Source organism: Pogona vitticeps, chromosome 4 (genome assembly GCF_051106095.1).
Source record: "Pogona vitticeps strain Pit_001003342236 chromosome 4, PviZW2.1, whole genome shotgun sequence".
Classification (NCBI taxonomy): domain Eukaryota; kingdom Metazoa; phylum Chordata; class Lepidosauria; order Squamata; family Agamidae; genus Pogona; species Pogona vitticeps.
In genome coordinates, this window is record NC_135786.1 from 4,755,494 (window position 1) to 4,825,224 (window position 69,731).

At 45.3% G+C, this 69,731-nt stretch overlaps 3 protein-coding genes and 2 non-coding genes across 12 annotated transcripts; 4 read left to right on the forward strand and 1 right to left on the reverse strand.

The window, feature by feature from the left end:
- Window positions 1-7,234: 7,234 nt before the first annotated feature.
- LOC110086043 (FA complementation group F) lies at window positions 7,235-13,236 on the forward strand. Of its 5 annotated transcripts, none has more exons than XM_020806717.3 (4): window positions 7,235-7,364; window positions 7,975-8,256; window positions 9,006-9,132; window positions 10,827-13,236. In XM_020806717.3, exon 4 carries the CDS (start codon window positions 11,014-11,016, stop codon window positions 12,235-12,237), a length of 1,224 nt encoding a protein of 407 aa, XP_020662376.3. In that variant the 5' UTR covers window positions 7,235-7,364; window positions 7,975-8,256; window positions 9,006-9,132; window positions 10,827-11,013; the 3' UTR covers window positions 12,238-13,236. The 5 variants fall into 5 exon arrangements, with proteins under 5 accessions (XP_020662376.3, XP_072852760.2, XP_072852761.2 ...); XM_072996659.2 differs by having other exon boundaries at window positions 7,975-8,202; XM_072996660.2 differs by having other exon boundaries at window positions 7,975-8,196.
- LOC140707234 (small nucleolar RNA SNORA5) lies at window positions 8,545-8,678 on the forward strand. Its single transcript, XR_012087154.2, has one exon. It is a non-coding gene; the product is annotated as a small nucleolar RNA SNORA5 (small nucleolar RNA).
- On the forward strand, window positions 9,450-9,584 carry LOC140707235 (small nucleolar RNA SNORA5). The gene has a single exon (XR_012087155.1). It is a non-coding gene; the product is annotated as a small nucleolar RNA SNORA5 (small nucleolar RNA).
- A 1,633-nt stretch (window positions 13,237-14,869) lies between the features above and the next one.
- LOC110086032 (tyrosine-protein phosphatase non-receptor type substrate 1-like) lies at window positions 14,870-24,215 on the reverse strand. Of its 3 annotated transcripts, none has more exons than XM_078391959.1 (5): window positions 23,877-24,215; window positions 23,116-23,277; window positions 21,177-21,491; window positions 20,374-20,721; window positions 14,870-15,237 (listed from the first exon to the last, which is right to left on the reverse strand). In XM_078391959.1, the coding sequence occupies exons 2-5, from the start codon at window positions 23,195-23,197 to the stop codon at window positions 15,080-15,082; spliced, it is 903 nt and encodes a 300-aa protein (XP_078248085.1). In that variant the 5' UTR covers window positions 23,198-23,277; window positions 23,877-24,215; the 3' UTR covers window positions 14,870-15,079. The 3 variants fall into 3 exon arrangements, with proteins under 3 accessions (XP_078248085.1, XP_078248087.1, XP_078248086.1); XM_078391961.1 differs by having other exon boundaries at window positions 20,404-20,721; window positions 23,877-24,210; XM_078391960.1 differs by lacking the exon at window positions 23,877-24,215 and having other exon boundaries at window positions 23,116-23,847.
- Window positions 24,216-26,135: 1,920 nt separating this feature from the next.
- On the forward strand, window positions 26,136-56,309 carry LOC110086036 (signal-regulatory protein beta-1). Of its 2 annotated transcripts, XM_072996662.2 has the most exons (6): window positions 26,137-26,373; window positions 45,358-45,699; window positions 47,926-48,030; window positions 49,083-49,104; window positions 54,549-54,591; window positions 55,199-56,309. In XM_072996662.2, exons 1-6 carry the CDS (start codon window positions 26,265-26,267, stop codon window positions 55,394-55,396), a joined length of 819 nt encoding a protein of 272 aa, XP_072852763.2. In that variant the 5' UTR covers window positions 26,137-26,264; the 3' UTR covers window positions 55,397-56,309. The 2 variants fall into 2 exon arrangements, with proteins under 2 accessions (XP_072852764.2, XP_072852763.2); XM_072996663.2 differs by lacking the exons at window positions 54,549-54,591; window positions 55,199-56,309 and adding an exon at window positions 50,666-51,736 and having other exon boundaries at window positions 26,136-26,373.
- The last annotated feature ends 13,422 nt before the right edge of the window (window positions 56,310-69,731 follow it).

Genomic DNA, 69,731 nt, shown 5'->3' on the forward strand with positions numbered 1-69,731 from the left:
CTTGGGAGGAAAACGATGACAAATCTTGACAGCATCTTGAAAAGCAGAGACATCACCTTGCCAACAAAAGTCCGAATAGTCAAAGCTATGGTTTTTCCTGTCGTGATGTATGGAAGTGAGAGCTGGACCATAAAGAAAGCAGACCGCCGAAGAATTGATGCCTTTGAATTGTGGTGCTGGAGGAGACTCTTGAGAATCCCCTGGACTGCAAGGAGAACAAACCTATCAGTTCTAAAGGAAATCAACCCTGAATGCTCACTTGAAGGACAGATCGTGAAGCTGAGGCTCCAGTACTTTGGCCATCTCATGAGAAGAAAAGAGTCCTTGGAAAAAACCTTGATGTTAGGAAGGTGTGATGGCAAGAGGAGAAGGGGACGACCGAGGATGAGATGGCTGGACAGTGTCTGCGAAGCAACCAACATGAACCTGACACAACTCCGGGAGGCAGTAGAAGACAGGAGGGCCTGGCGTGCTCTGGTCCATGGGGTCACGAAGAGTCGGACACGACTAAACGACTAAACACACACACAATAGTGCATCGAAAGAAAATATAGAAACTTATATTAAGGAAAATGTTAAGAGTAAAATATCAGAGAATGATAAAAAATGATTTAGATAAAGAGATAAAAGAGGAAGAGATTACAGAGATTATTAATAAACTAAAATATGGTAAAACTATCAAAGAAGATCAGAATGGTTTTTTGAAAGGTAGGCAAACTTAACTAGGAGGGTCTTGAATATTATACATAATATAGAAAAAAATAAATTGAAGGCAGGCATTTTATCATTAGACATATTTAAAGCATTTGACTGTGTGGAATGGCCAACACTAAAGATCTTGTTAAAGGGTTGGGGTTTTGGAAAGAAGTTTAGGCGGATAATAGATCAATTATATTTAGAGAATACCTCTAGTAATAGTTAATGATGGGATGACGGAACAAATAGCTCTAGGCCGAGGCACTAAACAAGGTTGCCCTCTCTCTCCAGTTCTGTTTTGCTTGGTTATTGAAATGTTGGCAAATGTAATTAGGAATGACGACTTAATTGAAGGTATGGGAGAAAAAAAGAAAACAAAGATTAATTTATTTGCGGATGATTCCTTATTGACAGTGAAAAATCCATCAGAATGTATAGATAAAATTAAAACCCACTTAGAAAAATTTGGAAAAATAACTGGATTAAGCATAAATTGGCAAAAATCTGAATTAATGTTTAATTATAGTAGAACAGAACAAGAAAGGTTTGCTGAAAAACATGATTTTAAAATATGTAAAACAATTAAGTATTTAGGAGTAGATTTAGCAAAAAATATTCAAAAAATAAAGGAATATAATTATAAAAACTAAAGTAAGTGATTAATAAGAAACTACAGGAATATGGTAAATTTAAGTTATCTTGGTTCAGAAAGATTGCATTGATAAAAATGAAAATTCTACTCAAAAATTAATTTTTTATTTAGAATGTTACCAATGCAGTTAACAGAGAATGATTTGAAATATTGGCAAGGAATAGTTAACAAATATTGTAATGAAGGGAAGAAATCTAGAATAAAAAGTATTGGTATAGAACAACAAAAAAAGGTGGTATAGGTTTAGCAAATATAAGAAACTATTATTTAGCTAACCAATTGAGGTTCATTGGCGAAATTATATATAATGAGCCTCGTGGCGCAGTGGTTAAAACGCTGTACTGCAGCTAAAACTGTGCTCACGGCCTGGGGTTCAAATCCCAGGTAGCCGGCTCAAGGTTGACTCAGCCTTCCATCCTTCCGAGGTCGGTAAAATGAGTACCCAGCTTGCTGGGGGGGCAATGTGTAGCCTGTATAATTAAACTGTAAACCACCCGGAGAGTGCTTGTTGTGCTATGGGGCGGTATATAAATCCAATAAATAAATAAATAAATAATCCAGAAAGGCTAATTTGGTGGGAAATGGAATCATCAGAATTACAAGGAAATATAGAAAAATATTTATTTGGTAAAGGCAAGAAAGATAAAATAAGTGAAATTAATAATCCTTTTTTAAAGACATTGTTAAATATATGGTATAAGTATAAAAAGAATTTATGTTCATCATACTCCCCATTTGGATTAGTGACAGAAATAGAAAATTTTCCTACCAATATGAAAGTGTATGCCATTTAAAGAAAAAAAAGTGATTAGATTGAAAGACTGGTTGTATAAAATGAGATCGATAGATCAAATGAAACAAATATTTCAAAACAAGACTATTTTGTGGTTGAATTATGTACAACTAGAGGAATGGGTAAATAAATATAATAAAGGTAGAGAACATACAAAATATAAACAATTTCTATTCTCATATGAGGACATTCAGATGACTGACTCAGTAAAAGGTACAGTGAGTAAAATCTATTCACTTCTTAATTTAGAGGAAGAAGAAAGTGAGAAAGAGGGATTGAAAATAGTTTGGGAACAAGATATTGGAAAAAGAATAATGAAGAAGAATGGAGGAAGACATGGAAAATGAGGGTTTTAAGATTTATGTCGGTAAGAATAAAGGAAAATTTCTTTAAACTTAGTTTAAGGTGGTATTTAACGTCGGTAAAATTAAACAAAATTAATACTAATCATCCGAATGTCTGCTGGAAATGTGAGAAAGAAGTTGGTACATACTTTCATATGTGGTGGGAATGTGAAAAGGTACAAAGATTTTGGAAACAAATCTTCAAAGAATTAAGCTATATGTGTGGAAAAGATATAGAATGTAAGGCTGAGATTGCTCTGTTATCAATATATGAGAACGTGGAATATGATGAAATGACTAAAGAATTGATAACTAATCTAATAACAGCAGCTAGATTGATTATAGCTACACAATGGAAATTAAAGACTGAATTACAAATTGAAGAATGGTATAAAGGAATATGGAATACAGCAATGATTAACTTGTAATTTAAAGAGTAAGAAAGGAGAGTTGAAAAAGGACAATTTTTATGTAATATGGGGCAAATTTCTGGAATATGTGCTTATAAGAGGGAAAGGGAAAACTCCAAATCAAGAATCTATGCAGTTCTGGAGGACAATAGAAGGAGGAGGAGGAGGAGAAGAATATAGCAAGAGCTCCCCCGTATATGGTGGTGGGGAACACAATTATTAAGTTTATGTTTTATGTATATGATTTTGTTTTTGTTATAGTTACAGAAATAAAAAACTAAAAAAAGAAAAAAAACAATTGTATTTTTCCGTTCATAAGACCCTCCCCCATACTTTTCTAACTCAAAAATTCAGAAAACTTAGCTTTGAATCTCCAGCCTCTGGTCTCAGAATGCTCAGACATTACAAGTCCCTGTTGCATCTGAGCCTACAAAGCTCTACCTCCACGGAGGTGCATTCCAATAGGTTTGTTCAGCACCAGTTCCATAAGGCTCGTGATTGGAGTAAGCCAAGTCTCCCGACTGTAAGAAGCCAAGCCTCAGGAGAGACAAGTAATGGGCCATTTTGTTCTCTCCCCGGCTTGCTTCCGTGTATAAGACATCCCTCAATTTTTAGTGCAATATTTTAGGGGGGGAAATAGTGTCTTAAACACAGAAAAATATGGTATTTTCTCAAACATCCCAGCTCATGTTCTCAACCTGAAGCTTTTCATGGGAAGAGCCTTAAACATTATACGGATAAGGCATGCACAGCTTTCTCCAGTGCTATCGACAAGACCTTTGGGTGAATCGGGGACTTGTTGAGGCAGTAGGAGGGAACGGTGGAGGAAGTTCATCTACTTTTGGAGTTCAGTGTAGCAGCAGACTTAACTTCTGGAACTGCGGCTGAACTTTCAGACTTTGTTCTCCAGTAAACCCACTCACAAACCTCCATGCTCCAGGCATGAATCCCATTCACTTGCCTCTGAGCTTCCTCTACCTTGTAATACCATGGGGTCAGCATATCAGGGAAATTCAAGATATGTGGGACTTGGGTATAACGGAGACCTATGCTTGGTGGGGAAAGTTGGTATTTTTATGTTTGTGTGTGTAAGCCACCCAGACAGTAGCATACCACTAAATGGGCAGGAAAAAAGCCTAATAAGAAATGATCCCTCCAATACCCTTGGACTTTTTCTACTGTATCTACGTTGCAAAAAAATCAACAGATGAACATCCTACAAAACATGCTGCTGTGAAGTACAAATGGATTTATTGGATTGCTCAACTGGACAGCCACCCCATGCTGGGGTTGAATCATCTTAGTCCCTAGGGATGGCTAAATTAATTTATCAGTTTCCTCACTTCCCATTAAGGACTGTTTCAACTCTCTCTCTTCCAGGCTGCACAACAGTCCAGCCATTTGTGTGACATGTGTTGCTCTTGACTGCAGCATCTCTTTTGTAAACCCCACACAGAATAACCACTAAAACGATGGGCAGTATAGAAATATTTTTCCCCTGAAGAACTACTTGTATACTTCTATAATTCAAATTACGGACTAGACTATTGAATGACACTGGAACAAAGGCTTAGAAAATTCAAGGCTAAAAATAAATAATGTAATCTAGTATTTTCTGTGTTTGACTTTTTTGCCTAATGTCCCAGATAGTTTTTAACTATGTTTCTCAAAGTTTAATTACTCAAAATATCTGCTGGATGGAGAATTAGCGTAGGGGAATCACCCCAGAGGGAGACCATAGCTGCGACATGAGGATCTCTGCAAGCAGGATCTGAAGGCCCTCAACAGATGAGCGTTCAGCCTGGAGGCAGGCAGCGCATCATGGCCTCTCCCAATTTGAAGAGGCACTTGTTCAGCAGGCCAAGGCAAAGAGGCCCGAAAGCAACAAAACCAGGGAGCTGGACAGGGGACAGATTGTATTTGTCCTCAGTGTGGAAAAGATGGTCACTCCCCAAAATGGCCTCCTCAGCCACACCAGACGCTGCTCCAAGTCCTCTATACAGAGCACTTTATCGTAAGTCTCTTGAGACTGAAGGTTGCCTAACCTAAATCACTCATCAAAAAGTTGCTGGTTTAAGCCTCTTTCTGAATAGGCCCTCATGAAGATGCACCTTTAACCCTTTGTCACTTCAATCACAGCATTTGCAATATGGGTGTAAGAATGACCCCCTTGCCTTGTTGCACAGCTAGATTAAATAGAGGACAACCAAATCAGTAATCTAGATCTACAGCCTCCTTCTGGCAGTAACTTTCTCTAAATGTGTACAAGATCGACTTTAAAGCCTTACTACTTTTTCTCAAGGGTATTCCAGAAACACTATCATAAATACAGGATTCTGTGTAGTTATCTTGGTTAATATTCTTAATCTCTCCCACCACCCACACTAGTCAGAATCAGCTGCCCTGGGAGTTACCCACGTTTGGCACTATAAATTCAACACTGTGCCAAGGAGCTCTTTTCCTTGTACTGAATGTTCCACAGCTGCTGCCTGTTATTTAATATAGAACTGCACCTATTTGCTACAGCTACAAATTTAATGTACAACAGTGGCAAAAACCTTTGAAAGCTAAGCTTCGTTCCAAAAGCACATTTTGCTATTAATATAAAAACAGAAAGCACTTGCTCCATAGCAATGGAAACAAAAATGGAGTGTGAATACACCCACTATTATTCATTCTTAAAAAAATATTTATACAGCTGGAGTCTGCATGCATACATGTCTCCCCCCACCCCATCCTCAGTTTTGTCTTCACGAGGAGGCCAGGCTGCAATGGGTCCTATAGTTCAACTATAGAGTTGAGCAAACATCTGAACCAGTCTTCTGCGTTTGAGTTCTAGTTTAGCCCCTACCCCATAAGGCTGAAGTTAACAGTTTCAGTGTACAGCAAATAGGATTTCAGGCAAGAAAATGTGGCAATGGGTGTGAGGGAGCAACAAGAGTTTCAGCTGCCATCTTGAGGAAAACATCTCCAAGTGCATACTATCCTGCAAGCCTTACTTGCAAGAACCCCTAGTGACTAAGACTCTGAATACTCCCTGATTTTGGACCCCATTGCCTACTCCCTTCTTCCCACCACATGCAAGTAAGATGAACGACTGGATAGGTCAGTGGTTTAGGTCTCTGGCTGCAAAACCGGGGGTGGAAGTTCGATTCCCCCACTAGGCCTCCTTGGGGCTGGACTCAAAAAAACCCCAAAGGTCTCTTCAAGCTGTGCAATTCTAAAATAAAAATGATGGTAATTGTAATTAAAAGCAAGGTTTCCTATTGGCAATTGCCTATTCCCTTCCTCCCAACACATGCAAGTAAGATGAAGTATGACTGGATATTTCAGTGGTTTAGGTCTCTGGCAGCAAAATCAGGGGTTTGGGAGTTTAATCCCCCACTGGAGTCAAAAAGCCCAAAGGTCTCTTCAAGCTGTGCAATTCTAAAATAAAAATGATGGTATTTGCAATTAAAAGCAAGGTTTCATTGGGGTTGTGTGTCTTCCAAGAGGTATTCAGAATTTTCTAGAGGCTTTACCCCCACTTATGTAAAAAGCTTAGTAAAAGGCTCAACTCCCAAGCCCTCCCATAACAAAAAAAGCTGCAATTTTCTTTTGATTTTCTGTATTTTCAGATTCTCAACCTCGCACAAAAACGTGCAGACCAACCACCACCCCCTGTTCCACCTCCAGCCCATTTCGTAGTTAGAAACCCGCGAACCAGAATAACCGACCCCGTTTCCCTCAAAAAAAAAAAACCCAATAAATAAAACAAGACCCCCAACCAAAAAAACCCAACCGCCCTCGTGGCGCAACTGAAATAAAATCGCGGCGTTCGGTTCTATATATAGACCTTGACCCGCCCTTGCCACGCCCATAAGCCCCGCCTCCAACCCCTGAGTGGCCAGCTCTCTCCTGGGGGCGGGGAAAGCGGAGGGAAAGGGAGTGAACCCTAGAGATAGGAAAAAAAGAAGAGCTTTGCCACCCTGACTTGTGCGTCCCCTCACTGTAAACCAGGCGCGAACCCAAGGCGGCTGTTTTCTGAGGAAAAAGTGAAGAACCTCTTACAAAAAATGGAGACGCTTTGGAGTGTCTTGGTGGTCCTCAACTTTGGGCCTCCAGATGTTCTTGGATTACAACTCCCAGAAGCCTTCACCACCACCTCTGCTGGCCAGGATTTCTGGGAGCTGAAGTCCAAGAACATCTGGAGGTCCAAGGTTGGGGACCACTGGGGGGTCATCTCGACACCCCTTTCACAAACGGAAGCATCCGTTCACTCCCTAATGGCGACTCTCTATTTCCTATATCTAGGTTGACAGGGGGCGGGGCAGTCAAGGGATCCTATTCAAGAAAATGGCGCCCGCAGCACTTCCGCTTCTCCCTCGTGCCTCCGGGCGGAAGAGGAAGCCGTGGCGCGCCGTCGCGGGGAAAGTGACGCAATCCGGGTGGGACGCTCTTTTCCATCTCTCCTGCTGAGAGCGCACGAGGTGAGTCGGTCCTCGGGCAGGGCGGTTGGACTCGATAGAGGCCTCTTCGAATTCCATTATTCTACGATTTTCTGCAAAATGTTAATGGATTTTCGAGACCAGGTTTTCTAAATTTTGTGATCTTGGCCTGGAGGTCCTCAGAAGCTTGTTTCGTTTAAAAGAACTGGAGTTGAAAATAGGTGGGATAATATAAATACAGATCCTACAAAATTTATTTTTATTTATTCCATTTGTATGCTGCCCGCAGCCTGCATGGGGTGTGTGTGTGGGGGGGTGGTCGCAATGACCAGATAGGTGGGGTATAAATAGAATAAATAAATGTAATGTAATATATCTAAACTCTGTAAGTTTTCTTTAGGTGAAGCATAGGAGAGCTATAGGAAGACATTCATTTTCTGTTTCAAGATTGCAAACTCAGTACTAGTGTAAATGCTTGAAAACCTCTGCCTAGTTTTGTGCACCTATTTTGACTTCCTATCGCAGGATCTGGGAAGGGTATTTGTTGCCTTTTACATAATTTCTTCAAGAGCAGTCTTGATCGCTTACTAGAGTGCTCAGCAATAATGCTCAACCATTAATAAGAACACACTTGTCCGCCTGCTTTCTCAAGGTGTCTTCCCTGAGAGACCATCTGAAGAGCCGTCCTTCGTAGAGACGGGAGAAGAAAAGCAAGTGGCGTGTGCTGGTAACTGAACATGTTGGCCCTCAAAGGCTTCTGGAGTTGAGCAAAAGCTGCAGCACGTTCTTAAGCCGCGAAATGAAGCCCTCGAGGCTTTGCTGGGAAAAGAGGAGGCTGCTCTCTTCAGCGCAGACGGAGCGAGTGCAGGAGAAGGTAGAAGTAAGAATTGGTGTAGGCTAACACAAGGCGGCTTCAAAAGCATTCCAACTCCTGGTATAAAGTATTCTCATTTTTGTTTTCTTTTTTATATTTATATGTCCTCTTTCTCTCCATAAGGGACCCAAGGCAGCTTACAGCAATTAAAATCATACATTAAGTTTTAAATCCCATACAGAACTATATATACTTTAAAATATCAGTATTTCAAAACATAGAACATTCCCTGTTCTGTTCTGTATTTTGCTCTGTTTCATGAGAGAACTAGAGCTTTCAAGCCATGTGCTCTCCTCGCCCGGCATCAGAGGATCTGGCTGTTTGCAGCCCTTTATCCGCCCAACCCTATGCAGCTGCGTCAAATTCATTGCCCACCTTTCCTGTGGTGGGGATTGGTCCAAACAGCTGCCACAGCAATATCTGTAGTTCATGGGCCTCAGAACTCTTGGTGGGCTCTGGGGATAGTTTTATTGCAGACATGGTTACCGTCCCCTCCTTCCCCTCTGAATCATTGTTTGCACTTTTAGCAAGATGTCCAAATGAAAACCTTGTTGATACAGGAGAACAGGGGAATTTTTTGTTCTTTGCAGCCAAAATAACCTCTCCTGTCGGTTATGATCACAGTAGAGTGCTTTTTTTAAAAAAAATAAATCAAGTGCTTTCTGTCTTAAACTTGGAATAGATGGAGATGAAGTGAGCCATTCTTAAAGAGAGATCTGTCCCATTTTTGCCATTTTGTGTTCTGGAAAATTATCTTTTAAAACAGCTGTATATTTCCTCCCCGCCCCTCCTTTTTTATCTCTAAACAGAAGCTGAATCTGGTCAAGCCCCAGTGAGCCAAACCATGACATCACAGTGAGATGACATAAAGCATTTAATATCTATATCAAGACCTTTGCAGGCCTTGAGAAACTCAAGATTCCCTTTAGTAGAGAGGTAAGTGGCCGGGCTAAAGAATGGGGTTTGGTGGTGACAAACATTTCTTACAGGGTAGCTGAGCTTGATGGTAAAATTATTTGCATCTGTGTCTTCCTAACTAAGCATAACTTCCTGGACTCTCATGACGCTGGTAAGAGCCAATATGCTCCATGTGGGTTGAGTGCGAAATTTTGGCCAAAATGGTAACTTCTGGCAATCCGCAAATAATTACTTCGGGCAAGTTGTGAATAAAGACAGTTAATAAGTAACTGTACGCTCTGCTTCATAAAACACTTCTCAGACACCCCATTTCATCTGAATCTGATATTTTGTGATGCAGCCATGTCAAATTCAGTGCTCACCTGTGCTGTGGTGGGGGCTGGCCCAGCGGCTGCTACAAAAAACATGTGGTTCATGGGCTCCAGATCTGTGCTGTTGGATCTGGGGATAAAAGCATGCCGCAGACAAATGTAATGCCAGGGCCCCTATTCCAGAGTCGCAGCAGTATCTGTCACTTCACTAGCACCAGAAAGACAGACGTTTGTAATCCTGAAGAGGACAGGATGTGTTTTCCTGCCGAAAGCTTGATCTTTTACTGCTTTATTAAAGTTTTTACAGTGGTGCCTCGCTTAACGAGGAAATCGCTGTACGATTAGGTTTTTGCAATCGCAAGACTGATCTTTTACTGCTTTATTAAAGTTTTTACAGTGGTGCCTTGCTTAACGAGGAAATCGCTGTACAATTAGGTTTTTGCAATCGCAAAACAATGGTTTAAATGGGGTTTTTCGTTTAACGCTGATTGGTTCCCTGCATCGGGAACGGATTTTCGCTTTACGACAATCAGCAAACAGCTGATCGTCGGCTTTCAAAATGGCCGCCAGCTGAAGAAAATGGGCCCCCTGCTGATTTCTAGGACGGATTCCTCACTTTATAGGCACCAAAAATGGCCGCCGTATGGAGGATCTTCACTGGACGAGCAGGTATTTAGCCCATTGGAACGCATTGAACGGTTTTCAATGTGTTTCAGTGAGGTTTTTTTTTTAATTTCGTTTGACGATATTTTCATTCTACAGCGATTTTGCTGGAATGAATTAACATCGTCAAGCGAGGCACCACGGTACTTGGAAGCTCAACCTGTGAAACTTTTTTGAGCCCATTCAGTCTATTGGGTCTTGGCACTGTTCCTCTTTTTTCTATGATGCTCCAAGAAAGTAGAAAGGCTTTCAAACTGAATGGTGCTGGAGAGAACAGAGTAGAGTGGGGTGGAAGCCTTAAAAGATGTGGACTTTATGCTAAATTTGGAGTGTGTGAACGCTTAGGGCTTCATAGCAGTGGTTCCCCACCTTGGAACCATCTGCTTCTCCATCGCTCCTGACACACCTTTCTGACTAAATTGGTTTTTATTGATTCATTTAATAGAGCTCTTCCTTGGATTATTATAATCCATTTCCTCAGATGCCAGGTGTGTCTGAGGGCTGGATTGTTATCCACAAAAACTCACCCAGAAACAAACCTGTTTAAAGTCTCACAATACTTTGAGTTTGATCTATCGATTGTATTGATCGGCCACCTTTCTCCCGATAAGAGGACCTCAGGCGGCTCATAATATTAAAAGAACAGATTTAAAAATAGAGTAAGTTTTGATGTTTCTCTGGTTTTCTCTAGACAGACTGAAAAGGACTAACACTACTATCTCTTTTTTTTTAAAACAGGTGTGGTTTTTTTGGCATGTGGGTTTTGTCCTGTGCAGCTTATTCATATCTATGCACCGGACCACGTAGGTGACCCTCCACGCAAATAGGCCTGACTTGAACGTGAACCTCAAGAGGTCCGCCTCCCTTTCCGCAAAAGTGCTATGAGGTCTATTTTACCTAGAATGCATGATGCCCCTTTATCGGAATGGCAGGCCCACTGACCAATGGGTGTTCAGCGAAAGCGGTATCTTTTGATTGGTTAGACGCGTCCTGGAAAAGGCAGACTTCTTTATCATTCAGACCACGGCACGCCAAGTCAAGCAAAAAGCACGGCAGACCTGAGCTTGGTGGTCCCGTCATCATGGAGACGCTGCTGTCCCAGGCCGAACAGCTGCCCGGCCTTTTGGCGGCTTCTCGCTCGGGACTGGTGCGGAACTGGGACCCGGCAACCCTGACAAGAGCCCTGAGCTGGGGGCGCTTCTTCCGAAGGCTCCACGGCCGCCTCCGCGCTCAGCCAGGCCTCCGGGCCGCTTTGGAGCGGCGCCTGAACCGGGCCGGCCTGTTGGGAGTCGGCCATTGGAGGCGCTGCCCAGAACTTCTGGCCTTGGCCTTGCTGGAGAACCGGGCGCTCCCCTCTGCCGCCCGCCACCGCTTCTTGCGTGGCCTCTTGGCCCCGGCGGGGGGACCCAAGGAGGAGGAGGAGCCCTTCGTCCACCTCCTGGCCAGGCGGAAGGCGGCCTCCCAGCTGCTGCTTCTTCATTTGCCTCCTCTGGCGATGACCGAGGAGGAGTCCGACGATGCCGGGGGGCGGGATGGCCCCGTGGCGAAAACTCAGGCTCAGCTGCTCCTGTCTCGTCTGCGAGAGGAGAGCCACGGAGAAGGCGGCCACGATGACGTCTCTCCTTCTGCTGCCCTCCTCGCACAGCTTCCCAGCGGCCCGACTCTGTACAGGGCGGTGGCGGCCGCCTTGCTAGAGCCCTCCAGGGAAGTGGAAGCGAGGGCCACCCTGCTCCCTTGGCTGCTGGGCGATCAGGCCCGCCTGGCTTCTTTCTGCCGCCTCTTGCCCGCCCCTCGGATGGCCTTGCTGTGCAGGCGTCACCCTGAGCTGAGCTCCCCTTACTTGAAGCTCTTGGCCTCTTGGGGAAGGCATCTTGTTTATGACCCCCTACGTGGGGAGTGGAGGACCAGCGGCTCGGAGGAAGAAGGCCAGGTGCCTTGGCATGAGCTGCGGGAACGCGTCCGCTGCCTCTGGCAGGACCCGGGGCCTCCAGGCAGTGCCATTCGGACCCAACTGAAACAGCTGAAAGCCCAAGAGGGGGACTTTGACGTCCCAGGTCTGAGTATTTGGAGTGACCTCCTCTTGGACATGGAGACCTCTGCATCATCAGCAAAAGAAACCAAGTGTACTCCCCCCCCCCCCGGGAGCTGAGCCAGCTGAACAAAAACAAAGATGTAATTCTTTAACTTTCTGAAGATGACTTGATCCTTATGTTTGACTTACATCTATTGCTTTAATATCTAGCAGCAGGCTTCTAAAATACAAGATCCTCAAGCTCTTACTCTTTAGGAGCTGCTTCAGACTGAGAGTCCCTCGTGTAAGACAATGGACACTTCCTGATTGTTTTCCATTGTGTTTTTCCTTTGGGTGACTTTCCTGTATTGTGTTCTTCCAACTTCCATGCTTTCCTCTTGACTACAAATTATTTTATTTAGTGTACTTAGGAGATCCTTCTGCAGCCTAAAAGGTAAAAGAATCCTAAAGAGAAAAAATGGGTAGTCCTTTTCATGTCTTGAAAGCTACTGTTGTGAATATGGGACTAGTTTTTGAGAATCTTCTCAGGCTTATGAAGACCAGCCAAAATGTCACAGAGTCATGAACAACTGCACTGAAGGAAGGAGACAAAGAAAAATCTTCACTTGTCATGAACTCAGCCTCTTCTTTCTTTTGTGATCTTTTGGTTGATCCTAATGAACGTATTAGCTTGAATGTATTTTGACATTTTTCTCACGGAATGACTTAGCCTCCTCTCTTCTTGTGTATTTAATGTAGGTGAGTCTACAGCTGACTTTAAAGAAAAATGAACATTTGGATTCTGGAACAGCTTTCCTTTTGAACAACCACAAATTGCACCCAAAATATTTGCAGTTGCTAGCTATTTTAAAAGTAATACTAAATACAAAGATAGCTGTATGCATTCCAAAAGAACGGTTATTAAACTTGCTGTGTTGGGGTAAATCTAGGAAAAATCCTAAGGAATCGGAGGTGTTTGTACTTCTCCTCTCATTCGCCATGAGCATAATTAGCATTAAAATAACTGAATCGTATTTGACACTGTCATTAATTGCGCAGATTACTTGTACTGCAATAGTGTGAATCTTCACTCTAGTCCTGGTGTATTTCTATAAATAAAAGCATTGTTTTTCTTGACTTCTATTCCATTCATATGTGCCTGTAATCTATCTGCTCTCAGCATATTTAGATGATGCCCATGTACAGGCTGGAACCTGGGCTATGCCACAATGACTTTCATAAATTTCATAAAGTCAAATAGATTCAGGTGTGATTATTATATACGTTCAGTATGACATCCACGTGGACCAGGAGCGGGTAACTGCTGCCCTTCAGATGATGTTAGATTACCATTGGCATCAGCCCTAATCATCGTAGCTAATGGGAAAGGGCAAGAGGAGTTTCAGTCTAACCTTGTGCAGAGGGATATATACTACCTAGGCCTTGTAAGATATGGAAATTCTGGCTAGAAATAACACCCTTTTTTCTTTCATTTCCAACTCTTATGTTGTTTTCAATGCAGCAGCAAAAGACAACACAGTTCCAATACTGAAAGTTAAAATCCATTTTGGTGAGCTGGTCAACGCATATTGGCTTGCCCAGTCGTCATATCTAGAACTAAGCATACTTGTTTCTATTTGTAATTTTGTGGAAGACAGGAGGTGCTGGCATCCTCTGGTCTGTGGAGTCACGAAGAGTCTGACACGACTAAACAACGAGATCAAGCTACTCTTGCCTTAAGTAATGTGCCACTGCTAATTACAGAGATTCTGGAGTATGTCTGGCCAGGCATGCAGCCACCCAACTGAGATGCTTTTAAGAGATTTTAATGTATTTATGTGTTAAAATTAGCTCAAAAAGCACTTTAAGACAAGTTGGGGGTGGGGAGAAGCAGGTCATGCAAGAAAATATCACAGCTCCCTCTTCTGCCTAATACCATCAGTATAAAGAATAGTGTAGCTCTGAAGTATACACAGAGTACCTCCCCACTGGATCAGTGTAGCAGAACAGGCACAACATGTAATATCTTAAGAGTAAGCTAAGCCAATTGGTGCAAGACGAGGTGATCCCTTTCTAGGCCCCTAATTTTAAAAAAATACAATATGCAAGCTTTTGTGGGTAAATTCTACATCTTCAAAGCAAGTGCTCGGAAGTCCCAATGTTTGTGGCAAGATGGGGTTTGCCAGGAGATGACTCTTAAGAGGGCAAGATGAATTTTGCCAGTCACCTCTGCCTTGGATGAGGCAGGAAGCGGTAAGGTGGTGGTTTTAAAGTTACGTCTGGGGTACGACTGACTGACCAGTCAGAGAAATTGTTTGCATTTTGCACTGTTAGGGCATGTTCCTCTGTGAACAATTTCCCAGCAAGACAATATGCACAGGAGATCACAAACCGGTCCAGCCCTGCTCTGGGCCCAAGCTGGATCTTTTTGGTCCACTGGCTGGGTTGCTTTTTTGGAGGGCTGGACAAATTCCTGCAGGATCATTTTAAGAGACATCTCTCCCAGCAAAGCAACGCTTTCTCGTGTGACCCGTGGTGATGCTTTCTCAGTGATCACCCCCTAAAGTCACTTTTTAAGCCCCTAAGTCCCATTGCCAGAGTCTTCCAGGCTAAAAACCAATCGAGTTTCTTAGAAGAATCATCAGGCAGGCAAACACAAGTCCCCCCCCCCAATACACAATTGAAGCTGTTCCTCTAACTGAAGGCACACAGAGGATTGATTCTAAGATACATGCCATTTCCCCTATTCCCCTGCTCAGTTTTCGACATATCAGGTCATATTTCATTTATTTCAATAACGTCTTATCATACGAGTTCACTTTTGGCTGGACATAGCCAACCTTTTCCATGTAAACCCATCAAAATAAGATTCCGGGGGGGGGGGGGTTAAAAGTTCATAACTGTTTCTTCAGATTGATGTTCTGGCCTCTTCTGCTATCCTGTCAGGATGAGACAGTAGCAAAGGAGATGCAGACGCGTTTCAAGTAGGGCGATTTGCCGACTCCTGTTCCTGAGAGCCTGCTTTGCTGGCCACAGCCATGGCATGTTCTTTTCTCAGAAAAAGGTAAAAAAGGAAAACAGCCGTGATAATCTTCTCCACGGTGATTCCGATCCATAAACCAGCAATCAGAGAGAGACCTGCAAAAGATGGGGGGGGGGGGAGGAGAGAAAGTAGAACTGCTGTTGAAAAGGAATATATTCAAAGTTCACAAGACATAAAGCTCCTTTGTTGTTATTTATTCGTTTAGTCGTGTCCAATTCTTTGTGACCCAATGGAGGGCAGCAACCAAAGTCATTTCTGTACCTACAGTGGAGTTCCTATCATAAAACCTAATTACTTTGGTTTAGCCTTAATGGGAAAAGGGACGTGGTGGTGCTGTGGGTTAAACCGCAGAAGCCTCTGTCCTGCAAGGTCAGAAGAACAGCCGTTGTAAGATCGAATCAACGCGACGGAGTGAGCTCCCGTCGCTCGTCGCAGTTCCTGCCAACCTAGTCATTCAGAACCATGTAAAAATGTGAGTCAATAAATAGGTACCACCTTGGTGGGAAGGTCACAGCATTCCGTGTCTAGTGCTGGTCACATGACCACAGAAACTCTACGCACAAACGCTGGCTCTATGGCTTGGAGATGGGGATGAGCACCATGCCCTAGAGTCGGACACGACTGGACTAAATGTCAAGGGGAACCTTTACCTTTACCTAGCCTTGATAGGGGGTCTTTACTTCTCAGTTTGATCCACATGCAAAACCCTGCATCTTGTCCATTAGTCCAAACTTAATAGGTCTCAACCAGCGCTTTGAAACAGCCTTGCAAACAAACAAGACCAGGAACGGTTGTTGTGGGTTTTTCGGGCTTCTTGGCCGTGTTCTGAAGGTGGTTTTTCCTAAAGTTTCGCCAGTCTCTGTGGCCGGCATCTTCAGAGGACAGCAAACCCACAACAACCATTAGATCCCGGCCGTGAAAGCCTTCGCGAATACAAGACCAGGAACCCTTGGAGGGATGTTCTCAGTAAAATTGATCCCGGTCAGCCATTTGGCTGTACCAGCGGACGTCTTTGAACGCACAGGACGGCGTGGCAGCCATCCAAATGGGAGGTACAGCAGGACGCCTGTATTTGCAGGGGATCTGTTCGAAAGACTCCCCACAGATGCTGAAAAACGTAGATGATAGCAAACGCTATGTACATAGCATGGTCTCTGGCTCCCTTTAGAGGCCAGTTCTACTAACTTCATCTTTAGAAACATATTTTTCTTTTAATATTTTCAGATGGTGAGTAAGAGACTCCATGGCTAGTGATCCTCAGAATAGGAGGGTCCTGCTGTATCACCCTAAGGAGTCAAACACTTCACTGTGCCACCTGTATGATCTTGGCAACCAGCTTCATGGATGAATTCAGGAGAAACCCGTGTGTGTGTTTAGTTGTTTAGTCGTGTCCGACTCTTCATGACCCCACGGACCAGAGCACGCCAGGCCCTCCTATCTTCCACTGCCTCCCAGAGTTGTGTCAAATTCATGTTGGTTGCTTTGCAGACACTGTCCAGCCATCTCATCCTCGGTCGTCCCCTTCTCCTCTTGCCGTCACACCTTCCTAACATCAAGGTTTTTTCTTTACAGCATCGGACTTTCCTTTCACTTCTAGGCGCGTCCGCACCTGAGCATCCTTTCGGCTTTGTCCAAACCACTTCATTAGCTCTGGAGCTACTTGTACTTGTCCTCCGCTCTTCCTCAGTAGCATGTTGGACGCCTTCCGACCTGAGGGTCCCATCTTCCAGCGTCATATCTTTTATCCTTTTGTTTCTGATCATGGGGCGTTCTTGGCAAAGATACTGGAGTGGCTTGCCATTTCCTACTCCAGGTGGATTGCGTTTAGTCGGAACTCTCCACTATGTCCTGTCCGTCTTGGGTGTCCCTGCACGGCATAGCCCATAGCTTCTCTGAGTTACTCAAGCCCTTCGCCACAACAAGGCAGCAATCCATGAAACCCACAAGCTGTGAAACTGAATAGCCAGAGGCAACATCGCCCCACCAAGTACTGGGGGTGGGTGGGGGCCGCCCCCTATTCTCTGCCCGGCCTTCCGACTGACCAGGCAAAGGTCTGCCCTGTTTGGATGAAGTGGTAGCCGCAGCTGGTCTATAACTGAAACAAGAAAGTGAGTTTAGAGCTGAAATAGCTTCCGCGGGTTTAGATGGAAAAGGGGTCTCTTCTGGGTATTGATGGCCCTGGAACTTTACCACCACCTTCATGGCAATGTTAAATACAATGAGGGACAGGTCGGAGGCCTGAACAAGCCCCCCAAATGCCAGGGGCCAAAGAGGAGCCCCCCAGCGATTACCCTCCTGGGTCTGCCCTTCTAGGAAAGTCTGAAATCGCTGTGCCTCCAGGTCCCATCCCAGACATTCTACAGCCTTTTATCGTTTGTAAAAGTAACTTCAGATCCTGAAGCTGAGGCTCCAATACTTTGGCCATCTCATGAGAAGAGAAGACTCCCCGGAAAAGACGCTGATGTTGGGAAAGGGTGAAGGTAAGAGGAGAAGGGGACCACAGAGGACGAGATGGCTGGACAGGGTCATCGAAGCGACCAAGCTGAATTTGACCCAACTCCGGGAGGCAGTGGAAGACAGGAGGGCCTGGCGTGCTCTGGTCCATGGGGTCACAAAGAGTCGGGCACGACTAAACGAAACGAAACGAAAAGTAACTTCCCTTATTTTTTTGGTGGTTGGAAGAGACACAGAAAAAAAATGCAGTACTTTTGGAAGCAGGTACAAAATTGTCTTGGAATGAAACAAGAAGAGGGGAGGTTTTTTCCCAATATTTCTTCAATGGAACAAACGGTGCTCGGGGTCCCTCTTGTGATGCATGTTAGGTAATGCCGGTTCAGCGTCTCCCTGGCTGCTCAGTGCTTATGTTTTCCGCCGTCCTTTCTAGGAGCTTCAGGCATTTTTATGATTGACATCCCCAGCATTGATTGCGTTTCTCTGCTTTTTGCGGCGACGGCGGTTTAATATCTCCTGCTAGTTTGATTCTGATTTTTATCTCACATTTTATCGTGGCGGCCTGTTAGCACGCTGATCTTTGGGCGTTGTTAGTTTGGTTCTCTGCCGGGCCTGTCCCTGTTTTATTGGATGGTTTAAAATTTTATGAATCGTTCGGTAATTCGGTTCAGCATTTTGTAACTTGCTCTGGGCAATGTTGATACAGTGGAAGGGAAGGCAGCTGTACTACTTTTACAAATAGCTGCTTCTTTTAATACAAGATGCTTTGTAAGGTTGGAAAGGTTTTTAGGGTTACTCTGGAAATGCTTCTTTAATATTTACTTTCTCCCCCTCAACCCTATTTCTGCAGTTTTTATAACTGTGATCTCCGAGAGCAAAATAATCAAGAGTAAAACTGTTTCTTGGACCTGGTTTTTAAAAGACACATACAGAGGAAGCCCAGTTCTGCGGAATTACACTCACCTAAACAATGTCGGAGGCGTGTGTGCTTCTCAAAAATTAAAAAAAGGGGGCTGGGATGCCCAAAGGTTTGGGAATGATGCTGTTTATAAGTGCATTGCCAGAAAGATGAGTAAGTGGGTCCTTGATCAAATCAAGCCTGAACTGACTCTGGAGGCAAAAATATTGACCTTCCGGCTGTCCTACTTTGGGCACCTCCTGAGAAGGCAGGATTCTCTGGACAAGACGATAATGTTGGGAAAGGTGGAAGGCAGCAGGAGAAGAGGAAGACCCAATACAAGATGGGCTGACTCCCTAAAGGAAGCCACACACCCAAGTTTCCAAGAGCTGAGCAGGGCAAATTAGGGCAGTATATCATGGAGGTCACTCATTCATAGGGGGCTTTTGTATATGTAGGACAGCGCATAACAGCAGCATGTTTTCTGTAGTACTGTATTCTTCACAGCATCAGTGAATAGCAGATTTATTTCCTATTTGTTGCTATTCTAGTGCATAGAGCCAACGCTTTTAATAAGCGTTCTGAAACGAGCCCAGATTTTCTTTCCTGGCTAGTCGCAGCCTTTTCACATTCTCATCTGTACACGATGTTGCCTCCATACCTTTGACACAGCGCACATCACTGTGGGCTTGCTTACTTGCGCTGGCTCTCATTCCCCATTCTGGGGCCTGCCAGTTTAGAGGTGACCTTTTGGTGGAGCCAGAAATGGAGTGTCTGCTCTGAATTCGTCTGACTCTGGATTATGACTCTTGAGTTATGATTTCCCATGTGCAAATAGGATCAGATTAATTCCTTTAGCGAAAACAAGCCAAATCCTATTTTCCTGGCTGAAAACAGATTTGAGAGGGAAACCAGACTCTCAGTTTACTTTCTGGTGCATCCGTTACACAGGTGCAAGCTTGCTATGGGGCAATGGATGCTGGGAAAGGTGGAATTATGTCAATTCCTGAGCAGAAATTGCTTTCAGGGGAGGAGTTTGACAAGGCAGGGCTAGCAAAGAATTCCTGTTTTCCAAAAACATTGATGATTCACAGAATCATGGAGTTGGGAGGGGCCTCAAAGACCATCGTCCAACACCCCCCCCCCCCCGCTCAAGGCAGGGATCCAAATCCAAGCAGAACTGATGGATGGTTGCCCAGTTTTCTCTTCCACGCCTCCAGCGCTGGTCTGCTCAGCACCTCCAGAGGTCATGGGTTTTATTGTCGTACTGCTCTAACAGTTAAGATGTTTTTCCTGATATCCAACCAAAATCTGGCTTCTTGTAACTTGTTGCGTGCCCTGCACTCTGGGATGATAGAGAACAGATCCTGCTCCTCCTCTGTAGGACAGCCTTTCAAGTATTCGAAAAGCACTATCCTGTCACCCCTCTGTTTTCTTTTCTCAAGGTTAAACATTGGCCAGTTCTTTCAGTCTTTCTTCATAGGATTTTGTTTTCAGGGAGGAAAGACTGGAAGGACTTGTAACCTGTCCAATAAACTACCTCATCAGACCCCCTCTTCCTTCGAAGGATGTTGGCACCTTGTCTCTCATCTGTTACAGGCTAGAATATTTCCCAGCCGTTTCTGCCATTATTTGGGACAGAAGGCAAGACTCTTTTCCGTGAAGACCACATGCCCCCCCCGCCGAAGAGCCTCTTCGGTCAAGAGGGAGGAAGGCAAAGGTTGCCTGCGATCCGTAGACTCCCTTAGGATCTGCTCCCAAGAACAACCTCACCTGCGCATCTCCAGTGCCGAAAAAGAAACCAGGCAACCTTCATTGAGGGCAGAGTGGGGACCTGCCGCCACCCCCCCCCCGAATAATGGTGGTGGGACTCCACATTCACCTGTTTCAGACTCAGGAGCACTCTCATTACCTTCAGCCTGCGGCTGGATTATCAGGGTCACGGTTTCGTTGACGGGCGGCTGAGAATTATGGGCAACCAGGCAGGTAAACACCGACAGGTTCCTCTCCTCGGTCGCTTTCACCTCCAAGGTGTTCCTGAGGGAGGACGTCCCGTCCCAGTTCTGGGTCACGGCCTCCACCGTCGCCGTCTCGCTCTTGGTGTTGTTCTCCAGCCAGATCAAGGTGGCGTCACTTGGATAGAAACTTTCCACGCTGCAGGTGAAAGACACGGTGCCGTTGAGCGGCACGGGAGAAGAGGGACTGGTCTCCACTCGGACGCTGGGGGGAACTGTACAAAGCAAACACAAGAAACCGGCGTCTATCAGACATTAATATTTGGTTAAGGGAAATCTCTCTTGCGTTCTCAGAGGGCCAGAACTGAATTCCACTGCCTCGGTTTTAGTTTGTGGCATAAGTGAAATGGCCAAGTTTTGATCAAAGCCAAATGCTTATCAACTCAAATATGGTGGCTACGAGCCATTTCCTGAACCTCCTTTGTTGCCTGAACTTATTTATTGCATACTATATAATGGGCCTTTTCCCCCGCCCCCAGAACGGAAACCCAAAGCCAGGTTATTGAGTTTCACCAGGACTGGACTGTTTTCTGTCTTTTAAAAAAAAAAGCCAGTGTGGTGTAGCGGTTGAGAGTGTTGGACCACATCACCTCCTCTTTTCCTTCCCATCCTTCTCCATGCTTCATCCAGAACATTTCCCAGCCCACAACACGCATGGCATGCCTTGTACCTCTTAGGACCTCGCCAAGGCTAAAACTCTGCTCCAGGGGGCTCGGTAAGGTGTTGTGAGTGATCCGGCAGACGAGCTGCGACTTCACGTCGTCTTTGGTGAGCCGCACGTCCACGGTGCTCCAGACCTGGTAGGAGATGCTCTCGCCTTCCGGCAGGACCTTGGTCTGCGAGGGTTGGATTGCCCTTCCGTCCTTCATCCAGGTGAGCGTGATGTCTCGGGGGGAGAATCCGTCCGAGGTGCAGTTGAAGGTCACCACGGCCCCTGACTCCACTCTGCCTGTGGGGCCGCTGATGGAAGGTGGGGATGGTGTAGCTGCAGGAGAGAGAAAAAAGGAGTGATGGCTAAGCCTTGCAGGGACAAGAAAGCCCAACTTGGAAATGTTCCTTTTTTGGAGTACCACTTTCAGCACCTGCAGCCAACTTTGTTATGAATAGCAAGTACCCTAGAGGCCATTTCCTATCAAAGATTGTTGTCTATGTTTAGATGGGCGGCATATAAATACAGTAAATAAATAAATAAAAGGGCTTCCTAGCAGATGAATGGAACAGTCGGTGAGACTTGAAAAGGGAGAAGAGGGCCCAAAAGGGAAGGGATGAATGTTAAGAAAAGGGAAGGAAGGGAAGCAGAAAGTGCACCATGGAAAGGAATGGGGAGAGAAGGGAAAGGTAATATGTTGAAAAAATAATGGTTCACATTTAACAGTTATGATCACTCTGAAACACTCCTTTGTCATTAATACAGGACAGCTCCAAATGCAGAGAAATTTATCAGCCCTCTCTTGGTGGGTGGAGGGGCCTCATTTGGTTGGGTTGCTTCAAAGGCCCCAAAACACATCCGTGAGGACCAGAAAAAATTCTGTGTAAAAACCAGCACAGGAGTCTTAACTCTGAGCTACAAGACAAAGTAACAGAAACGGACAAGATTTCTCTGGGTCCTTAAGGGGATGATACCTGCCCTAACCATCAGGAGCAACACTGAAATGTCAAAATGAGTTAGTGCCATTTCAGTCTCTTCCCTCTCCCCCCCCCGCCACCCCTGCCATCCATCAGGAGAGAATGATGGATATTTTATGTGGCCTCCTTCGAAGTGAATGTCCAGGTAGATACTGGTTCGTGCAGCAGGCAGGGAAGGAGCGTAGAGAAGAAATTAAACTTTTGGGTTGCATCAAGCACCAGCCTATGAGACAGAAGGCTTCACTGCAGAGCCCAGGTGGGACCCAGGTAGCCCATAAGACACATATGGCTACTTGCCTGGGTAGCCTTTGGCTGCCATGTGTTGAAACTGGAGGCGGGGAAAAAGGAGGATGGAAAAGCTTGCTGCCAATTAGCAAAGCAAAGTGTGCTGCTTATATCCTGCCCTTAGCACTTAAAGCACTTTCTGGGCAGTTTATGATTTAATTATGGCGGCTACACATTGCTCTCAACCCCCCCCACACACACACACACACCAGTTGAATACCCAACTCCGGGAGGCAGTGGAAGGCAGGAGGCCCTGGCGTGCTCTGGTCCATGGGGTCACGAAGAGCCGGACACGACTTAATGACTAAACAACAGCAAAAATCCCAACAATTTCACAACAATGTGAAAGAGATCTAGGTAGAAAGGGGCAAGACAGGACCAAGGTCAAGCCTGACTTACTCCCGCTCCTGATGCCTCATCAACGAGACTGCAACTCTTTTGTATACAGTTTAAGAAAGAAAAGATGGCAGATCGTGGATGTCAAAGGAGACCCATATTGAGAGACCTAAAAAAGCCCATGTCGGGAGGTGATGGTGCAGATATTTTCCTCTTGAGAGCCTGGATCCATAAAGCTGGTCAGACTGGTAGGGTTCCCACATCAGCACCCCCCATCCCCTGAGATTTCAACCCCAAATCCTGAGATCCGAGAGCAGGCTGACCACTCAACCAAAGACCTGGGCAAGAATTTGAACGCTCACCAAGAAGTCCTGAGAGCAGCAGCAGCAGCAGCAGGCCCTCGAAGGGAAGCGAGAAGCCACAGAAAGGGCTCAAGGCAGCCATCGGGAAGTAAGGCAGGACGCTCGTCTGTGGTGGTTCTTCTTACTCATCTCTGTTTCTTAATCAGATCTTCTCTCTTCCTCCTTCTCAAGCGGAAAAGAAAAATGGTTTTCATTTCCTGCCTGCTTACCCGTTTCCACTTACCTTCTTTCTCTGGCTGCTTAACTGAGGTCGGTCTCTCTGGAAAAAGTAAGGAGACGGGAAATCTTCCATTTTCTTTGTAGGATCTCTCTACATGCTTCAGATGGGAGCCAGCAGAGGGCCAGGAAGGCAACGCTATGCTAATTCCCTAAAAACTTTATCAGCATCACACTGAGCTAGGAGATGTGGCTTTTTTTGGACTCCTATGATCCATTCCAAAGTTTTGAATTTTTGATTAAAATCCTCTAGCTGCAAAGCAGAAGTGCATAGATTCACAGAGCAGAAACAGCTTCTTGTTTCCTGGAGTAGACCATCCCCTCTTCTCATTAACTGGCACTTACAGTCTCAATAACTTGCTCTGAAGCACCAGCAATAGAAAGAATAGAAACATTTCGTGACTTGCTGTTGTGAACAGATCAGACGTCAAACTGACAAAGACGGCTGCCTTCAGCAACAGACTAAAGAGAGGGGAAGGAAGCAATATCAACCGAGAGGCAGGACTCTCTTTGACTTCAGAGGCAAGGAAGGAATGATGGCTTACCCTGGGATAGATTGCCAGTCACCCAAGCCCAGAAAGGTCCCTTCCAGTCAAACAAAAGGCAGACTGCATGCAGGATTGTAAAAACTCCAACAGAAACCCCCAGCCAGCTCAGGGGGTTCTGCGAGCTGGAGTCCTCAATGTACTATTCCTTGGCCCTGATGTTACACTGCATAGTGTCAAGCCAGCGGCGTCTCCTTTTCTGAGATACGGGGCCAAAGCATGAGTTCACAAGGTGGGCTTATGTGTTCCCATAAACATGGAACAAGCTGTAGTTGGGGGAAGGAACGGCTTGTGGGGCAAGTGACTACGGAACCGGCACAAGGGAGACAAAGAAAAATGGGCCCAGAATCTGCTGAACCAGTTAATATAGCAACTCGCAGGGATGGGGACCCAGGTCATTGGACTGGCTGTCAAATCAGATTTAAGTTGAACTGGTGACTCAACTCGGGGCTTCTTCCCCCCCCCCCAATGATTCGGACTCAACTCATGACTTTGAACCCACCCACTTCCTCTTTTTTTTCCCTGGAGAAAAGCCTTGTTTTTAATAGGGACTCAGGACTTGGTACCAAAGACGTGGATTTGGAACCAAAGACTTAAACCCAAGGACTTGCCAACATCCCTGGTCACTCAAAAGAAGACAAAAAATATCACTTTTTGTCCAGCTGCGCAGATGTTAAAATCTTCTCCGCTGCTACAGTGGTCGCAACCATTTCTGTTAAGTCCACATCTCATGTTTGTGTGTTTGTTTAAAATATATTGTCTTACCAGGAGCACACACGACACATGGGAGATTTCCGTGGCTCCTTCGCTCCCCCTGGGGGCTCCTACCCTCCCCCTTGCCACTTCTGCCCGGATTCCTGCAACAAGAAAGTTCGTGGAGTGCTGTGCTGGTGCTCCACTCCCTGTGCTGGTCAAAGTAGCACAGCAGGCTGAAACACCGATGCTCTCTCCTCTCCCTCCTGCCTCTAGTGAGACAGCACTGCACAGAGAAACATCTGCTTGGACATGTACTAAGAGAGACCATCACATGCTTCTTAACTTTGCAGTTCCCAGAAGGTCTATAAACGATCCTGGGCAAAACCTAAGACTGTGGCATCCACTGAGGAATCCCTCTCGATCATCTGCATAACCTCAATCTTCCATTATAGTTCAGCATGGCCGTGCAGAGTGCAACAGTTTAACCTCAAGCTTAATTCCCCTTTACTTTTGTAACATTTGGACTGAAGAGGAGTATTGGTGATCTCTAAAGCTTGCACACTTTTCTGTGCCTTTTTACTGGGCCAAAATGGAGGAATCACCCGGATAAGGATTGTGAATGTGATTCAGGTCTCCCTTTTGTCAGGTGCCTGCTGTGCTGCAAGGTCAGAAGTCCTGCCATCACATGACGGAGGGAGCTCCCGTCACTTGTCCCAGCTCCTGCCAACTTAGCTGTTCGAAAGCATGTAAAAATGCGAGTTGATAAATAGGTACCACCTCAGTGGGAAGGTCACGGCATTCCGTGTCTAGTCGTGCTGGCCATGTGACCACGGAAGATTGTCTACAGACAAACGCTGGCTCTACGGCTTGGAGACGGGAATGAGCACCGCCCCCTAGAGTCGGACACGACTGGACGAAATGCCAAGGGGAACCTTTAACTTTACCTAGCCTTAATAGGGGGTCTTTACTTCTCAATTTGATTCACATGCAAAACCCTGCACATTGTCCATTAGTCTAAACTTAATAGGGCTCAACCAGTGCTTTGAAACAGCCTTGCAAACAAGACCAGGAACCCTTGTGGGGATATTCTCGGTAAAATTGATCCCAGTCAGCCGTTTGGCTGTAGCATTCTGGACCGGCGGACATCTTTGAACGCACAGGACTGCGTGGCAGCCATCCGAATGGCAGGTACAGCAGGACGACACCTGTATCTGGAGGGGATCTGTTCGAAACACTCCCCACGGATGCTGAAAACCGTAGATGATAGCAAACGCTATGTACATAGCATGGTCTCTAGCTCCCTTTAGAGGCCAGTTCTAATAACTTCATCTTTAGAAACTTATTTTTCTTTTAATATTTTCAGACGGTGAGTAAGAGAATCCACCGCGTCCTAGAGTCGGACATGACTGGACGAAATGTCAAGGGGAGCTTTTATCTTTACACACTGTCAAAAGACTCAGGAAATGTTAAAATGTTAACATGGAAAAGTTAACACAGTGAACAGTAGTTTCATGATGTCTGAAGCCAGACAGCTAGCCAGCCTCCACTTCTCATTGTCACTTCCTCTTTTTGCTTAGCTGGCTGAACGCAGGCTACGAGGCAGTAGGAACACAGAATCTCCAGATGCTCAAGTAAACTCGGGGCCACATCTCCTGCCTCCACCTCAACCCGATGGGCTTATTTTAAGGCGCCATGGGACTTTCGGATGTTTCAATTGCATCACCAACTCAGACAGTCTTCCACAGCTGCTTGGGGGTCCTGTTCTTCATACTGGTGAATCAGTGTGCAAATAGAATTACAGGTGAGTACAAACGACACAGTACGGCAGGAACTTTTCGGTAAGGTTGAATAAATTAGCTCTGCTATGCCGCTTCTGAAATACACAGGATTCTTTCTACTGAACATGCTCCAGCTTCCTGAGATTCTCCTGGGCTCGAATATTCCTCCTCAACTCAGATCTTATTTTCTCCCCTAAAATGTTTATTCTTTCTAGCTCCGCAGACCGGAAGTTACCCTCGTGCTTGCTCATGCTTCTGACTTATTTCTCAGTTGTCCGCTCTGCAAGCAGAAACAGAGGGCAACAAGAACCAAGACACTGAGTGAGGAAGTCTTTCACATCTGGGACATGATTTCTAAGCTTAAGGCCTAAAGATCAATCACAAAACAAAGCAAGCTAATCTACCAACTGAGGGAGGTGAAATAAACTCTTACTGTGACACTGACATGCAAGCAACTCTTTAAGGCAGTGGCCCCCAACCTTGGGCCTCCAGATGTTCTTGGACTACATCTCCCAGAAACCTTCACCACTACCTCTGCTGGCCAGAATTTCTGGTAGTTGAAGTCCAAGAACATCTGGAGGCCCAAGGTTGGGGGCCACTGCTTTAAGGAACTCCTTGGCTAAGTGCTCTAGAGTTTCTCTAAGTTCTCCAGAAAAATGTAACTTTTTGAAAATGAAAGTGACTGCTTTTGGTAAAAGGTGATCTACATGCCCTTGGATGATTTTGTCCCGCAGACCAGATCTTTTTGTTATCCTGATGTCCAGCTTGCAGCCATCCTCTCTTGCGGGGTTCAATGGCTGTCTTGTTGGAATGATATTCGACTACTTTTATCCAAAGGGTGGTTTATGGATGGTATCCGCTCGGAAACATTTCTGAGCCAAGCTTGTTCCTGCTGGGGGGAATTATTAAATCTTAACTTCCCAGCTGGAAAATATAGTGTTGTTTTTTTAAAGTCTTGGGCCTTTTTTAAAGTCAGTGTGGACACACTTCCTCACAGTGCATGTCCACACTGAAGTCGGAGGGTTTACTACCGTTCTCTGTAGTGAATGGTTCTGCCTTAAACTCTAAACAAAACGTCTCCACTTCGCCTTCATTGACAAAGGAGCTTGAATGTAAGCTGATTGGGCTCTGGTTAATGCCCAAAGTGCAAGTTACTTTTTTTGTGTTTCATAAGGCCTTTTGTATTTATTTATTTATTTATTTATTTATTTATTTATTTATTTATTTATTTATTTATTTATTTATTTATTTATTTATTTATATCCCGCCTATCTGGTCAATATGAAGAGGACTCTCCGCACATCAGAAAAGCGAGATAGCAGGGAGAGCTTCTTTTTTGATGGACTTTTTATGCTTAATCTGAAATTTCATTAAAGGGATGGGGGGATAACATTTGTGTGTTGTCAAGTCTTGGATTCTCATCACTCCTCATCTGAGTTACACATTATTTTATTGATTACCCTGTTTCCCCTAAAATTAGACCTAACCTGAAAACAAGCCCTAGTATGAGTTTTCAGGATGTTCATCATATAAACCCTACCCCCAAAAATAAGCCCCAGTTAAGTGAAACCCCACCCTCCACCCTTGTGCAGCAACCAGAAGATGACATGACTGTATTTGAATAAACGTTGATGGTTGTACATGAAAAAAAATCATCCCCTGAAAATAAGCCCTAATGCATTTTGAGAGGAAAAATTAATATAAGACCCTGTTTTATTTTTGGGGAAACAGGGAATTAGCATCACAGACATATGTGTCTTTACACTTTTTAAGTCCAGGTAGGGGTAGGTAGAGAGGACTGAGGGATTCCACCTCAGAACACAGTGCAAATCATGCAACTGCTTTGAAACTATTGAGGGGTGGGGTGTTATGCGGGAAAAATGGGGAAAACGAGAGAGAAAATCAAAACAGGAAGTGACTGGATGGTGACTTCCTGTTTTATTTGGTTCTGAAACCTTTAATGGCATTTACAAGTTACAACCACACAAGCAAAATAGAAAAAGTGAAATTACACAGATTTCGCAAATTAGGAGCGAGAAGCAGGGGACAATTTCAGAATTGCAGATAGGAAACCTGCAACAGCAGCAGTCAGGGCATTACATTCATCGCTGTTTTATTTTGACATCTATTTTTGAAATCACATTCAGTGATCGCGATGTGGGGATTGAACAGAATGTTTAGGTGAATGCCTAGCTATTGATCCTAGAGGTTTCAACAAAGAGAAAATGACCTTTTTTGATGGGGGGGGGAACTGGTTGTAAAAATCTCTCAAGCTCTCAGGCTTTATTGCATTTCTCCAGATTTTATCAGCATTTGCTTTGTGGTTTTGGGTCGTTTTAAGTTGTGATGCTTGTGGTCGTTTTCACAGGGAAATGCATGAGCTTCCCCACCACCACCGCCTATTTATCCAAGTGATGTATTTTTTAAACACATTTTTCATACAGTATTTGTACCCATTACCCTCCGTTGACGAAAGTGTCTTTTTGTGCCTTCTCCAAAGTTGTATGTATGTTCTGTGGGTGTGCTTGTATATCATCCCAAAAAGGATGGAGTGATGACCCAACCTGCCATTTCCAATTTCTTCCCAGTGATGGGAAACTGAACAATGTCAACAAATTTTCACTTGAAAATTCAATAAATTCATTTTGAAATGGTGGGCCATGCAAATTTGAGGGTGAGTTGCATGGTGCATGCCAGACGCACAACCAGGCATGTGTGACTAACCTGCAATGAGCACCTCGTCTCTTAGCTGCAGCTGTTTCTACAATCTCCAGTCCATATATCAAGAAAGTTACAGGGTATTGGGAGTAATATCTAGTGGCCTTGGATACGTTTGTGGAAAGGGCTGGGAAATTATGCTTCATCTGGTTGTTAAAGCGCAGGGCAAAAAGTTAGAGAGAGACACACAGAGAGAGAAAGCTCTACCTAGAGACTCGTTTTTCTTCTAAGCCAGCTTGAAAATTGAATTAGAAGGTGATTTACACACCTGAGCACTTTAGTAGCAGACTCTGTGACCAAACTCAATTGAGAAACACTGATGTGTGGCCTCATTCTGGCGAGACATTTCCCCATGCATTAGCACTACTTAATGGTTCGTCTGTGTCGCATTTGATCTCTGTTGGTTCACTGCCAGATGAAAGTGGCGACCTGAAGACGCACTCGACACGGCATATGTGAGGTCCGACGGTCAAGACTGCAAAGTCGTCCGACCTTCACATTAGAAGCATCTGTTTATACAGAAATGTTCACGGAGGATTCCGAAATGGTCCGTCATCGCCATTATAAGAAAGGAGATTCGGAATGAACCTTGAGGACAAAAATCCAGACAGCACTGGTAGTGGTGACTCCAATTTGAAGGGTGCTAAGAATCCACCCCGGGTTTTAGTTTGTGCTTTACAGGAGTGATCCAAGGGGCAGAACCTTCAATATAATATTTCCAATGTAATACCTTCAGTACCTTGAGTAGGTTCTATAAAGCATGGAGAAAACCCACAATGGATTCACAGCACCCCTGGAACTGGACTGGGGACTGGAGGCTAAATCCTATGAAGAACAACTAAAAGAACTAGGTCTGTTTAGCTTAATGAAGAGAAGACTGAGGGGAGACATGATAGCCGTCTTCCAATATCTGAAGGGTTTGTCACAAGGAAGAGGGCATTGATTTATCCTCCATGGCGCCTCAAGGATAGGACAAGACCCCATGGGTGGAAACTCGTCAGAGGGAGATCCAACCTGGAAATAAGGAGGAATGTCCTGATGGTGAGAACTATTAAGAGTGGAACAGCTTGCCTCCCGCTGTCATGGGTGCCCCATCGCTGGAGCTTTTCAAGAAAATATTGGACAGCCAGACCTCATACCCTCCCGGGTATGAGGTCTGGGATGGAATGAGGTCCTGCTTTGGTCACAGGTTTGGACTAGAAAACCTCCAAGGTCCCTTCCAACCCTACCATGATTCTATAGAGTCAGCGGCCACCACAACCTGATGCTAGAGCCATCTTGCAGTGGAAAATATTATATTGGAAAATGGTGAGCCTGTGGTTTTCCTGCATTGCCATCCCTTCTTGCTTTTCCTCTCCCACTCATCTTCCACACAGAGGCTCTGTGGCACTCTAATCCCTGGGTTATGGGCACCCACTGCCCACAGAACACAAGAGCTTTCCACCCACAAGGACATATGCCTCCTCTCCCCAGCACTTAGGGGGTGCCACAATCCTGGGAACCAGTCCGCCTCTGGCTTGCAAGCCATTCCCACTTTCTAAGAGGCTCTCACAGTTCCTTAATCTCTGTGCATGTCATCCCACAAGTGTGTTCCCCAAAAAGGGGAAGAATCAACCCACAAATTGCAAAAGGTTGCATCAGAAGTTGTCTTCCTTCTAGATACCAAGAAAGAAAGAAAGAAAGAAAGAAAGAAAGAAAGAAAGAAAGAAAGGAAGGAAGGAAGGAAGGAAGGAAGGAAGGAAGGAAGGAAGGAAGGAAGGAAGGAAACATACATCATTTCAGGCAGAGTCTGAAATCCCCCTGCTGTTCCAATTTTGAAAAAATATTTTGCCGAGAGCTACGCCAGAGGGATCATTTGTTTTTGTTTACACTGAGGGGGTGGGATTGTTTTAAAAACCAAATGCTTTCCATTTGAGTGTCTGCTGCCTTATATTCTAGCCCACCTCTTTCCTAATCGTGCCTTTGCAGAGGGCAATACAAACAGCATCCGGCATCTCATAAAACCCACCCACCCAAAACACTATCATCTCCAGCCAGATTTTATACTTGTCCAGGCTCAAACAGAATTTTTTTGGGGGGTGTATTTTTATTTGGCTGGATCCGTCAGCTAATCAGAATTGAAATCTTCTCAAGCTAATGAGAATGAATGTTCTGCTTTTTTCTGCTCCCACCTAGAAATTCGAAAGCTGTTCTCATTTGTTCAGCTCAGAATGGATCACCATTAGTCATCCTCACCCAGACATGCCGCATAGTAACAACAGGCAGATTTTCATATAATGTTTGTCCTTAAATCCTTTAATTCCAAATTCATAGCCATAGGTCTTCTTTCCGCAGTGTTCAGCTCTCTCCATTTATATGGGCCCAAACTATCTAAAAGATGCCATCTCCCTCTATGAGCCTGCCTGGGCATTAGGATCATCAGGAAAGGCATTTCTCTTGATCCCGCTACCTTCACAGGTGTGTTTGGTTGCAGCATGGGAGAGGGGCCTTCTCTGTGGCTGCTCCCAAACTCTGGAACTCCCTCCCACTGTAGACCAGCCTGGCCCCATCTTTGCAGTCCTTCCACAAGCAGGCCAAGACCTCCCTCTCCAGGCAATCTTTCCCTTCATGACTGATTGCAGTTTTTTAAAGGATTGTTGCATCTTACTGCTTTGAATGTGTTTTGGTATTGCTTCAGTTTTGTATTTATTTATTTATTTATTTATTTATTTATTTATTTATTTATTTATTTATTTATTTATTTATTTATTTATTTATTTATTTATTTATTTATTGGATTTTTACCCCGCCCCTCTAGACAATGTCTACTCGGGGCGGCTTGATACTTTTAGTATTGCATATTCATTGTTGCTAACTTAAATCCTCTTTTAATAATGCGCGTGTGTGTGTGTGTCTGTCAACAATCTATATAGAACTCCTACTTTAATCAGTAAATTACAATCAGGGTGAATTGGATGTTTGTTTAATAAGGGTGATATTTGTCTGATTCCTTTTAATACAGTGGACCCTCAACTTACAGACAGCTTCACTTACAGACTTTTTGAGTTACAGACTTCACTGGCCGCAAAATTTAGGTTCGACTTGCAGCTGGAGAATCGACCTACAGAGTGGGGAAAAAATGGAACAAAAACGGACGGTTACGGATTAATTGGTTTTCAATGCATTGTAGGTCAATGGAGACTCGACCTACAGACTTTTTGACCTGCAGCCACTGTTCCAATACGGATTAATTCCGTAAGTCGAGAATCCACTGTACTTGTAAACTTACTGGTTTTAGCTTTTAAATATTTTCGGGTCTATGACCTTATAATAAAACGTAGCTAACTATGCTTTTAAATATTGTCTTTTAATTATGTAAGCCACCTTTGGTCCTTTTTCAGGAGAAAGGCGAGGTGTTTTGAAAAGTCCCTTCCCTCTCCATCAATTATTCTACAGGAAAAATTGAAACAGTGTGATTTTTGGGGTGAGGCGGGGGGTCTGTTTTATATTATAGTTGTTATAATACCCAACCAGCCTCACTTCAAGCATGCTGGCTGAGAGATTCTGTGAGTTGTTATTGTCATTATGTGTTGTCACGTCCCCTCCAACCCATGGCCACCCTATGAATGACCAGTCCCCAAAATGTCCTCTCCTTAACAGCCCTGCTCAGCTCTTGGAATACTCAGGCCTGTGGCTTCCTTGAGGGAGTCAGTCCATTTTGTATTGGGCCTTCCTCTTTTCCTGCTGCTTTTCACCTTTCCCAGCATTATTTTTTTTCCCATACTCAAGTAAGTAAGTAAGTAAGTAAGTAAGTAAGTAAGTAAGTAAGTAAGGAAGGAAGGAAGGAAGGAAGGAAGGAAGGAAGTAAGGAAGTAAGGAAGTAAGGAAGTAAGGAAGTAAGTAAGTAAGGAAGGAAGGAAGGAAGGAAGGAAGGAAGGAAGGAAGGAAGGAGGGAGGGAGGTTTCTAAACCCTGTTTTGAATAGAAAAGAGCAGACTTTGCCAGAAAACTGGATTATCATACTTTGCTTATAAGTGCCAAATTTTCTATGGTCTTAAAATAAGCTGCTTTTAAAAAATTCTATTTTCTTGCAATTTAATCTGGAAAAGATTCAGCCTGGCTGCAAATCACGAACCTGCTCCCCACCCTGCCAAAATCTCTTTGCCCTTCCGAGGAGAAATGGCTCCCCTGCCATTCGTTGGGCCGCCCAGAAGATAACAACTCCTGCCTCTTGGCCAGTATATCATGCCTTGGGAGTGGGCTGCGTACACGCTCTGTTTCATTTTAATGAAAGTTTGCCATGACATCTTGCTCTGCAGAGACGGGCCGCTCTAGACCAGCTCGGTGGCAAGGGGCTTTACGGGACAGGTTCCCAGCCTGAGTTACAGCTCGGCAGCCAGTGAGTTTACTCTGTTGGGTAGCAATAAGGCAAGCGACTCCCCATGTTCAGGCCAGGAGGAGTATTCTTGCTTCTACTGCATTATGTAAATAGCACTGTAGGCTCAAGAGGGAAGTAGCAGCTGGCAAGAGTGAACCACGGGGTTTGGATGGAGGACCATAGGGAGAGGAGCTCCCCAAACAGCTTAAGGAGGACTATGAAGTGTTCATTGACCATAAAATGGTGAATTATGAGAGTACAAGGAGAACTAGGCAAGAGAATGGAATAGAGTGCTTGGAGTCTTGGAAAAATACTCTTTGTTGTTTTCCATATTTGTTGACATACTCTTGTTAGGATTTTGACAGACACATTCTGTATGGCTTGAAAGGATCATCGGAATGTAAGGGTGTGTCATTGGCAATCAAGGCCAAGATCATCCACACTTGGTATTTCCGATCACCATGTATTGATAGGAAAGCTGGCCAGGGAAGAAAGCTGACAGGGAAAAAAAAAAGAATTGATTTCTTTGAAATATGGTGCTGGACGAGAGCTTTGTGGATGCCCTGAACTGCCAGAAAGACAAACAAGTGGGTCCTGGCTCAAATCAAGCCTGAACTATCTCTGGAGGCAAAAAAATTTGAAGATGATGCTGTCCTACTTTGGGCACATCATGAGAAGGCAGGGTTCTCTGGAAAAGACAATGATGCTGGGGAAGGTGGAAGGCAGCAGGAGAAGAGGAAGACCAAAGATGAGATGGGCTGACTCCCTAAAGGAAGCCACGGGCTTGAGTCTTGCAAGAGCTGAGCAGGGGAGTAGAGGAAAGGACATTTTGGAGATGGCTCTCTCATAGGGTCACCATAAGTTGGAAGCAACTGGGTGACACACAACACCAATAACTCTTTGGAAATGGTGCTAGGCTTCTCACTGGAGTCCTTTGGGGCTCCAAGTGAGAAGCTGTGATGCTTAAAGGGCTGGGGAATCGTCCCTTCACAATTTGAACGAAATAGAATCTGTGTAAAACTCCTGCTCCCATGCAAAACTTGCCCGTGTACCCTTCATGAAGACAAGCACTTACATTCATACACAGCAGGGTGCAAAATGACAGGCTGGTTGGTCACAAAGACTCAAACAACCCATCCAGTGCTACTCTTTCCCCCTTGCTCCTGTTGCGTTTTCTCAATATTGTCATGTCCAAGGACTCTACCAGGGGTCTGGGGACAGTCGTGCAGGTCCAGGAACCTCTCTGGGGCTGATGTCTGGGGCGGTCAGGCATCTCTGAGCTGTCTGAACCCACTGCCCCTGAACCGAAGCCTTCAGGCCAGCACTAGGATAGCCTGCCTTCTTACAGAAGGGCCCCAATCCTGGAAACCAGTACACCAACACCTTCAATGTCCCTAGTAAGAAGTCCTGGAGAGCTGACAAAGTAGCGCTTTGGGGAGGGAGTTGGCCCTTTAAAGCTTCCTTCCTAGTTGGTCCTCTGTTTGATGGGACATGAAGGACTAAGCAAACAAGATGGCCAGCATTGCAGTTAAAAGTGGCACTGTCTTCAGAAGCGAAGGACATTTGGCTATCCTCTAGGATCGTTTCCTAGCTTCACGAGCTTTGTATCAACTTGCTTTTTATGTGGTGATTGGTCAGGAGGGAGTAAACAACATACTTTTTTTCATGTTAGTTCTGCAAACGTTGACATCTCTAGCAAGGCTTAGAAGTAAAACTAATTACCAGTAACTAGTTTCTGGATACTTTTAGGTAACAAGTAATGTAACAATTACTTATGGAAGTTACAGTAAAAGAAAGGTAACACATAGTTACAAATGTGCAATTATATTTGTAGTTACTTTGAAAAGTTATTTCAAGAGCATTTTGAAGCTTTTCTAGGAGGAATTTTACAGGTGTTATGATATGTCCTTGTCAGTCCTTAACAGAAAAGAAGTTCTCTTTGATTTTGTGCTTTGTAAATATTTCCAAGGTGCAATATCAGAATTGGCCATTAGAGGGAACAAGATAATAAGTATTTCTACATATTTATCTGGCCTACTGGATATGATATCGCAAGGCGCTAAGAATGCATAATGCAATGGATTAATTGTGTGAACAAAGCCACTGTACCAACAACCTCCTCACTCTCCAGAAGTGCTAAATAATACAAAGGGTTTTGTTAGAAAAAGTACAATTCCCAGGCTCTGGTGTTGCAATAATTTATAGGTTTCTACTTGCAAACCTCCCATTGTTCATGTTTCTGTGGTGAGTGGGAGGATTCATGCTCCCTTTCCCATGGGGTTCCCCAGAAGCTTCTGGTGTGCCCAGAAAACTGAACGATGGGTTTTGGCCTGATTCAGGAAAGCTCCTTTTGCATACTGCGTTTGCCTCTGGAAATTTATTTTGATTAGGTTAGATTAGGCCTCCTTCAGTCTCGAGAGACGATGGCCACATGCTCTTTATGGAGGACTTGGAACAGCATCTAGTGTGGCTGAGAAGGCCAATTCGAGAGTGACACAATCCCTTCCACACTGAGGACAAATACAGTCTTGTCCCCTGCCCAGCTCCCTGGTTTGGCTGGTTTCGGGACGGCTTCTTGGCCTCAGCCTGTATAATAAGTTCCCTCGAGGCAAAGAGGGAACTTATTATAGTGTGAAATAATAGCAAGAATCGAACATGGCAAAGTCATGGAAAGGAGTTGTGATGTGAAAGGTGAGGGATGGGAACGAATGGAGGATTCGATTTGGTTTGAGTCTCAACTACCCTTTTGAGCAAACACCTTTTGCTACAAACTCTCCCACGAAACGGACCACAGAGCAAAGCAGAAAAAGTACGCGGTGCAATCATTTTTAAAAAAGAACAAGAGCAACAGCAATCATTTGGACTGTCAGACTAGCCGATAACAAAACTCAAAGATGCAACCTCCTTCCACCTTACACAGGGCAAAAGGCTCAGACGCCTCGCCTTCAGCTTTGCCATATTCCAGCTTCTGCCCCAGGGCTGCTTATGGGGAAACTCTCCATTACAGGATTCTTCTTACATCTAATGAGTACTTGGAGTGTCTCCACAGGGAAACACACACTGGAGCTTGTAAAACCGCCTAGGATGAAAGAACATAAGAGGAAACTGGCCAGATCAGTGTAGAAGCTGGAGGAAAGAAGTTTTTCGACAATAATTCTGAGAATCATCCCAGCCAGTGTGGCCAGTGGCTACCATGGCCCGTAGCCACCTTAGGGAGAGGGGTCTTTTAAAAAAAAGGACAAGTGAATCAGACAGTATGGTTGCCCAATACTGGAAATGTTAACCTCAAGATCAAAATCTTAGTCTGACCCTCTTCTGCAGGAGAAATTGATCTGGTTGACGGAAGGAACCAGGTACTCTCTACCTCTTTTACACAGCATGCCTCCGGAAAGCTTTGCAGCTCTCCGCTGGGAATTGGGAGTTGGTTATGAGTTGGTCGTCATAGGCGACTCTACAAACGGACATGACGATTCTCCCATTGTTTGACTTTGCCCGCCAGCAGATCATCCCCACTCATATCTAATGGATGTAGCCCAGTGGAGTTGCTAATGGGAAGACGGTTCAGAATTCAGCGTGAGGAGAGCTCTCCTTTTCAGAGCCAGGGGAGATAATTTACAGTATATCAAATTTGATAGATAAAAGGCACGGCCAACTCCAACTCCTCTGCAATTGCGAAAACTCATATTTTATTGGTACGCTAAACCTGGACGCCTTCACAGAGACTTCATCTTCTTCTCCCTGAAAAGCCAGGCTCCTCGTCGGCCATCTTGGAAGACGAACGGTTGCTTCGTCTTCGCTTGGATGAAGTAATTTGGCAGCCTCAAATTGTAGGGCTAAATTAAACATGATGTTATATTAACTTTTGGAAAAGGACAGTCAACACAAAGCAGTACTTTTGCTTTGAAGGAAAAAGAAGCGAGGTGGTCTGAGAGGGAGGGGCAGGAGAGAAAATGCATTTGCAAATGAGTCCTGTCTTCACATAAATGTGCCGAACTCGACTGAATAAGGGACACTTGTGCGATTTCAGGGTGATGCTGAGGTGGAGCCAGGAGTCACTGTTCGCCTTTGGATGGAACATCCCCAGAACCGATCCTTTGGCGTTCGTGGGGTTAGGAAGGTGGCCAATGGCCTGGACTGAGGAAAGGGGAAAATGAAACAATGATTGTTCTTTGGGTTTTAATTGGCTAGATGAAGCAATCAGGGTAATGCATAAACTCCTTCCAGGTCCTACTCATCTGCAACCAGAGATCCAGAAATTTGCAGATCGTATCATATGGAAACCAAGTGGGTTAAAATGTCTGCTAAAGGGGTACCAGGCGGCATGCCTTTATTTGGGCGCAGAATGGATCAAGGGATTCTGCCCATCTCTAGAAAGGAGTGACTCTGGGGTGGGGATGTGTGGTGTTGCAGGTGTTCTTGGAATCTAGTTCCCATCAGCCACAGTCAATTTTGTACGTGGTGACAGATCATGGGAATTGTGGTCCGCCAACTTCTTTTTTTAATTCTTTTATTTTCTAGGTGAGGTGTAGGGATAGGGGAGATGGGGTTGAACAGGGGTTGTAAATCAACATGAACATTTTACAGTGTTCATTCTTATCTAATACATTTCAAGGATATATTCTCGAAGGCTTTCATGGCCGGGATCCGATGGCTGTTATGGATTTTCCAGGTTGTTTGGCCGTGTTCTTAAGGTTTTTCTTCTTCCTAACGTTTCACCAGTCTCTGTGGCCGGCATCTCCAGAGGACAGGAGTCAGAACTCTGTCTGTGTTCTGGTGTAGTGTGTGGGATAGTTGAGTAGTATTTGTAGCTGTGGGATCAGCTTTTTTGTCCTTTTCAGCAGATTGGGTGATTATGGTGATCAGGGTGTTTTTTGTTGTGGATGTATTGTTGTGATAAGGGGGGGGATGATCTGTCGCTGTGATTGATGAGTGTTGTTAGCTGGTCTTTTGTGTACAGTGATCACTGGTCCTTGTGGCTGGGGAGAGTTTGTTAACCTTTTGCAGGCTGTATTTTTCAGTGCTGGGAGCCAGGCTTCGTGGAGTTTTAGACTTTCTTCTTTTTTGTTGAAGCTCTGCTGGTGTTTGTGGATTTCAATGGCTTCCCTGTGCAGTCTAACATAATGATTGCTGATGTTGTCCAGTACTCCTGTATTTTGAAATAGAATTTCATGTCCAGCTTGTTTCAGGGCAGGCTCAGCTACTGCTGATTTTTCCGGTTATTTTAGTCTGCAGTGTCTCTCATGTTCTTTGATTCTGGTGTGGATGCTGTGTTTTGTGGTTCCAATATATACCTGGCCACAACTGCAAGTTATCCGGTGTACTCCTGCAGTGGTGAGGCTACTCCAAGAATGAAATCACAAGAGCCATCAAACCAAGGAAACAACACCAAATTGAAGAGAAAAAACATCCACCCACAAATACAGTATTTCTGCCAATACCTCAAAGGAGTCGCGGACCGCATGGGGAAATTTTTGAAAAAACACAACCTACAAACAGTATTCAAGCCCACCACAAAAATACAACAAATGTTACGGTCAGCAAAGCACAAAAGGGCCTTGGCTCTTTGCTCTATCCCTCCCACAAGTCTGCTGGCAGTTTGTGCAGTTTGTGTGTACTCTGCAGCATTCTGCTGGAAGCAGGCTGTGAATTGTTGAAAGTAGTCACTTTTGTACAGTACGCTGTTTTTTGGTCTATTCAGCTGTAAGTAAACAGCTTTTTTTCCCCTCTCTTACTAATGTCTCAGAGTGAGTTATTGAGACTGTAAGGGCCAGTTGATGAGACAATAAAAGGTGGTCTACTCTGGGAAGGCTTGAAGCTAATTCTCCCCTGTAAGCCTCTGCACTTCTGCTGTGCAGCTAGAGGTTTTTAATCAACATTCAAAACTCTGAAACAGTATGCACCCAGTTCCTGCATTAAATACTTATCTCTCACACATTTCCAGGGTAGAGGCTTTAAAAGAAAATGGGAAAGGGACAGGGCTGTATTTATTATTTACTCTGTAACCCCTCCTTTCTTCATTCAACACTGTTCCTTCAGAACAAAAGTGGAAGTTTTAAACGCTGCTTTGCATACATGAAGCCTTGTGGCAGTTTTATGACTCACTGTTGCGTTATAGCACAAGGTTAGTGGGCACATGAACTTCCTCATATATACGGATTGAAGTTGTCTATGTTTTATTATTTGATTTTATATTTGGAAGCCGCCTAGAGTGGTCCGGTGGGCCAGATAGGCGGGGTATAAATTAAATAAATAAATGAATGAAGTTTTCCATACAGTTAAAAAACATGCAGTATATGTAGCAGGAGATGACACAGTGGAATGAAAGCAAATTTAAATGCCGAATTATTAGCCTATGAGCTTAACATCACCCTTAGCTAGATTGTTTGACATGAATGTCTGGTGGCCTGAGCTAAGGAATGCACCGATTTATTTAATGGTTGTTTCTTTGAGGGGACATGGTGGCGCTGCGGGATAAACCACAGAAACCTCTGTGCTGCAAGGTCAGAAGACTAGCCGTCGTAAGATCGAATCCACGCGACGGAGGGAGCACCTGTCACTTGTCCCAGCTCCTGCCAACCTAGTGGTTCGAAAGCATGCAAAATGCAAAAATGTGAGTCGATAAATAGGTACCACCTCAGTGGGAAGATCACGGCGTTCCGTGTCTAGTCGTGCTGGCCATGTGACCACGGAAACTATCTATGGACATAAAATGCTGGCTCTACGGCTTGGAGATGGGGATGAGCACCGTGCCCTAGAGTCGGACAAGACTGGACAAACTGTTAAGGGGAACCTTTACCCTTACCTTTACTGTTTCTTTAAACAAAAGAGGAACAGTTTTCCCATCCTTTTTGGTCAATAGGTGGCACCGGACATCAATCTATCTGGGTAGAGTCTGGGCTTTCTTGTGTTGGTTGGGAAGAGTCGAGAAAGTGGATCATCTTGAATGATATTACTGGCTAAACCTTGAACGGCATGCTTCTGTCAACATCCATTTTGAAAGCATTAAGAAAAAAGAAGATCTCAAACTACAGCATAACAACATGGAAAGCACAGCGTTTTCGTGAAACCGATCAATAGATAAAAACTCTTCCGTAAATAAATAACGAGGACTCAAAACTACCTTTGTCTCTTCCTAGCTGGTTGGATAGGTTCAGCAGTTTAGGTCTCTGGCTGTGGAGCCAGAGGCTGGGAGTTCGATTCCCCCCACTGTGCATCTCAGAAGAGCCAGCCTGTGTAGCCTTGGGCAAACTGCACCATCCCAAGATGCTCCCAGAAGGAGGGAAGGGGGAAACCCCTCCTGAGAATTCTCTACCAGGAAAACCCTGGAAAGGGTTGCCAGAATTGACTTGACAACACATGATTATTGTTTCTTTGGAGAGAGAGAGAGATAGGGAATCCCTCGCTTCCCACTTTTCTTAGGGGATCAGAGGTTAGACCAGCCAAGAGCCGGAGCACTTCCATCTTGCAGGAGGGATCCCTGCTGCTGTTAAGTGGAAGGCAGCCCGTCATATACAAAGGGGTGTACCCATGCCTAGAACAGTGGGAATCATGACTAGAGATTTTGTTTATACCAAAAGGCCTATGGGTTACATTCGGCAACCGGAAATGGGCATGCGCAGGGAAAGCCCAAAGGAACAGCTGTATCAGTGCCGTTCTGAGCCTGCTTGCTTCGCGTTCCTTTCCGCCGGGAGGAGCAGAAAGGAGGTGCTCTGTGTAGGTTGGGATCCCTTCAGAAGCAGAGTGAATTTGCACCCTTCCCGTAGCAAAATTGGACACCCTCTTCATTCTGGCACCGAATCAGGCCCTGCTCTGAGATTGCTAAATTAGCTTTGGCCACCACCAGGTTTGCACATCCATAGGACCAAGGCCATACAAGGGAGTGTGACCTACTTCAGAGGAACATGGGTCGGACTGGGGTGCATCCTGGTAATAAGTGCAGCCTGGCGCTTCACCTCTTCAGTTGCAAAAGATATCCAACCCTATATTCCCCGTTTGCAAAAGGCGGCCGTGGGGTAGATTTCCCCACCAACTCCACCGTTCCTCTTAGGGAAAGGGGAGGCCCCCGGCATCTCTCAGAGGGAATGTCCTTCATAACGGAGACCAGGAGCCTAAAGGTCCTGTTTACTGGAAGTCAGGCTCATCTGATGTCCAGGGCAGATCATCCACATATAGCTGTGATAGCTGGGCAGTAAAGAAAGCTGACGGGGGATTCCAAGACCACCCCAATTGGGGAGGAAATGTGCCGGATATAGACATGGGATTACTGGCTGAGACCAAGACTTGAGTCTGTAGTCACAATAGCAATTTGAATCGACTTCTGTTTTTAGAAGTTAGGCTCAAGTCATGTGGCATTACACCAGGGACCACATTCTCATGCACTGAATGGACATTGATTGATTTCTGGATATTTAAACCGGTTTTGGCATCTACACTGTTGAAATGAAGTCATTTCCTTGCTCATTGGAGCGTGCTGTTCTCAGAGGTTTTGTATTTCTTACGTTTTTCGAAAAGACAGAGAGAGAGAGAGAGAGTAAATGATATGTATTTGCAAAGGAGTAAGTGATACATTGATAAACGGAGTATCTAGGACGTGCCACCTGCTGTCATAATAGTCACTAGAAACCATGGGAAAAACACTGGAGAGATGACCCCAGCTGTGTTATGATGAAAACATGAGAATGGAGGAAAAGCTTGCAGTGCTTTGTGGGGCGATGCTCCTGGCACATCCTCTCCAGACCCGCTCTGCACCCACTGGTCTTCTGCTGCTCTGCTGGCTCCTTCATCAGTCAAATGGAGAGAACAGGCATTAAGTCGTGTCCGACTCTTCGTGACCCCATGAACCAGAGCACGCCAGGCCCTCCTGTCTTCCACTGCCTCCCGGAGTTGGGTCAAAGTCATGCTGGTAGCTTCAATGGCACTGTCCAACCATCTTGTCCTCTGTCGTCCCCTTCTCCTCTTGCCGTCACACTTTCCCAACATCAGGGTCTTTTCCAGGGAGTCTTCTCTGTAATGACCAAGGGTCCTCTAGAGCAGTGGTCCCCAACCTTGGGCCTCCAGATGTTCTTGGACTACAACTCCCAGAAGCCTTCACCACCACCTCTGCTGGCCAGGATTTCTGGGAGTTGAAGTCCAAGAACATCTGGAGGCCCAAGGTCGGGGACCACTGCTCTAGAGGACACCTGGACGGTGGACAGAGAGTAATTAGGAATCTGCACACCCTAATGGTGCTGAGAGAGTCCTGGATCTCAGCAAGGCCTGTGCATAACACCCTTTCACAAGTTTGTCCTAATAAGAACACTCTTGTACCTTAGGATATTTCAGATAGAATACCATGTGGGTTTTGTAGTCCTTAGACATACTAAGATCCACAGGTAAGGACTCATTAAGTAAAATTAGGCCGAGGCAATACCATCATGGATGACCTATGACAGTTTACTGTTCAAGAGACCAATTGATTTTTATAGTCATTGTTTTATTAAAGAAAATAGAAAATTCCATAAAGAAATAGTCAGTTTATGCAAAAGCATGTCAATTATCAATTCCCAGGTTAGTTACAAAATTGTAATGAAGTAAAGAATCCATGAAAAATATAAAAGTATTAAAAATAGCTAAAAGTTCCAAAAATTCAAGAAAACAAGTAAAAACTGGTTAAGAAGGCAAAAAGGCAGGTGCCTCCCCTTTAATCGAAAAAGGTAATCCATTAGGAAAAGCCAAATGAAGAAAATAATCCAAATAAGTGTAAAAGTCCAAAGTCCATCATTATCCTGTAAAAAGAAAAATCCTGTAAAAGAAATATCCTATTCTATTAATTTTACTACAGCTAATAATCACATCTCTCTAAAAGCTAATCCATATTGTCTGATCAAACTAAGCCATATTGTTCCAAACTAACTAAGCCATATTGCACCCTACTTCCTCATCATTGTCCATAGGCAGAAGTTCCTTTTTCAAGCTTAGCTGGCATATCCCTTATCTTCTTCTTCTCACGGTGTCATCCAATCACTGTATGACGTTGGGTAAACAGTCCTGTTCTTCTGCTCCATTCCTTTCCCATGGGTAACAGATGTTATTTGAGTTTGCAATAAGCCACAACAAAGTCCATCTATCTTATCGTGGAATGTTCTTCTCAGGCCTTCAGAAGAGCATTCTCCCATCCTCCTACTAGCAGGTACTTTATTAGCATTGCAGAAATCATCTATGCAGAGAACCAATATGGAATCCCTCTTACATTGTTCACTACTACATAATCCATCTTCAGTACAAGATCTCAACCAAATATCCCATCTCATGACATTCTCTTCTCATGAGATGGCCAAAGGATTGGAGCCTCAGCTTCAGGATCTGTCCTTCCAGTGAGCACTCAGGGCTGATTTCCTTTAGAATGGATAGGTTTGTTCTCCTTGCAGTCCAGGGGGGCTCTCAAGAGCCTCCTCCAGCACCACAATTCAAAGGCATCAATTTATTTATTTATTTATTTATTTATTTATTTATTTATTTATTTATTTATTTATTTATATCCCGCCTATCTAGTCGTGGTGGACTACTCTAGGCGGCCAACAACAGAGATAAAATACAATAACATAAAACAGCATAATTACAACAACAATTAAAAATAGGGAAACAATAAAGGAGAGAAGAAAATCAAAAGTAATCTGGAGAGAAGGCCTGCCGAAACATCCAAGTCTTTAATAGGTTCTTAAAGGTGCCCAGCGAGGGAGCTCCGCGAATGCCAGGAGGTAAGTTATTCCAAAGGCGAGGAGCCACCGCCGAGAAGGCCCTATTTCTTGTTTTCTCTTTTCGGGCCTCCCTCGGCATTAAGCTCCTCAGCCTCACCTCCTGGCTCGCCCGTGTGACCCGGGTAGAACTTGGTGGGAGTAGGCGTTCCGCCAGGTATCTTCAGCGGTCAGCCTTCTTTATGGTCCAGCTCTCACTTCCATACATCACTGCTGGAAAAACCATAGCTTTGACTATTCGGACCTTTGTCGGCAAGGTGATGTCTCTGCTTTTTAAGATGCTGTCTAGGCGAACAGGATAGGTGGTTGTAATGCTGAATGTATAGATGAAGTGATGCAGCAACAAACATTTTAAGAAAGAATATTTTTTTAAAAAAAACACTTAAAAGGAAAAATGGTGGTGCCCCTGCCACCCAACATCCACATAGGCACAAATTAAAATGACAACAACATTTACATCCACAAAGCATCATTGAATTCAATTGATTTTAAAAGCGAGGCATTTTAAAAAGCTTCTGCTGGCCAATTGGGGGGGAAATTGCTTTGTAGCCCATATAAATCAATGTCACCCTTGCATCGTGTGAATTGTTGTTGTTGTTTAGTCATTAAGTTGTGTCCGACTCTTTGTGACCCCATGGACCAGAACACGCCAGGCCCTCCTGTCTTCCATGGCCTCCCGGAATTGGGTCAAATTCATGCTGGTAGCTTTGGTGACCCTGTCCAACCATCTCGTCCTCGGTCGTCCCCTTCTCCTTTTGCCTTCACACTTTCCCAACATCAGGGTCTTTTCCAGGGAGTCTTCTCTTCTCATGAGATGGCCAAAGTACTGGAGCCTCAGCTTCAGGATCTGACCTTCCAGTGAGCACTCAGGGTTGATTTCCTTCAGAATGGATAGGTTTGTTCTCCTTGCAGTCCAGGGGACTCTCAAGAGTGAATGATAACATCTGAATAGATTCAAATGATGCTTAAATGTGGTTCTTTCTGCCAGTGTGACCGCAGCCTCAGTCTTGATGTGCCCACTAAGCTCTCTAAGTCTTGACCCATTCGGAGCAAGGATGGTCTGCTGGGAGGTGCAGTTAAAAACTAGCTGGTGGCTGTGCCAGCCAGAGAGACTGGCAAAACGTTAGGAAGAAAAACCTCCAGAACGCGGCCAAACAGCCCGAAAAACCTACAACAACTAACGGGTGTCTGTTTTTCCAGGTGTCAAAGACCATGAGGCAAAGGTCAGCCAGCCACAGGAGTTCATCTCTGTTCGAACAGGAGACACTCTTGAACTGGAATGTCTGGTGACCACTGGAATTCAACCCGGCTCTGTCAAGTGGTACCTGGGCGAAGGCACCCAGCGGAAGGAGGTCTATTCAGACAAAGAATGGAAACGTTTTAAAAGAGTAAGCAGGAAATACCGAGAATCTGACGGAGATTTTACCATCTTCATCCATAATGTTACTCTGGAGGATGCTGGAAAATATTTCTGTGTGAAGCAGAAAAAATCATCTGAGGAAGACTGGAAAACAGGGGGTGGAACTCAAGTGGTAGTGAAAGGTATGTGGTGAACAGTTGTGCAGAACTGGGAGCTCTTTTTCATTGTAGGTGCTTCCAGTGGCTCAGAGTTCCTCAGGATTACTGATGTAACCAGGCCTGGCCCCACTTTCGAAGGCAGGGGGAATGCAAACTTCCCGAGCCATCTTCTGGAGCTCTAGCTACCCCTGGGGAAACGTTGGTTGAAATCTAGCCATAAATTGCAACTAGAGCAGGCCCATTGAATCAGTGCGGATGGGGTGAGTCAACACATAAGTAAGTTCCATTGGTTCAATGGGCCTACTCTAATTGCAACTTACTTCTGGGTGGCTGCCAATTGTTGCAATATTGAAAGAGAACCACCTTGGCATTGAATGACTAAAACAAGGTATTTCAGATTTGTTGAACTTGGAGTAAAGGCTGAAATCGTCTCGGCCTAACTTTACGACAGGCAAGGAGGGTGATGTCATCAGCCTGCAACATTACCCTTTCATTTAAATTGATTCAAAGTTTCCTATCTCCCGCTTTCATGTTCCAATGCTCCCAAGAACTCCTTTTAGACCTGGGGAAGTATTTGGGAGCCTCAGGACGAGGGATGGGGGAAGCCTTTTATACCCCAGAATTGCCACCACCACCTCCAGGGACTGCCATCCAATTATGAGCCATTCAATTTATTATAGAGTGGGACCTCCTAGATCCACGGGATCATTATCCACCGTTTCAGTTGCCCACAGCCCTAGATATGACATTCAAAGGATGGGCCTTGAGGCTTTCGTCTCACCTCCCTGTATATTGTCTAGGAAAGGGTACGAACCAAACCACGGACCAGAAAAGAAATGACTCATCGGGTTGGGTTCGCGGTTCGGTTTGCGTCCCAGTTCGGGGATCCCGGTTTTGCAGCGGCCAAACGAGGGGCTGGACATTTTCCCCTTCAGGGCGTCGTTCACCCCTCCCCTCCCCACGAACCCCCTCGCCTCCCTCCCTGGTCCCGCCATGGCTTCCTCCTCTACTGCCACCGCCATCGTCAGAGACGGTGATAATGTCACTTCCTTCCAGGAGTCGGGCTGGTGGCCTCTGCGCATGCACCCGTTCCCCCAAGCGGATCCAGGTGATCAGCTGGAGGTCGGCCACATGCACAGAGGCCGTGCCCGGGCTCCTTGCTGGGAAGCCCCCCTGCTGATGCCAGCCCAGGTGCCCGGGGTCCAACTCCCAGAGGCAGTGACCAGCTTCCATGCAGAGAGCCCAGCGGCCGCCTCCACCCATGGCCCCACGGCGCCCAGCCCCCTGGGGAGGTGGTGCGATGGTGGCAGCAAGGTGACGGGAACAGGTCGGGAATCCCCACACACATACACACTCATAGGCATCTTTCAGTCTCGAGAGACTATGGTAACATGTTCTGTATCACATGAAGCCTGGGTAAAGTAGTATGCAGGATAGGCTGTTACCCAAGCAGCAAATCCCCCCTCTCCACATTGCTGAAATGGTCCAATGGAAAGTCAGGAGCCAATACAACTGGTTCCAGCAACGTTGCAGGAGTTGCCAGAACGACATACACTGCCTTCAGGACTCCAGCTCACACACACGCACCATGAACAAAACCCAAACTGTGAACCACGGTTTTCCGTTTGGTTCGTGGTGGGTCGTGGTTAACCACAGACCATCATAAACCACCATTTTAAAGGTTTCTGCCCATCCCTAATATGGCACATCGGGTTCGCTACGACTGTCCCCCGTTTCAGGTATTTGTGGTCGATTGTGGAACGAATCCTCCACAGAGATGCAGTGGGGTGGGGGTCCTACTGTAATTGTGGCCGCACGTTTTACTTTTGAGTGTAGGAAAAGACACTGGAGGGGTTTTCTGCCTCACCGGCTTGACTCAGAGGGTGCTTGACTTTGGAGAACGGCCACCAGGGTGAGTGCTTTGGTGCCGTTGCTGATGTGGTTCAGGCAGCAAAAAGTCTGAGGTTGGCCAGGCCACAGAATTGACGTGGGTGTGACCTGATACATACCTGTGTTCCAGGTAGCCTTGGTCACATGGGGAGTTTTAACCCCCAAAATACAGTTTCGCAAGCTCCATGCCCCACGTTACTGGCCTTGTGCGGTGTAATGCACAAAAAGGAAACCCGTCAGCTTCTGCCTCCTTTCCGTTCCCTACAATATTCGCTCCAGCTTTTGCACAAGGTTGATATAGCCGTGCCTCTGAAGGGCCGGTCTCAACACTTCCCTTGACATTGTCATGCTTGTCTTCAGATGCCAGCCATCACTACCTTATCCCAGTGGCCATTGGGATCGCCTGTCTCTTCCTAGCTGCCGTGACCACCACAGCCTTTTATTTCGGCATAAAGAGGAAGAAAGGTGAGTGGCTGAAGGTTTAAGGTGTTTCCTGCGTGTTCTCATTCTTTGCCGCAAGTCAGTGGGTGAATAATTAGAAGGTTGGAGAAGGGCAGGGGGATCGCTCTGAGTTCAAATCCTCCCATGCACTAGGCAACGGATGGGGTCAAGATAGGCCGCTTACTCTCAATCGCCCCAATTTGCTTCCTAAAATCTGGTTCTGACCGGGGAAGCCCAGCTTCCTATCTCCCTTTGGCCGGGATCCTGGCTGGCATAGCATACCTCTCAGGCTCGTCGTGCCCACAATTTGGAGAAGTAATATTCATTCATTCATTCATTCATTCATTCATTCAATTTATATACTGCCCATCTAGCTACTGAAGGGACATGAGTGCCGCTGTGGGTTAAACTGCAGAAGCCTCTGTGCTGCAAGGTCAGAAGACCAGCTGTCGTAAGATTGAATCCACGTGACAGAGTGAGCTCCCGTCACTCGTCCCAGCTCCTGCCAACCTAGCAGTTCGAAAGCATGCAAAAAGCAAAAATGCAAGTAGATAAATAGGTACCACCTCGGTGGGAAGGTCACGGCGTTCCGTGTCTAGTTGCACTGGCCACGTGACCACGGAAACTGTCTTCAGACAAAACGCTGGCTCTGTGGCTTGGAAACGGGGATGAGCACCACCCCCTAGAGTCGGACACGACTGGACAAAAATTGTCAAGGGGAACCTTTACCTTTACCATCTGGCTACTAAGGCCACTCTGGGTGGTTTATAAAATAAGGGGTATCTAGCCAATTCTGTGCTGTAAAGTTAGACATAAAGTTCACTTTCAAGGCAAGTGAAATCTTTAAAGATTAGCTTTACCAATTCCACTCCCCCAGTGAGTTTCCATGAGGGAGCGGGGATTCAAATCCTGGTTTTTGGAGTCCATCACCCTCTCTGCTACACCCACTAGAGTGCCTTCCAATCCTTAGATGAAAGAAGGGGTTTTAATGTAATAAATATATTCAAATTAAATTTTAAAAGCCACTTTACTCATCCTATCCTTTTTCTTCTCTTTATGTGTGTGCATGTATCTAGGAAAGAAATCCTGTACCCTAAGGTCTGTATAAATTAGATATCGTTTCATTTAGTTTTCGTAATGTTTGGGAGCAATGTGTTTAGTGGCTGGGGAATCGTAGCAGTCTGACCCATAGCAAAACTGGATATGTAAAGCAGCCTACATTGAACTGTAGCAAGAGTTTTACACACACACACACACACACACACACACACACACACACACACAGAGAGAGAGAGAGAGAGAGAGATTCCTTTGGACTTGCTATTGAATTTGTATTAGCAGCCACCATAGCCATACACAAAATTGCTTTGAACCCGAGGGGAGTTTACAAAGCAGTTTTTTATATGACCCCAGGTCCTGCTCTGGCTGTGTGGGGTGAGGAATGTGGGACCCCAAACCTCTCACAAAACCTGGAGAATGTCTTTTTCTGGCCTTGACCTCCGAGAACCTGGGAGATTCTGGAACCTCAAAACGGAACCCTTGCCAGCCGTATATCTCATTCGGGATGTCTAAGTCATGCCGCAAACCTGAAATAGCTGGATGGATTCTGGAGTCTGTGGAAAAAAAATTTAACAATTTTTTTAAAAAAAAACCAATTAAGAAAAAAACAACCAATATTCTGTTGGAGGCTTTTGAATTTTAGTTCAATTCCTCCAGCTGCCTAGCAGAAGTGCAGCAAACTCACAGAGCAGAATAGCTTTAAGTTCCGAGTTTTGCCCACCCTGTTTCTTCTCATCTACTGGCACTTACAGTCTCAATGGCTCATTAGTAAAAGAAAGAGTAAAACATTTCATTGACTTCCAGTGAACAGATAAGAGCAAACTACAGTGGTGCCTTGCATTACGACGTTAATTCGTTCCAGCAAAATCGCTGTAGAACGAAAACGTCGTAATGTGAAATAAAAAAGCCCATAGAAACGCATTAAAACCCGATTAATGCGTTCCTATGGGCCTGAAACTCACCGTCCAGCAAAGATCCTCCATAGCGTGGCCATTTTCACTGCCCGTGCAGCGAGGAATCCGTCCCAGAAAAGAGCAGGGAGCCATTTTTTAAAACCTGGCAGCCATTTTGAAACCGCCGATCAACTGGCCGAAAATCGTCGTTTTGCGAGAATTGGCTCCCGAAGCAGGGAACTGATCATTGCAAAGCGAAATTCCCCCATTGAAACCATCGTAAAGCGATCGCTTTTGCGATCGCAAAAAGTTTGTCGTAATGCGATTTTGTCGTTAAACAGGACGCTCGTCTTGCGAGGCATCACTGTAAAAAGTAAGAATTACTTTCAGACACAGGTCTCAACGGACTACACTGAGATTCCACAGCCAGAAGAGAGAAAGAAAGACACGGAGCAGAGAGGCGGGACTCTCTTTGAATTCAGAGGCAGGGAAAAAAACAATTGGTTACTGCTGAATTGATTGACAGTCACCCCGGCCCAGAACGGTCCTTCCTAGCCAAACCAACTAAAGGCAGCATACGAGATTCAAAAACTCCCATCACGTTCTTGGCAAAGAAATGAACTGAAGTTGCCTGCCAAGAAGTGCTGAGTCCTGCCATATGCCTAAGCTTTGCTAGCACACATAACTTCTTTCCCTTTTTATTTTAGAGGAGGCAGACTATGCATAAATGATCGCAGTGGGCCCACAGTATTTCCCTTTGGACGGTCTGTCCTCGATTCTGCTTGCACTTTGAAATAGCCCACGGGGGCTTCTGAGCTGGACTAGAGCAGCAAAGCCAAGAGACTGTAGTGGGGTGTGGCTTTACTTCCCCCTCGTTGCTGTTTTCTTATCTAAAAGCCACCTTCTCAAAGGAATTATTAAATGTTTGTATCCCCCCTCCCATCCTTGGCCTCCTCGGCCGGCGGCTATAGTCAAGAAGATCATCCATATTGTGGTATTCCTGATTACTATGGGACGGATGTGAAAGCTGGGAGTGTAGAAGCTTCATAGGCCAGAAAGAAAAAAGGGTGGCTTGATATGAAATGTCATCTTAGAGGAAAGCGTTACGGATGTCATGGACCACCAGAAAGACGAATCAATGGGTTCTGGAGCAAACTGTAACTAGAAGCTAAAATGATTAAACTGAAGCTGTCATGCTTTGGGCACATCATAAAAAGTCAAGACGGCCTGGAAAAGGCAATGATGCTGGAGAAGGTGGAGCGTAGCAGGAAAAGGGAAAGACCCAACACGAGAGGGATTGGCCTCATAAAGGAAACCACAACCTTGAGTGGGCGTGATCTGAGTGGGGCTGTCAACGTACCATAAATTGGAAATTATTTGGGGGCAAATAAGAACACCCTGTGGGCATCTTTGAATGTGGTTAAATCAGGAAGGCAGCTTGACGGCCAAAGGTAATTTGTGCCCCTCCTGTAGCGCTTCTGTGCCAATCCAAGTTGGCCCCATCTTTCGCAACTGTTTTGAAATAAAAACAATTTTACAATAGGAGAAGGTAGTCGTACCTCGCTGGCATCCTCTGGAACTTGGCCCTTAGTCCGTAACACTGGGGCTGAAGCTTATAGGAAGCCAGATTTAGGCTGGATATTAGGAAAACTTCTTAACTATTAGAGCAGTACGACAAAAGACCTGACTCTTTAGACAGGCTTTTTCTCCTGTCATCACTTTTGAATTATATCATTACTGCTGTCCTTATTTTATTATATTGTTTTTACTTCTATCCACTATTGTTAACCGCCCAGAGTAGAGTTTGGTCTAAATGGGTGGGATGTAAATTGAAATAAATAAATAAATAAATAAATAAATAAATAAATAAATAAATAAATAAATAAATAAATAAATTAGTTAATTAGTTAATTAGTTAATTAGTTAATTAATTAATTAATTAATTAATTGACAGACAGCCATAGGGTAGACAGCTGGTGCTTCCTGGATGTTTCCAAGTCTACAACTCCCATAATCCATGCCAGTTGGTTAGGCTGGCTGAGATTTATGGGAGTTGCCCTCCAAACGTGATGGGCACAATTTAGCCTATCCAGGCACTGAGATCCATAAATGTGAGACAGAAAGAACATGACAGAGAGACAGAGATGCTAGCCCAGATTCAACATCTACTGGATCCTGTACTGTTGCTATCAGCTTTTCCCCTGCTATCCAGGCGACATTGGTCTGAACCCAGTTACTACCAAGATGTTGTCCCCAATTTTCCGTGATTTTGATGCAAATAGTTATCCTTGTGTGGCATGAATTATTTTGCCTTGGTTTGCCCCAGTTTAATGCCACAGCGTCTTCCTTTTCAGTTCCACAGTCGGAGACACCCCAGCCAGGGGATCGTGGGTTCTGTAGTCCAAAATATCTGGGAGCAGAGCTTCCTGCTTCCGACCTAGAAACAAAACAGAGATAGTTCAGGGAACTGGGAGAGAGAAGGCATTGCCGCCCAGAGTAGACCTTTGGTCTAGGATGGGCGGGGTAGAAATCCAATTAAAAAAATAAATAATATAAATCCTCCTGGTTATTCAGAAACTTCCAGTTATTTTATTCAAGCAGCGTACATGTGTAAGCAGACGCAGCAGAGCTCCATTGGAGACGTTTTAAATCCATAGTTGACTTCTGGCGTTTCCTTTTTGTTTAGTTTTGCTTAGGCTTGGTTTTAGTGTACACAAAGTTTGGCTGTGTGGCGTTTGGCCAGAGAGAAGCCATGCGGCTTTTCAAAGTTCAGCTCAAAAGCTTATCTGGGGATGCCTTGCTTTCATTAGGAACCTACCGTCCGTGACCAACTGGGGTGGGATGTTTGCCCCGTCTTAAGGATCTGAGAAATGGAGGAAGTGGATGTCCGTGGTCTTGTTAATTTCAGCAGAATCATCAGGGTGCTCTCCAAAGAACTTGGCCGTCTCCTTCCCAGGGGGTCTCCCCTGTGGCTTTCTTTATGGCCATTCTTTCCGACTTCTTTACTCAATATTTGAAATCGGATTTGAGTAATTGCCCTCCTTTCTTCCTCTCTCTCGATCTCTGACACTCACCCACCGGCTGATCTAATCTAAACATCCCCAAACCGGACAGATAGAAACAGATTCAGGAAACCGGTGTACGCATGTGTCCGAAACAAATTTGGGTGTGACCAAAACACACACTCATGTACACCCCCGGAAACACCCGGACATCCTCTGATTATAAACATCCCTCTGATTATGTACACAGTGAAAAATAGTTTACCTTCCCCCATTCACAGCACTAAAAAGTTGGGAAAACCTTGGAAAACAAAGGAGGAGAAACGGCTGCTCTCCCAACGTTCTTGGGTTGCATTTGCTCCATCAGCCTTAGCTTGTAGGACTCAGCAAGTTTCTGGTCCTCATGTTTCAATGGATACTGTGACAATATCCTAAAGCAGCCATTCTCATCAGGGGCCCTGGCCCTTTCGAAGAGGGGTATCTTGGGCTAGAATCAGTTCTCCACAGGCTGCAAGATAAGGCTGGTGTTGCATCTTACACAATCCTGATTTGGCCTGTGTTTCTTTCCTATTGTGTTTATGGCTGTGGCCAAAAAAGGGGCCGTGTCTAATGCCACAGCATCTTCCATTTCAGTCCCATGGTCAGAGAAGCCCCAGCCAAGGGATCATGGGTTCTGTAGGCCAAAATATCTGGGAGCAGAGCTTCCTGCTTCCGACCTAGAAACAAAGCAGAGGATGTGATTTCTCCATCACGCACATCCCTCTCTCTAAAGGCATGAATCTAGATTCTCCTAGTTTTTCTGTATCAAACTTTGGAAAACTTGCTCTTTTTTTTTTAGAAACAACACCCAGGATCTGGGAGGATTCTAGGGACCAGAATCCAAAATTTTTATTTTTCCATTCATATGCCTTTTCTCTATTAAAACAATGACTGTTTCTATAGACCAGGGGTTCCCGACCTTGGGTGACCCAGGTGTTCTTCAACTGCAACTCGGCCTTCTTCCCCCCCTTTTTTTCCCAAGCTGGTGCCCTCTGAATCTCCGGGACAACAAGACCCATCCTCCCCAGCCATCATGGCCAACAGTAACTGGCTATGATGTGTATGGATTATGAGATTTGTAGCTCAGCCTGTCTGGGGGACATCCAGTGGCGACACGGCGGACAACATTGTTTTCGATAACTCCCCGAAAACTCTGTGAAAAGTCATATCCGTGTTTCACAGCAGGACACAGGCACACATTAAAAATTAAACATGCTTTTATTCATTTGATGAATGTTTTATAGAGTAAAAATTTAGGGTTTTCTTGGGCACCCTTGGCGGGCTTCCCAGGCAAAGAACATGGTATTGGGTGGGTGTTAAGAGGATGATATGCCCCCTGTGTATTTTGAAAACATGAAGGATTGCAGCTCTAAGAATGCTGGTTGGGGATTCTGGGACTTGTAGTCCAGAGAGAGAGAGAGAGAGAGAGAGAGAGAGAGAGAGAGAAATGTTTCTAAGCTGAGAGAGGGAATAAGACAAAATTATCCCCCCCCCCCTTTCCACGTCCAGAGCTTTAAATGTATATTCTGTATGCTTTTTTTTCTGCTAGGTCAGAAAACACCCCTCCAGAAAAACGAAAAACTGTGAATAAGGTATGAGGAATAATAATAATAGTAATAATTATAGCAACGTAAGTCCCATTCTCTGTTTCCCTAAACAACAGGAAGTCACAAAAGTTCAGCCTTTCTTTACAAGGTCATATAAAGAAAGAGTAACTGCAGATTCTAGACACTTTCCTAATATTAATGTGTTTGGCCAGGTCTTAGAAAGCCACTCTTTAAAAGTAATTCACTTCTGTTATTTTTAAAAGGTTGATGCCATGCCTGTTGCCTTTTCCCTTACATTGTGTTATTTGTTTTAAAAAATAAAACCTCAGTCGTGATAACGGAATGGCAATAAACTTCAAGGATTCCTGGCTAAATGCCTTGGATTTCTCTTTTAAAATGAATTTGAAAACATCAGCAAAGTAATTCCATTCCTGCTTACCATGCTGCTTTTCAAATGTAACTTTATGATCCTCCTGTTTGGGGCAGCCCTGGGAAGCTTCAAGAACATAAAAGTATGCTTTAGGAAGAAAAGCTGATCTAAAGATTCCTAATTGTTGGTTAAAGGCTCTGTTCACTCCTATCTGCAGGATCACTTTGATCTATTAATGTTTCGTTTTCTGTTTCTCTCTCCCCTTCTCCCTCCTGCCATAAGAAACATGCAGAGAAAGAGATTGTCTATGCTGAGCTAAAGGATGCTTGGCCTCCAGAGAGAACCAAGACAGGGGATCCAGAAGAGAGTTCCGAATATGCCACCGTCCGGGTGAAGAGTGCGAGGTGGACCCCAAAATCACCTGGCGCAAAACCTGGAGATTTGTGTGAAACCCCGGGAGAAAAAGAGGTGCCAGATTAATCCACCGTGTTGTTATCTATCCAAAAGTCACTCTGCTCCAATCTGTTTTTTCTCTTTATCCGCCAGAAAGGAACGGTGAGGTTAAGATAATTGTGTGTTCTCCATTTTACACGGATAGCCCATACGCTGAACAGCTTGTTTGTTGTTTAATCGTTACATCGTGTCCGACTCTTCGTGACCCCCATGGACCAAAGCACGCCAGACCCTCCTGTCTTCCGCTGCCTTCCGGAGTTGGGTCAAATCCATGTTGGGTCATTTCAATGACCCTGTCCAGCCATCTCATCCTCTGTCGTCCCCTTCTCCTCTTGCCTTCACACTTTCCCAACATCAAAGTCTTTTCCAGGGAGTCTTCTCTTCTCATGAGACGGCCAAAGAATTGGAGCCTCAGCTTCAGGATCTGTCCTTCCAGTGAGCACCCAGGGTTGATTTCCTTCAAAATGGACAAGTTTGTTCTCCTTGCAGTCCAGGGGACTCTCAAGGGTCTCCTCCAGCACCACAATTCAAAAGCATCAATTCTTTGGCGGGCGGCCTTCTTTCTGAACAGCTTAGAAGGAACTAATTACAATCAACTAGTTACAAATAACTAGTTATTCAGCATCAATTCCTTTGCCCTGTTAACAAATATATATAACTGACCTTACCTTATGTTTGTAACAATAATGAGGCGTCGCTTCACTTCTCGTGCATGCCACTGTGACTTTTTCGTTACTTTTCCAGTTACAGAGTGTGGTCTCACTCAATATAACCCCAGAATCTTAGCACAGCACAGCCGGAAGGGCCCTTGTCAAGGAGACACAGTGGTGGAATCGAACTCCGAGCCTCTGGCTCCATAGCCGGAAGCCTAAGTCACTGAGCGCTCCAGCATGCAGGACCTTCATCCCCTGGTATTAAAGTTGGTTTGTGCTCCTGTTTTTGATGTGCAGGAAACAATAAGGTGAATCAGAGAGCATGGACTCTGTATCAGGGGACAGCAGTTTGGAGCACAACGCCAGGGTAGCCTTACCTTTACAGTCCTTCCTGCAGCAGGTGAAAACCTTCCCTTTTAAACTGGCTTTAAACCTTATTTGTCTTTCTTTCCAAACCCAGCTATTTTTAATTCATTTTAACTTTTTAAATGAACCCTGTTTTTGAGATTCTTTGGGTGTCATGCTGTTTTAATGATCAAGTTTTAATCTATTATGATCTTATATCCGTGTACAGTGGACCCTCGACTTACAGACGGCTAGACTTACAGACTTTTCGAGTTACAGACTTCTCTGGCTGCAAAATTTAGGTTCGACTTGCAGCCGGAGAATCGACCTACAGACCAGAAAAAACCCAAAATGGAACAAAAAATGGAACAAAAACGGCCGGTTATGGGATTAATCGGTTTTCAATGCATTGTAGGTCAATGGAGATTCAACCTACAGACTTTTCGACCTGCAGCCACTGATCCAATATGGATTAATTCCGTAAGTAGAAGGTCCACTGTATATTTTTTTAAATTGTTGCACCCTGCCTTGTGTTCCTTTATCGGAAGAAAGGTGGGATAAAAATACGGTAAATAGGAATGAAAATGCAAGGAAAGAGTGAAACTTTAAAATTGCGACTGTATCATTGACTCACTCCTTAACGATCCCAGATGGATAGCGGTAATTGCTTTCTGAAAATAATTCTCCAAGCTCTGGCCTACAATATATACACAGTATTTTCTGTCCGATCGGGTCACTCTTTTCCCCCAAGAAGTTTGGAAGGAGGAAGCAGTTGGGCATGCCTGAAAGGAAGGCCAAACACGGAGTCCCATTACTGTGTTTTCTTGGCTGCCTGGAGGCCAGCCACCCTATGCTCTTACGGAGGAGATAGGCCCCTTTGATGACTTTTTAATAGCCGAGCGGGATGTGCCTATTAAAGTAACCACGCCAGCCGAGCCGCGGCCGAGCCATCCAGTGCTAATTAAGTTGAGATCCAGGCAAGCAGAGCCAGTGTGTGTGTGTGAGGGATGGAGAAGGAGGTCCCCAGGAGGCCGATAGAGTGAGGCATTTCAGAACCCACTGGGGCGAACAGTGTGACACATCCTTGCCAAGCCCATGCTTTGTCGCGCACCAAGAGTGAGCGCCCAGCCAAGATGCTCTGGCATTCCCCTCTTCTGCGGCCAAGCAGGACTGCACGCCGGAGAGAAGAGAATGGGCCGGCGGCAATCTTTGTAAATGTCTCTCCTCCTTCTCCCCCCTGGCCCTTTAATGTATTTGTGAATGTTTCATATGCTTCCAGATAAGAGTCTGGTTTCAATTCAATCAACAGCCTGGCTTGCGGTGGCTGTTGTGCTAATAAGCTGGCAAAGGGCAGACCCGGGCGGGACCGTCTGATTGAGCTGCTGGGGCCGATGCCCTGCACTTGCTCCGGAGCAGGCTAACCACCTTTCGTGCCTGGGCGACCCTCCCTCTCTTTCCACCCCATTTGATCCAGGCCCCAGATCCCATGGGCCATTCCAAGCCTTCAAGTGCCCACCACGTGCCCAGCGAAGGTGCGCCTGGATCGGCGGCCCCCTTTTCCCTCCTTAATTGCATTAAAACTGTCCTCGGGTAACACAGCCTGGCAAGCTGTGCTTCTCTGGCTGGGGAGGTTTTAATCGCACTCCGAGAGCCGGCTGGCTGGAGCGCGCGGTCGGCGTTCGGCCGCACCAGATGGCAAGGGAGAGCGGCTTCTCAGCCGAGCATTGCTTCTAATTCGCTGAAGGATCCCTGGGGGGGGGTGTCCACTCCGTGTCTCTCTCTCTCACACACACACAACACACACACACTCAGACACACTCAGACACACTGCGGTCCTGCCAGGAAGGCAGAACGAGGCACTACCCACCTTCCTGCCCCTCTCATGTCCTTGACACAGATGACATCTGTGTCCACATTGGGCAATTCTTCGCCTGCTTAAGTCCTATTTTTTTAGGGAGGGGGGAGAGCTGTCCGTATGAAGAGCTGCCCAGATCAAATCTGATTTAAAGACCAACCGTGTAAGGAGAGACCCTCAGATGGCCTTCTTCATCCTGCTTCTTCGGTAAGGTGTAGGTTGACAGCTGAGATCCTCTCAATCATTTGGACCCTAATCCCCACTTGTTTATCTATTTCTGTCTTTCTAAACCCCCTCAGATAGCTTACAAATGTCAGGGTGGGATACAATCAAGAACATCTCCTTAAAATAATCTAGTGCTAATATCTGGACCAATTTTGCATTTATTTATTTATTTTTTAAAAAAAACTCTTTAAAAGTGTTTTAAGAAGGGGCACAACAAAGACCAGGAAACGGAGAGATCAGAAGCCGAGCTTCGTGGGTTGGCAACTGATCGTTGAGGGAATCACTCCAATCTGGACCATGTCAGTGCCAATCAGGCTTCGAAGGGAGGATATTCCGCAACTGGAGTGCCCTGAGAGTAACCCTTTAGAACTGGCAAAGCTGGTGGCGGGGGGGGGGGGGTTGGTTTCTGAGAGTTGACCTCTCCACCTTTCAAGGCCCAGAGGTTCTACACTTTTCATCTAGGCTGACATGAGGAACCTTGGACCTTCCGGACATCTTATCCGATGATCCCCGTCAGCCCAACCCTCTGCAGTCAAAAATAAAGCATAGGGAGAATTGCCGTGGAGCCCACAGCACAGTGGTTCAACTGCAGCGCTGAAGTCCGGTCTCCGCTCACAATCTGAATTCGATCCCAACCGGTTCAGGTAACCCACCCGAGGTGGACTGAACCTTCCATTCTTCCAAGGTCAGTAAACTGAGAACCCAGCTCGATGCAGGGGAAGTTCCTGTTCATATAACTGTGTTGTAAACCACCCAGAGAGTGCTTTAGCGCTATGGGGGTGGTATATAAGTTGAAACAACAACAATACAGAACATCAACATTCCTTCCTTTTTCCTCATACCCTCCCTCCCTCCCTCCCTTCCTTGCTGCCTCACTCTCCTTCCTTCCTCACTCTATCCCTTCCTTCTTTCCTTCCTCTATTTCTTCCTTCCTTCCTCCCTCACTCTCCTTCCATCCATCCATCCATCCTTCCTTCCTTCCTTCCTTCCTTCCTTCCTTCCTTCCTTCCTTCCTTCCTTCCTTCCTTCCTTCCTTCCTCATTCTATCTCTTCCTTCCTTCCTCTACCCCTTCTTTCCTTCCTCGCTCTCCCTCCTTCCTTGCTCCCTCCCACCACCCCTTCCTTCTTTTCTTCCTTCCTTCCATCCAGCATTAACTCCTTCCTCCCTCCCTCCCTTCTATTTTGAACACGGTGCCACTATTCCTCCATGCTGCCCTGAAAATATCAATAAGAAAGGGGGAAAGGACCGTTATCTTAAGCGATGGTCTGGCATTTTGCACCCTGCCTGCTGCCTTTCCCCCTCTTTCCAACCGGCAAACCTGTACTAACTGTCGTTTTGGCCTCAACAGCTCTGAACTTCTGAAACACAATTTCATTGCCTGTGTTGAGCCCCCAAACTTTCCCTGTGTTTGTCGTGACGCAGAAAGCAATTTTACCTTGGTCTACTTATTTCCCACAAGGGTTGTTGCTGAATGATTTCGCCCTGCAATTGCTTCCCGACACTTGCTCCCGGTCAGCAGGGGGTTCAGCCCTGTCTCTTTCTTGAGTACAGCTTCCTCCTCCGTTCTCCACACTACAAATGAGAAGCCCACCGTTCTCCTACATTTGCTGGGTCGTTTCGGAGTTGTTTCATGTAGCGATGACATGACGGAAGCACCGCGCGGCCGTACTGCGGTGGGTCCTGACCCAAGAAATCCGCACAGAATGTTTCATATTGTTGAATTGTTTTCCTTTGGGGGAAAAAAAAGCATGCCCTTTCTCTAAGAAGATTTGATATTTATGCTAGCTGAGTACATCAAGCGACGTCTGAGGTTACGGCTGCCCAACTGAATTGCCTGCTCCAAAGGTTTGTAGGCAAAAAATAGAAAAATTCAGCAGCCAGCACCAAATGGGGTGTGTCTGTGTGACAGACACACAACCTAGGGACTCTAAGATGAACTTAAAAGGCAGCGTGTGAATCCCAGCTGTTGCAATTCTCATGCACGTAAGACAATGAAAAAACAAACAAACAAGGGTGCTTCTGAGCATGTCTAAAGGGTATGGCCTGAAGCCATGAGAACGAACCCCAACATTTGGGTTGGCGGCCATCGGTTCCCTCTGTTTTCGGCTCCGCCATCTTAAGACCCAGAAAACAGAGTTCAAAATATGAATCTTCGAGCCAAGACGCAAAAGCTGGGAAACCTACCTGGATGCTGGATGAAGCCAAGTTCCCAAGCAGGGTGCAACCACAGAGGAAGCCCTGTCAAATCAATAAAATTAAAATAAATAAGGTTGTAGCTCCATGGGCTTCAGTATTGCTGCAGCGGAGCTCCTGTGAACTCTAGTCCAGAAAATCACTTTTCTAAGCTCTGAAACTAAGTCTGCTCCTGATGTTGACTAGCGCCACTGCCTGGAGGCCGCAGGTACCGGGCGAATGCTTGCGTATGAAGTTTGCAGAAACTCTGGCCCTGCAGCTGTTTGTACTAAATAATTAAATGCCAGGTGGCAGGACCAGTAAGCCTTGTGATATCAGGGACAGAGCTAGCTGGCATATCCCCAGCCTCTCATCCATTTTATTACAAGAGTAATCACTTTGAAAGAGGTCTTCAGATCAATCAGAACCAGAGTCTCAAATGTTACATGTTGAAACTCTTTGCATTGCTCATTACTCTTTTGACTGCCAGGTTACCACCGGTGTTATTGCTGTTCCACCCTTGCAAGTAATTCATTGCACTGCATGTTATTCATGAGGTGCACGCTCCAGGCTAGAAAAATTGAGGGAAACACCATGTGGTTCCCCCTAGTGGCCTGTTCTGATACTGCGCCAAAACCAAATAATATTTCCCTTGTATTCGCGAAGGCTTTCACGGCCGGGATCTAATGGTTGTTGTAGGTTTTTCAGGCTCTTTGGCTGTATTCTGAAGGTTGTTCTTCCTAACGTTTCACCAGTCTCTGTGACTAGCATCTTCAGAGGACAGGAGTAGCACTTCTTCTGTTTTTCTTCTTCAGTTTGGTGTTGTTTTCTTGGTTTGATGGCTCTTGTGGTTTCATTTTTGGAGTAGCCATTTGCCTGTAGGGCCCAATTCAGATGGTTGACTTTGGTGCTGAGAACCTACAAACAGTATTCACACACTGATCACCATAATCACTCATCTCCTGAAAAGGACAAAAGCTGATCCCACAGCTATAAATACTCAACTATCCTGTCGTGATGTATGGAAGTGAGAGCTGGACCATAAAGAAAGCAGACCGCCGAAGAATTGATGCCTTTGAATTGTGGTGCTGGAGGAGACTCTTGAGAATCCCCTGGACTGCAAGGAGAACAAACCTATCAATTCTAAAGGAAATCAACCCCGAGTGCTCACTGGAAGGACAGATCTTGAAGTTGAGGCTCCAGTACTTTGGCCATCTAATGAGAAGAAAAGACTCCCTGGAAAAGACCCTGATGTTGGGAAAGTGTGATGGCAAGAGGAGAAGGGGACGACCGAGGATGAGATGGCTGGACAGTGTCATTGAAGCGACCAACATGAATTTGACACAACTCCGGGAGGCAGTGGAAGACAGGAGGGCCTGGCGTGCTCTGGTCCATGGGGTCACGAAGAGTCGGACACGACTAAACGACTAAACGACGACGACGATCCAAACAAACTGCACCAGAGCACAGACAGAGTTCCGACACCTGTCCTCTGAAGATGCCAGCCACAGAGACTGGTGAAACGTTAGGAAGAACAACCTTCAGAACACGGCCAAAGAGCCCGAAAAACCCACAACAACCAATATTTCCCTTGCCACTTAGGAGAGATAAAATCATTGTGTCAAGCTTGAAAAATTCTTTTCAGGTCACCCTTGGAAATGCTTTAAGTGCTCTTATAAAGTAACATTTGAAAATAAAGAGACGTTATTTCAGTAACTTGAGTCACACTAGTTATATTTTCATAACTACAAGTCACATTACTTCACAACTACTTCAGAACACATTACTGTACTACTAGTCACATTACTAGTTACCCAAACTAGTTAGGTATGAGTACCTTTAATTACTTGCAACTAGTTACATCCTAGCTGTGGTCACAATGTAGGAGGAGGCAGAACAACCAGGAAAATAATACAGGGGTACTTCGGGGTAAGGAAAGGCTCATATCTCCTGCCATCTTGTTCAACTCCTCACTATTGGTCTGGAGGAAAGGAGAGCTTTCATAAGCAGATTGACTTATGAGGGCAATCCCATATTTCTCTCCTCACTTACCAGTGGCAAGAAGGGGGAGGGAAGTACGTAGATGGAAGTTCAAGATACCTTGGTCGAGGGAAGTTCTACCAGATGTTGCTGACAGAGAGGGAGAAAGCTACCAGCCACCTTTTCCACGGATGAGTCACTGCCGCCATTCAGAGCTACAGATTTACTGACCTTAGGAAAGCTGCCATCTCAGAGAAAGTCAGCAATGGCCTCCAGGTAAATGTAAAACAATTACGACATTTAGAACAGGTTCTCGTGTGTATTGTCAGCGGGAGCAGGAATGGAGATGAGCTGGCAGGCATTGGAAATGGCCCACTTTAAAAGGGTGACTGGGGAGCAAACCAAGAGGTGCCACTGGGGAAAGTGGGAGACGGTGAGAAACGGCATTGAACGAAGCCTCTGAAGTGCTCCCCTTGGGTGTCCCCCCCCAGCTTTTCCCTCCCTCCTTCCCTCTTTTCCTCCCTCCCTTAGATTTAGACCCTGCCGTTCATCCAGAGAGCCTGGGCTGTCTCCCCATCTAAAAACAAAACATTAAAATGAAATGTAATTCTGCACATATCTAAAATGATGCATTCCTCGTGTGGTGTCGTGCAGTGGTTCTCAAACTGGGGTCTCCAGATGTTCTTGGACTGCAATTCCCAGAAGCCTTCACCCCTTGATGGGCTGGCCAGGATTTCTGGGAGTTGCCGTCCAAAAACATCTGGGGACCCCTGGTTGGAGAACCGCTGGTGAAACGAATAGACTCCAGGACTCTGGAGAACAGGGCTCAGATCTGACATAGGGCAATCCTAACTGGGTTTTCCTGGTAGATGAGATATTTAAGGAGTGGCTTTACCAGTTCCGCTCCTACAGTCTTGTTTCCATGGATAAGCGGGGATTTGAACCCTGTTCTCCAGAGTCCTTGTCCTTCACTCTATCCACTTGCACCACACCGGGAACTCCCCAGATTAGTCCACCCCTTTTCTCATTAATTGGTACTTACAGTCTCAACAACTCAGTCTGAGACATTAGTAGTAGGAAGCAGAGATGGGATATTTGAATTTGTCTCCCAGGAGAGACAGATATTGAATACTATTACCACCATACGTGGCTGAGCTGATTGGACCCTCCCCACTAAACTGTTTGGGGGGGTGTCCAACTGACCCCCTGGCCATCTGTGGTGGCAGATATTCATATTTGTCTCCCCCGGGAGATGAATATCCCATCTCTAGTAGGAAGCACAAAAGGTTTCATTACTTACGATTGATCAGATCAAACAGCAAACCTACAAACGTGACTGATTTCAGCAACAGACCTCAACAGATTCGGGGGAAGCACTGAGGAGTGAGGTAGGGCTCTCTTTGAATTCAAATGCAGGAGAGAACAGTTGGTTAGTCCAGGCAGCATGCTAGGCTGTAGAAATTCTGCCATCCAATTTCTGCATGATAGGATGGTGTGAGAGTAAAAAGGTCAGCCTTCTTTATGGTCCAGCTCTCACTTCCATACATTGCTAGGGGAAAAACCATAGCTTTGACAATGCAGACCTTTGTCGGCAAGGTGATTTCTCTGCTTTTTCAGATGCTGTCGAAGTTTGTCATTGCTTTCCTCCCAAGAAGCAGGCGTCTTTTAATTTCGTGGCTGCTGTCTCCATCTGCAGTGATCACAGAGCCCAAGAAAGTAAAATCTGTCACTGCCTCCATATCTTCCCCTTCTTTTTGAAAGCTCTTAGGTAATGCTAAAACAGCATGGAGGAGATTCAGCATCTTGACAAGCAGTGTCTCTACTTCTACATTTTGCAAAATGCTGACATATTTAATTGTGTACCACTGAGCCAGGTTGCGAAGACAAACGTTGACATATTTCCAGAAGTCTGGAGAGTTTCACATAGCAAAGGAGACATCTGGGAAAGTCACACGACGGCTTAGAGAAAAGAGGAGCTATTTGGAGAACGCTGACGAGGCCTGGAGGCGATGGACCGCATTTCCGTCATTCTGGACAGCTAAGGGACTGCCTCACAAGAACGATCAGATCGTGAGGAGCCTCAAAGGGACCAATGCACAAAAAGACATCTGGAAAAAAAAACAAGCGCTGTTCAAACACACTGAAAAATACGAATGAGCGATTGATCAAATGTGTAACAGAGAGATCAGAAAACCACTTCTGGATTCAAAACAGCAACAAAATTCTTGGCTTTATCAAACAAGGGCATGGTGGATCATCCACAAGACATCTATTTCTAACGACAACATCAAGATGAATAACAAAAATGCGAGTAAACCAGTCATGAAATAGATTTTAGTCAGACGCCCGCTGTGGTCTAAATCACTGGTTCTTAACCTTTGTTACTCAGATGTTTTTGGACTGCAACTCCCAGAAGCCTTCACCATCAGCTCTGCTGGCTGGGGTTTCTGGGAGTTGCAGTTCAAAAAAACACCTGAGTAACAAAGGTTAAGAACCACTGGTCTAAATGATGAGTGTCACACTAGGACTCAAGGAGACGCAGGTTCAAATGACTCATCTTGTGAATAGACTAGGACCCCCTTATTCAAGGGATCTGTATCTCCTGATTCACTTATCCACGGTATGAAAATATTTAAAATACTGGAAATGAAAATCCTCAAAAGATATATTTCCAATGATGAAATTACCAGAACTGGCCACCAGAGAGCACCAGAGGCCATTCTATGTATAGCGCTCGCTAATATAATAGCATTTTTCAACATCAATGCAGGAGGGAAGTGATTTCCCCATGGATATTGGGGGTGGTGGTGGTTTGTCCTCCTGTATTTTAAATGTAGAGGAGCCCTCATGATATAAGCAACTACCCTGTTGCTGAGGAAATGCAACCAAGATGCATCGTTCCATGCATAGCTTTCCGCACTGCTTGCGTCAGGGAGTCCAGGAACCTTTTGTGAAAGCAAAAATCCTTGTTGACTTAAAGGGAGAAATCGCGCCAGCTTGTGGTACAGAAGGCCAGAGATCAAAGGATCCAACAGGTTTCTTGGTCATCTTGAAGCTAACCGAAGAGAGAGCAAACGATTCCACAGTTGTGATGAGATAATAAAAATGGGCCATCCATCTACAGTATTTTTTTTTCCAGAGATCTCCCAGCCCCTCTGGTCACTGATCATGATGGCAGGATGGTTCAGTCCACCAAGGAAAGGTTTTCTCTCTCTGATATTTCAGCTCCTAGTCTGGCAAAGCTACTATGAGGCACAGAATGGGGGGAAAAGTTATTTTTTCCCCCAGCTATGTTCCTAAGGAGAAGGGAAGACATTTTGGCAACACGATGGTTATTAATTATTAAATATTTTACTGTATTAAGTGCAGCAGCAGGATATCAGCAAACCCCTCTAGAAAAACATGAGTCACTTTTATGCACTTTTAAACTCCCTTTGGAAGTCGTCACTTCCACAGGCTTCCTTGTCAGGTCTCGAAATCAGCCTCCGAAAGGAATGGAGAAGCTGGAGAGACCAAGCTATAGGCCTGAATGGGGGACTCCAGTACATTGGCACCACCGCCTGCGTTGGCCCTAGAAATGGCCAAGAGAAGGGAGAGAGGAAAGAAGGGCAGAAGGAGGGCAGCCGGGAGTCTCACTGAGGAGTGGGCAAACTGAGGGGCACCTCCAGGCTTCCCCCGAGCAAAAGAAGATTTTTAAATTAAATAAAAATGCTCGTGGGTGATAAAAATGGATTGCAATTGTGGGTTGTTGTGGGGTTTTTTTTTGCCCTAAGGAGCACGGGTGTGCTGTGGAGTATACAAGGGTAGCTGGTTCGCCCTTGGTTTGTCATTATATATATACTGTATATACTGATCATATGGCAGAAACAAGAAGACAGGACCGCGATCTGCCACAGCTTACGGACAGCCTACGGCTAGATATGTGAGAACATTTCATAGCAGTTCCTTTTAATATAGTAGTTTACCAGTGTTCGCACGTCTTCATCTTAAGGAAAATGAGAGAAGGAAGGAAGGAAGGAAGGAAGGAAGGAAGGAAGGAAGGAAGGAAGGAAGGAAGGAAGGAAGGAAGGAAGGAAGGAAGGAAGGAAGGAAGGAAGGAAGGAAGGAAGGAAGGAAGGAATCAAGATAGACATTGGGAAGGAAGGAAGGAAGGAAGGAAGGAAGGAAGGAAGGAAGGAAGGAAGGAAGGAAGGAAGGAAGGAAGGAATCAAGATAGACATTGAGAAGGAAGGAAGGAAGGAAGGAAGGAAGGAAGGAAGGAAGGAAGGAAGGAAGGAAGGAAGGAAGGAAGGAAGGAAGGAAGGAAGGAAGGAAGGAAGGAAGGAATCAAGATAGACATTGAGAAGGAAGGAAGGAAGGAAGGAAGGAAGGAAGGAAGGAAGGAAGGAAGGAAGGAAGGAAGGAAGGAAGGAAGGAAGGAAGGAAGGAAGGAAGGAAGGAAGGAAGGAAGGAAGGAAGGAAGGAATCAAGATAGACATTGGGAAGGAAGGAAGGAAGGAAGGAAGGAAGGAAGGAAGGAAGGAAGGAATCAAGATAGACATTGGGAAGGAAGGAAGGAAGGAAGGAAGGAAGGAAGGAAGGAAGGAAGGAAGGAAGGAAGGAAGGAAGGAAGGAATCAAGATAGACATTGGGAAGGAAGGAAGGAAGGAAGGAAGGAAGGAAGGAAGGAAGGAAGGAAGGAAGGAAGGAAGGAAGGAAGGAAGGAAGGAAGGAAGGAATCAAGATAGACATTGGGAAGGAAGGAAGGAAGGAAGGAAGGAAGGAAGGAAGGAATCAAGATAGACATTGAGAAGGAAGGAAGGAAGGAAGGAAGGAAGGAAGGAAGGAAGGAAGGAAGGAAGGAGGAAGGAAGGAAGGAAGGAATCAAGATAGACATTGGGAAGGAAGGAAGGAAGGAAGGAAGGAAGGAAGGAAGGAAGGAAGGAAGGAAGGAAGGAAGGAAGGAAGGAAGGAAGGAAGGAATCAAGATAGACATTGAGAAGGAAGGAAGGAAGGAAGGAAGGAAGGAAGGAAGGAAGGAAGGAAGGAAGGAAGGAAGGAAGGAAGGAAGGAAGGAAGGAAGGAAGGAAGGAAGGAATCAAGATAGACATTGGGAAGGAAGGAAGGAAGGAAGGAAGGAAGGAAGGAAGGAAGGAAGGAAGGAAGGAAGGAAGGAAGGAAGGAATCAAGATAGACATTGGGAAGGAAGGAAGGAAGGAAGGAAGGAAGGAAGGAAGGAAGGAAGGAAGGAAGGAAGGAAGGAAGGAAGGAAGGAAGGAAGGAAGGAAGGAATCAAGATAGACATTGGGAAGGAAGGAAGGAAGGAAGGAAGGAAGGAAGGAAGGAAGGAATCAAGATAGACATTGAGAAGGAAGGAAGGAAGGAAGGAAGGAAGGAAGGAAGGAAGGAAGGAAGGAAGGAAGGAGGAAGGAAGGAAGGAAGGAATCAAGATAGACATTGGGAAGGAAGGAAGGAAGGAAGGAAGGAAGGAAGGAAGGAAGGAAGGAAGGAAGGAAGGAAGGAAGGAAGGAAGGAAGGAAGGAAGGAAGGAAGGAATCAAGATAGACATTGAGAAGGAAGGAAGGAAGGAAGGAAGGAAGGAAGGAAGGAAGGAAGGAAGGAAGGAAGGAAGGAAGGAAGGAAGGAAGGAAGGAAGGAAGGAAGGAAGGAAGGAGGAAGGAAGGAAGGAAGGAAGGAATCAAGATAGACATTGGGAAGGAAGGAAGGAAGGAAGGAAGGAAGGAAGGAAGGAAGGAAGGAAGGAAGGAAGGAAGGAAGGAAGGAAGGAAGGAAGGAATCAAGATAGACATTGAGAAGGAAGGAAGGAAGGAAGGAAGGAAGGAAGGAAGGAAGGAATCAAGATAGACATTGGGAAGGAAGGAAGGAAGGAAGGAAGGAAGGAAGGAAGGAAGGAAGGAAGGAAGGAAGGAAGGAATCAAGATAGACATTGGGAAGGAAGGAAGGAAGGAAGGAAGGAAGGAAGGAAGGAAGGAAGGAAGGAAGGAAGGAAGGAAGGAAGGAAGGAAGGAAGGAAGGAAGGAAGGAAGGAATCAAGATAGACATTGGGAAGGAAGGAAGGAAGGAAGGAAGGAAGGAAGGAAGGAAGGAATCAAGATAGACATTGAGAAGGAAGGAAGGAAGGAAGGAAGGAAGGAAGGAAGGAAGGAAGGAAGGAAGGAGGAAGGAAGGAAGGAGGAAGGAAGGAAGGAAGGAATCAAGATAGACATTGAGAAGGAAGGAAGGAAGGAAGGAAGGAAGGAAGGAAGGAAGGAAGGAAGGAAGGAAGGAAGGAAGGAAGGAAGGAAGGAAGGAAGGAAGGAAAGGGAGAAACAAGGAAGGAAGGAAGGAAGGAACAAACAAACAAACAAATGTGGGTACCCTTCCATCAACCATTAAGGGGCACAATGAATATCTGCCAGTAAGGGGCAGTTGATGCATGTCTGGTGTTATGTATGAGTTTTATTAGCAATAGTTGGTATCAAAGTGCTTGCAAAGTGGAGTGGCATGTTGCTGTTTCTGTGGCTGTCGAAGAACAGGTATCAGTCTGCAATTGGGTGTCCAGGCTAAAAAGAACTCTTTCTGGACCCTTGTTTCAAGAAACCCCTTCAGAGATAGTGCAGGAGGAGAAAGGTAGCTAAACTTATTTTCAGAATTAGTTTCCACATATATTTCTCAGTGGGCAGTCATCATGCAGGAACCATGTGACAATAAATCTCTGTAGCCAAGAAGGGGGGTGGCTGTGAATCAGCAAATGAGCAGGAGGGAGATCATACAGTATTAAAAGAAACATAGTCTCAAAACTCTGTGCAGTGTTAGTTCTGCTTTTGATTTGTGGTGCTGGAGGAGACTCTTGAGAGTCCTCTGGACTCAAGGAGAACAAACGTATCCATTCTGAAGGAAATCAACCCTGAGTGCTCACTAGAAGGACAGATCCTGGACCTGAGGCTCCAGTACTTTGGCCATCTCATGAGAAGAGAAGACTCTCTGGAAAAGACCCTGATGTTGGGAAAGTGTGAAGGCAAGAGGAGAAGGGGATGACCGAGGATGAGATGGCTGGACAGGGTCACCGAAGCGACCAACATGAATTTGACTCAAGTCTGGGAGGCAGTGGAAGATAGGAGGTCCTGGCGTGCTCTGGTCCGTGGGGTCACG

Bases quoted from the DNA above. Each gene is read 5' to 3' on its own strand.
- LOC110086032 (XM_078391959.1), bottom strand. From the start codon at position 23,197: ATGGCTGCCTTGAGCCCTTTCTGTGGCTTCTCGCTTCCCTTCGAGGGC. The intron at 21,492-23,115 runs GTGAGCGTTCAA...TCTCTCCTGCAG, and splicing joins GCTGCTCTCAGGACTTCTTG to CTACACCATCCCCACCTTCC. The intron at 20,722-21,176 runs GTACAAGGCATG...TGCTTTGTACAG, and splicing joins CCTTGGCGAGGTCCTAAGAG to TTCCCCCCAGCGTCCGAGTG.
- LOC110086043 (XM_020806717.3), top strand. From the start codon at position 11,014: ATGGCAGGCCCACTGACCAATGGGTGTTCAGCGAAAGCGGTATCTTTT.
- LOC110086036 (XM_072996662.2), top strand. From the start codon at position 26,265: ATGGGACTTTCGGATGTTTCAATTGCATCACCAACTCAGACAGTCTTC. The intron at 26,374-45,357 runs GTGAGTACAAAC...CTGTTTTTCCAG, and splicing joins GTGTGCAAATAGAATTACAG to GTGTCAAAGACCATGAGGCA. The intron at 48,031-49,082 runs GTGAGTGGCTGA...GCATGTATCTAG, and splicing joins CGGCATAAAGAGGAAGAAAG to GAAAGAAATCCTGTACCCTA.